This window comes from Lepidochelys kempii, chromosome 1, assembly GCF_965140265.1.
Source record: "Lepidochelys kempii isolate rLepKem1 chromosome 1, rLepKem1.hap2, whole genome shotgun sequence".
NCBI classification, from domain to species: Eukaryota; Metazoa; Chordata; order Testudines; family Cheloniidae; genus Lepidochelys; species Lepidochelys kempii.
The window spans coordinates 214247133-214308080 of record NC_133256.1 but is presented as its reverse complement, the minus strand read 5'-3'; the positions used below and the strand labels follow the sequence as shown (position 1 = coordinate 214308080).

Sequence of the window (60948 nt, the reverse complement as noted above, 5' to 3'; positions counted from 1 at the left end):
CCAAATGGAATGGTGCCAACTTTCCCTTTTGTTTTTCCTGTAATGGACTGAGTAATTGGGAAGGTGCTGTGAGGTGGATAAGGCAGAGGGATGCTCTGTCCTTTAAATGGCACAGTCCCCTTCTTACTTACCCTTCCCTTACTTACAAAAGGAGGGGTGTGTGGGGTTTTTTAATTCCACAGTGATCAGGTTATATGTAGTATGGAAATTTGTGGAAGACTTAGTGAATAGTGCTCTTAAGAGATGACTAGGACTGGACTAGCAGGGAGGCTGTAGGCAGGACTGAGGGGCACTGGCAGAGCTGTGTAGGGAGCCCAGGACTGGAATAGCAGGGGGTTGCAGGGCAGGACTGAGGGGCATTGGCAGAGCTGTGAAGCAGGTACTTTGTCTTGCCCACAATATTCCTGACGATTCATCCAAGAGTCATGCATAACTCAATTGCCCTTTTGTTACTTTCTTTTTGGGATTGCCTCTAGCTCTAATAGAAATTGCACACATCATTGCTTACATAGGCCCAGCAATCCACCTAAGGGAGAGACAGCAGCATATTAAACAGCTGCCTGTGATTTGTGTATGCAGCAGCAGGGGGCACCAGAGATTTCTCTGCCCGCAGCACCAAATGGGCATCCTGTATGCCTGACTTTAAATCACACATGTACCAGTGGAAAATCAGGCTTTTCCAGTTGTCCATGTTTCTTCAAAATCTGCAGGGTTCTGCCCACTGATGTCTAGAACATTCCCTGAAATTTTGGAATTGGTCAGCAGGGGTATTTATAAGTTATTATTGCACTACAAAAGAGAAATGCCATTGAGTTTACTAGCAAAAAAATGTTCTTCAGTTTCATGCCACTAAAGTGTGTGGCGAGAACAAGATAACCAGGACCCAGGTATGTGGAATATGAGAAGTTTATTATGGGAAATGTTACATGCTTTGACCAATTACTGTTCTCAGTCTGACCGTGGAACCAGGGTAGTGTGTGGTCTTCTAGATCTGGGGGGAGTTCATGGAGGGGACCTACACACTAGAGCTGAATCTAGCCAAGTCACCTACTGCACAGTCACAGTGTGCGGTCTGTCAGACTGTAAGTGTAACATTTACTAACAGTCTATAGTCAGAGGGAAATAAGCTGTCTGGCTTCTTTCCTCAGTTCACATTCCACGCTTGTCCTGTGAAGAAGAGAAAAAACAGAGTAAAAACCATGAGTGATTATAACAGGGTGATGCTCTGTCCATCCTCTGATGCTCCAGAAACTGCTCAGACCCACTTTCTTTTAGTGTTCAGTCTGTATTTTATTCCAAACCCTTCCACCAACACCAGTACAGAGCAACATCACAGTTTTTAATCCTACATGTTTAACTCCATCTTTACCAGGATCCTAGGAGGAAAAGAGATTTCCCTCTCTTGGGAACTTTCAGCCTGGACTCAGCTAGCCAAGTCCTCCTTCCCTTGTAGCACTTCCTTCCTGGCTTCTATCAGGTTAGCCAGCTGAGGGCTAATGTGTTCCTTGCCTCCCCTTCTGATTAGCTAATTGCCCTAGCAGCTGTCCCCAGGGGAACTAATGGAGGCTAAAGCCATGAGGGTGCTGTTCAGCCTCAGCACTCTGTCACCACAATGAAAAGGGGGAGTCTGCACCAAAAAAAAAAAAAGCCCAATTTTCTCCCCAGAAAATGATGTCATTCTGTACAGCTAAACAGGCCAGTCCTGAAAGGGGGGTTCTATTAATTACATGAAACAGTCTGTTGGGCCCATGCAGAGCAATCCTACATCCCCACCCATGTTCTCTCCTTCATTGCTGTAACTCAGTGGACTTCATGGGAGTTACTCTTGATTTATGCTGGAGCAAGAGAAATCAGAATCTGCCCCATGGGCTTTAATGGGAATTCTGGTTGTGCCAGGAGGGAAAAATCCACACTTAATCCCACTTCCTTTCATCTCCTGCTCTACAAATCACTGCAGCTGCATGAAACTGCAGCTGTAGAAGTCAGCACAGAGATTTTCACCGTGTTTGAGGCAATTTCATGCCCCACGTTTCACTTTTCCATGAAGTTCCCTGAAGTGGCTGTTACAGCATCAGCACTGTGAGACGTTTCAAATCCTGAATATGCAAGAGTTCCGATTCCAGAGTTGCTTTCAGCTGATGTGCGGGACTTTCAAAAGTGCCTCAAGAGTACATGGCCCACAGACTTTCAGTAGCACGTGTGCTCCTAAGTCATTTAGTTGCTTTTGAAAATCCCTCCTGATGGGCCCATTTTCTCCTCAGGAATAGGTTTACTTTCACTGTAAAAAGGGATTCACTTCCAAGCCCAACATCTGCAAAATCTTGTATATTTTTCCAGTGACATGGGCTCATTTTCAAATACCTCAGAGCATTCTGGATTTGGAACAACTCTTCCTTTCTTTTAATTACATCTCCGCATGCCACCCACTCTCTCCTCCCCCCACCTTCCCCTCTCCCTATTCTTATCGCTCTCTATGTAAAGTATCACTCACATGTTACTCTAATCGCTGCAGACTTGCAGCTGCTTTCCGGGTGAGATGTCTGACCACAGGCTGTGCTGCACTCAGCAAGACGTGTTTGCTTGGAAAAGAAAAAACCCAAATGTCACATTCTATCAAACCCCTGCTGTAACTGCCATATGAATGTCCCCTGCCCCCATTACAGAGTATTCCCAACTCACAAAAACCTTTGAGAAGTTGAAGCCTGTGTAATGCTTCCCAGGGGTATCCATGGATAAAAGGGACCTAGCTACCACTCACCCTGAGCATGAGGAAGCCTTGTCTGTACCTGCTGTGGGGCGGTTCTCCACCACCACCAGCCTGGGGCAAGACAAGCGCTACCTTCCAAGCCCCACTCTCTGTACTGGTTAATGATAGATACGCTCCAACCCCTGAGCCCTCCAAGCATCCACCTGCAGTGCGAAGCCCCTGATCCACTGGACACTCTCAGCTTCTCCAGATCTGCCATTCCCAAAGAGCAGTACAGCACAGCTCTGCTTTACACACAGCACTTAGATTTGTCTATAGAGAAAGTTTTTTGTTTTGTTTTTTAAACAAAGAGCAGAGAGTCAAGTGATAATAAGCAGACATTTTGGAAACAAAGTGTTACATATAAAATAAAATCGTAACATGCATTCTAGAGCCTATACTTTACTTGTCATCTCAGACAGAGCAAAAACTCACCCAAAATCCTTCCAGCGTATTACAGCCAAGCTAGGCTGTGATCTTCCATTCATAATACAAGTATGCTGACCTCTTGCCTCCTCAGTGGAAAAGTGCAGAGTTTGTTTCTGTCCCTACAGCTGTAGTAAAAAAGAAATCCATTGTCTTCACTGGAGACTTTGCAATCACTTGATTAGCATTTTGCTCAGACTGTAAATAGGTGTTCATTCTGAAGTATACAATATCCAATTGAATTGTAGACAGACCAATAGATAAACATTTTCTGGCTGAAATAAACTTGTTTATCCACTGCTGGTGGGTGCATTCAACTCACAGAACTTAAAACATAATTTTCATTATATATGCATACCTCTTTACATATTAACCATACGTATATTTTGCAATGATTATGATGGCCAGTGTGACAAGATTTCAGTAGAGACCTTGCATCAGACTCTGACAAAGTAGTATGTAAATACCAGACCCAGAGGGATCCCTGTAACATTTATGCATCCCTGTGTCTTCCACCAGTTGGCACCAAGAGTTCCCCCTGCTTCACAGCCTCCCTTGTTTCAGAATGACCTGTCTTCACAGCTGATCTATAAACTCTTGGGCAGAATCTGACATTTTCATCAAATATTTAGTGACTTTCTGAACCTCTCTTGAAATCTCCCCATTTTGGACTGATCCATTCCCAAGGCAGAGCTACAAAAACCAGGCAGTGTCTGGTGAGTTCCAATGAGTCTACTGGTCGCATCTGGGAGGGGCATGGGGCTAACATCCAACACACAGACTGGTTGTGGCCTTTTGTCAATTGTGGTAAGGTACCAGCAGGAAAGGGCAAATAAACATCACCCAGTTTAGTGGAAATAGACAAGGATCTCAGCCAGGCCTCCTACCTCTTTTATAGTAATTACATATCAGCACTGAAGCTGGTTTGATGTTTGACAAAGAAAGTTCTTGCTCAGCTGAGAAAGAGAAACTGATATTCTTTTGTGAGACCTGGGAATGGGAGGACAGAGGAGGGCATTATATGTTTTCTTTTAATATCAATTTCTCTCTACCAAAGACCTACTGAGGTGGATTCCAAATACACGGGGCTCCCACCTTGCATGGCACCATCACCCCAGAGAGTCCCTGTTCATCCAATCAGTTTCTTTACAGTTGTCTTGTTAAGATTTTTGGCCCTGAGACTAAAAATTTTCAAGAGGCATCTGTTTAAAGCTTGTAGACATATATAACACCAGGGGGAAAATCTCTCTTTGAATTTATGTTCTCCATGTAAAAGGGGACACAGTTGTTCTTGGTTTCCATCTGCATCATCACACAATCATCCTGAAGCTTTAAACAAAGAAATGGGAAAGAGGATCCATTATTAACAAGCATTAAACATAAGAGGCGTCCCAGATCCTGCAGAAATGCCCATGTGATGATATTATGACCCACCACTTCCTTAGCTACTGGGAGTAGTGGCAGTTCTATTCCTGTGAAAGAACAATGGCATCTAGTGGTCAAAATGGGAACTGCAAAATAATCACTGGGGGCAAATTTTCAAAGGTATTTAAATACCTAGATACCTGTAAAATCGGTCTCTAGGTTGTATGTGTGTGGCCTAAGCTAGTCTGCAGCAGTTTGACAGGAAATCTACACACAACTTGAGTATAATGTTTGTTTCATTAAGTGGGTTACTGGTTGTATGTAATGAAGGGGATGGTAATGTGTCCTGAGCCAAGTGGGCTCCAGTGAATGCCCACAATGCTCAGAACACTGGTTGGCTGACCCGGTCCTCTCCTTTTATCCAGCCCAGGGTATAACAGCCTGTAACCCCCTCTGCCCCTGGGGTGGTTTATTCATGTCGCTTCCATCGTTTACCTTCCGCAGGGATGATCTGAGAGAAATGAAGCCTTACAGCATCTTGCCATCAACAGTGGCCATGCTGGAGCTATTGCATATCCGGCATTACTGAAACCAGGGAGACTGGATCAGTCTACATCATGAATGAGGAGGAAACGTTCTGCTCCAGAGCACGAATAGCCTGTGAAGACCTTTCTGATTTACCTGTTGCACTGTGGCTACTTAATGACATGGAGGAGAGAGAGGGTAGCGAAGGGCCCCCTGGAAGGACCGGGCATGAGAGGAGGCCTATTAATACAGTGCCTGGTTTCTATGGTGCTGGTGCTCTATAAATACCTAGAGACAGAAACTGTGCTTTATGGAAACACCCTAAGTTCCATGCAGGGTGAGGGAACTAATGTTCTAAGTGTTTGACTAGGACCATAGTACAGGGACACGATCCAAAATTATTGGACTTTGTTATCTGGGGGCTTGTGATGGGGTGGAGTAGGCCCAAAGGCCCCGGCTGGAGGCCTCAGGGTTTGCCACACCCATCCCAGGAAAGGAGCTATAAAGAGATCCTCCAAGAGGCCTAGAGTGGTTGAGAGGAAGCAACCAATCAGAGGGGCTGCTGGAATGGCCAATCAGGGGCCAGGAGGGCCATATAAAAGGAGCTGCAGAACAGATCATCAGTTAGTTGCTGTTTGGAGCTGGAGAAGAAAGGACTGTGTGCCTGGCTGGAAAAGCGGCAGGAGCACAGGCAGCTAAGCAGGGGCAGGGACCGGGGGAGTAAGAGGCTCCTGCCTGGCTGCTAGGACTGAGCCAAAGACAATTTGCTAGCAGGGACTGGGGGAGCAATGAAGGAGCTCCCGGCTGGCTGCTGGGACTGAGAAAGGACTGAGCCCAGCTGTAGGAAGATAGTGTCTCCAGGGAGGAAGCCCTGGGGATATGGCCCCATACCAAGGCTAGGACTACTTAACGATTGAGCCCAGGGAGGAATCATCCCCATTATAAAACAGCACTAACACTGTACTCAACTATTTTGTGTATATGTGCACTCTAGGGCATTGCTGGATAGAATCAGAAATGCTTAGTTGTGTACCATAGACTCTATACTGCTAACATCTAGTGGAGAATCTCCTTTTGCTCCAGTCATTGAGGCCCAGATTTTTGGGGCAGGAGAAGCCAAGTCCTATGCACACAGACACAGTGCAGCCCTCAGGGGCCATGCAGTTCATCAGAATGACAACAGGGAAGTCCTTGGGTGCTCCAGATTTGTAACAATATTTATAATCGATAGTCCTGTTTTAAACCCTCTCCTCCCCCGTTTCCCAGTTGGCTGGTTCTTATCACCCAGGGAGCTGGGGCAATGGTGGGAAGTGACCTGGCTGAAAGGAGCAGATCAAACTGTGCTCCAAGGCTGCTGTGCAGGAAGCATTCACTGTCTGCAGAGAGAGATTGAACCCAGATATCTTTTTGGGCATGAGGATGTTGTATCTCAGGACTGTCTATAACAAAGAGAAAATAATCCTGACAATAAAACCCCAATCACTCCCATCCTGCATTTAACACGCTGGCAGTTCTCAAACACCTTTCTGACAGATCTGCCTCTATCCTCTCTATTAGCTCTTTAGAGTAGAAGTAACTGTTTTTACTAATGTAACCCTTCTGCCAGGTGAGGTTGGGTTCAATATCTAGGGATCCCTCTTAACAACAGAATACAGAACTGGCCTGAGTCCCCACCGGTAATCTGGGAAAAATTACACCGCCCTTGGGCACCTCTAAGGGTCAATACTTCCCCTCTGGCAAGTACTGAGTCTGAATGTAGAAAAGAAAACTTTCAATAAAAAGGAGAAAGGAAGCCAGCATTAATTTGGGGAACCACCACAAGCATGTGACCATGAGCAAAACCCCCACCCCACAATACACTGGGCAGTGTTCTTTGCCTCAGGTTCTCACCTTGCAGTGTGAAAGTCCGACAAAGTGTTCCATTAACATGCCACTCCCCTCTCCCTCCACCACATTGCACTCACAGTTGTTGTGCTTGGTCAGCAAAGATGAAGAATTCAGAGGTGCGTTCGGGTGAGTTCACCTCCCACCACAGTGGGTATGGGGGAGGGGCTGAACAGTGCCTCAGCGGCTTGCTCCACCCTTCACTCTGCCTTGCTGCCTGCTGCCGCCACTGCTTCATCGTTCACCCTGCCGCTGGCCACGTCGCTGCCAGTCCCTCGGCCGCTGGCCGCCTCGTTGTTCACGCCACCACTGTGCCGCTCTACTGCCACCTCTGCGATGCCTTGACGTCCCGCCCCTTAACACAGCTCTCAGTAATTTCAGCCGTTAGAAGAGCAGCCTTGCTCCTAAAGCAGACTGGTCAGTCTCTTGTACGGGAGATACTGCCCCACAGCAGGTCACACGCACCTGGGCATCAGCCACTTCAGAGCTAGTGATCTGTAACAAAACAAGAGACTCCCAAATGAGTATAATCCACTTAGTTATTAAACTGTAGAGAGCAAAAGGGTCAGAACAATGTCTGGGACTCTCTGGGCAAAGCCTATACCTATTATACCACCTCAGTCAGTCACCCCCAAATCACCTCTCCGCTAGCCTTTGGCACCCCACCCCTGCTTAGTGAGTGCAGTAAAGTTGAGGGTGACCGCGCTCAATCAGGGCAGGCCAAGCACAGTCCTGCTGCCCCCACTCATACAACGAGGACAACAACCTTTCCTCACCCCTGCACCCAACACCAAAGTAACCTGCAGTCCTACACCAGCCAAAAGTGGTCATTTGGGCAAAGCTGCTCCATCACTCACGCTGCACATCTTGGCACAATAGGCATGCCTATGCAAACAAGGCTGGTTCCTGAAGTCTTTCCCCCCAGCTAATCACTAGATGTCAGTGAAGAGCTCATTCAGACCCTGCTTAAATCAACTTCAGGAGCCACACCCTATAATTGTACTGAGCCTTTATCTGGTAACAATGAATGCCTCTTCATTTCCCCCACGCCCCCTTTTACCTCTACCAGATGTGTCACTGATCCCAATATCTGCTTTACCACACCTTCTTCCCACTTCATCCGCCCCTTGTAATTTTGTACCAATACTCTCTACCCTAGACAGAAAAACCTGGGGGAGGGGCTGTCAGGAAACCAGTATAGGCTGTAACACAATATGGACAAAAAGCTAAAATCCAGGTAAGGCTCATTCTGCTGGACCCAGGCTTCAGACATCTTTCCCTCTTCATTCCCTGCTTCTCATGAAAATGTCATTACTGCCTTACACAGGACTAGGGTTGCCAACTTTCTAATCACACAATACCAAACGTCCTTACCCCATCCCTTCTCTGAGGCCCTACCCCTGCCCCTTCTCTGCGGTCCCACCCTGCACTCCATTTCCCCCTCCTTCTGTCGCTTGCTCTCCCCCACCCTCGCTCACTCACTCATTTTTACCGTGCTAGGGTAGGGGGTTGGGGTGTGAGAGGGGGTGGGGGCTCTAGCTGGGGGTGCGGGCTCTGGGGTGGGGCTGGAGATGATGGGTTTGGGGTGCAGGAGGAGGCTCTGGGCGGGGCAGAGGGGTTTGGAGTGTGGAAGGGGGCTCCAGATTGGGGCAGGGTGTGGGAGGGGGTACAGGCTCTGGGCTGGTGGTGTGGGCTCCACAGAAATGAGAGGTTTGGGGTGCAGGACGGCGCTCCAGGCTGGGGTAGGGGTTTGGGAAGGGGAGGTTTGGGAGGGAGTTTGGGTGCAGGAGGGGGCTCAGGGATGGGGCAAGAAGTTGGGGCACGAGAGGAGGTTCGGGATGTGGACTTTGGGTGGCACTCACCTCAGGCAGCTCTCAGAAGCAGCATCTCCTCCCTCTGGCTCCTAGGTGGAGGTGCGGCAAGGCAGCTCCGCGCACTGCCCCTGCCTGCAGGCGCCATCCCCACAGCTCCCATTGGCTGGGGTTCTTGGCCAACAGGAGCTGCAGAACCGGCGCTCGGGGTGGGGGCAGCATGCAGAGCCCCTGTGGCCACCCCTATGCCTTGGAGCCAGACGGATATGCTGGCAGCTTCCCAGGAGCTGCTGTGGGTGGCCAACTGGAATTTTAAAGGCCTGGTCAGCAGTGCTGACGAGAGCCGCCAGGGTCCCTTTTCGACAGGGCATTCTGGTCAAAAACTGGACACCAGGCAACCCTAGTCCCCATAGTAAACAACCATCCTACAGGGATAACTCCAGTTCCCTGAAATAGTAAGGGCTAAGTTGTTCTTCGGTTATGTGATTTGGCCACCCTGATAGTGCATAGTGCATCACTTTAAAAGATCCCATTTTGGTTCTTATTTCCAGAGCAATATCATTAGCTGAAATAGGAAGGTCATCTAGGAAAGAGACTCGATATGCAGAGTTTTCCTCTCTGTTTCCCTGTGTAAAGGGGCAAATAGGACAGTGCTTCTGCAGTAGCATGTATTTCTGATGGTCTATAATAAATGGCATACGGGTACGCTGCTAAGATCAAATCCCATCGCTTCAGCCTTGCTGCCACTAATGGTGGAACGCCTTTGGACCCAGTATTTTTACCAGTGGATTAAACTTCCTAACACTAATAACAGTAGGACAATGGAACAGACTGCCTCGGGAGGTTGTGGAAGAGTCTTCACTGGAGGTTTTCAAAAGGAGGCTGGATAACATCGGTCTTGGATGGTTTAGACACAACAAATCCTGCATCTTAGCAGGGGGTTAGACTAGATGACCCTTGCGGTCCCTTCCAACCCTATACCTCTAAATCAGCGATTAAGGTCAATTGTTTCCTAAACAGGTATTCATGGAATTTAATAACCTCCCAAATGATGCTAAAGCTTCTTTTTTAATTTGAGAGTCTTTTCTCTCAGCCTTTGATAATGTTCTGCCAGCAAATGCTATGGATTTTTCACTCCCATCTTTACAAATGTGTGAAATGACAGGCCCAATTCCTACAGGAGAGGCATCACAGGCTAAGTTATGGGTAGGGCCCTGAGAAAATCTTGGTTTTTTTTTGTTTTTGTTTGTTTTTTAATTACAGCAGTCACAGGTAAAATAGCAAATTTCACAGGATGTACACAGAATGCCATCAGTAAAAGGTCACTGCTGCATTCCTTTGTATAAAAACAGACACTGAATCACCCCAAACTGCTGCGATTTCCCCTACAATGGAGCGACAGAAGCAGGCATCCATGGGCAGTTTTACGTTGAAGCACAAGTTCAGGTGAGGCTATAGATTTCCCCAAGCATGAGAACATACAGGTGCCCACTTTTACTTTCCTACTGTAGGAAAAATTGCAGTACTGGGCTAATTCCACAATTTCTGTGCAGTCACAATTTTCTCAGGGCCCTAATTATGGATAGCTCAGTTTTACAATCTACCAATAAACTGGAACTAGTTTCTTTTTCACTACCTTAAAAGTTTTATGTTCCTTTTCCATCCAAACCCACTTTATAGTTTCTGCAATTAATGTTGCTAAATTTGGAATGAATCTTCCATAATAATTTAACATGGTCAGAAACAATCTAAGCTCTGAGACAGCGTACAGCACTGGAGCGTTCTCAATGGATTTTGTATTCTCTTTTAATAGGTAAACCTCTTCTGCATCTACACAATGCCTCAAACAAGTAACCTGATTTTGAAAAAGAGCACACTTATCTCTGTTAACTTTACAATTTTTTTGCAATCTCTTTAAAGTCCCCTCTAGATATTTTTAATGTTCCTCTGAAGTCCTCCCAGTTATTAATAGATCTTCTAAATAACAGACACCACCATTTACCTCCTGCAGTGCCTGATCTGTTATTCATTGAAACAGAACAGGCGTGCTAGCTCCCCATAGGGTAATCTTTCATACCTAAATACCCTTGTGTGTGTTTTGTGGACAGAAATGTTTTTGCATCTGGCTACATTGCCATCTGCTGGTAAGCTTGGGGCAAGTCTAGTTTGCTCGACTTCATTCCCTCTGTCAGCTTTTGCAAATAAATCTTGTGGTTTAGGAAATAGATATTTATCCATCTCCAGCCCAGGGTTTATAGTGACTTTATAATCCCTACAAATTCTTAACACTACCATCACCTTTTGGGATACACACAATTAGTACAGTTCTTTCACTGGACTCCATAGAGAAATTATACCCTGCTTTTGCAAGTCATCCAGTTGCTTTTCCATGGGCTCTTAACGGAGCATATGGAACAGGTGTAGTCTTCAGAAATTTAGGACTGGCCTTTGCTTTGCTGGTGTATGTCTTTAACCAAACCCGTATCTGCACTAATTACACTGGTCTTTTAGTACCCCCACTCTGTCTGGCAGATGATGTACCACAATCCAATTTAATCTTGTATAGCCAGTCTCTGACTATTACTAGTAGGCCATTTCCTTCCATTACAATTAATTCTAATGGTGAACAGACACCTTTATAAGTTACAGTGACAGGGAGACACCTTAATACCCCTCTCTGCCTTTATTGCAATTCTGTAAAAGCACAATAGTTTCTTACCTCAGATAACATTTTTTTTGTAAGCGCCCTCAGAGATCATGGTCATTGCCACTCCTGTATCTCTCTCCATTGTCAATATCACATCATTAACCTTTACATTAACATAATACAGGTGATGACATCTGTTCAGTCTCCACCATATACAGTTCTGTGAAATGGTACAGCTCACATATCCTTTCATCTGGAGACAACCTGCCTCTGGACCCGACTCCTCCTAGTCACTTAACTAGTTCCGTGGCTCCTATCTGCAGTCATTGATGGCTTCTGCTCAGCGTATTCTTTGCTGTTCTGTGGGGCACTGTGGAAAGACCAGGTGACGTTTTCCCTCTTACCGCACTTCTTGCAGTGCGGAGAAATAGTGCTCCTGCTGGTGTGATATCCCTAAACCATGGCTCCCTCTGTTTTATCTGGAACCTGTGAGATGTGCTGACCCATGTTGTCATCTTCTTCCTCCCCTGCTGAGTCCCTTCTTTCCAGGCCTGGCATGATGGGGAGAGTTTATTTTCAAATTTTGGTGCATTTTTCTTTATGGATTCAAACAACAGAACAGTCTCCACAGCTCCCTCTAGTAGCAGGTGTCACAATTCAGGGCAACTGCACCTCCCCTCAGGGGTTCAGCAAGGGCAACCACTCTATGGGGTAGTAAGAATATTTCCCCTTAAAATACCAAGGAAATTAACTGCCCCAAACCTTCATTAATACAGAGTTAGGTTTACTCAGTGGGGCCTAATGCCCTTCCAGAATGTGGACAGTGGGTAACCTTAAACCTCTGAAAACAAGGAAATAAAAAGTTAAGGTACAAACCATTTGTGCAATGCAACCTTTACTCTGCCCTCTGAGTGATACTCCAACATGCCAACAACACACTGCCCTTACAGATACCACAGACATAACAGAGCACATAAGCACTGTAGGACAAAGTCTAGCATCTACTCTTTGCTAAGGCAAAACTCAAGTTTAGATCAGACATAGCCAACAGCAGCTACCTACACACAAACACTAACCATCCCAGATTTGCTAAATGTTACTACCTCTTCACCCTTGCCCTGAGGATTCCTTCTGAGACATTGCCTTCACTGACTCCTCACTAAGGACTGGAGACTAGTCATGCAGACCACCAGATGGCTGACAATCGCCATAGCAAGACACACTCCCGGCACCCCCTACTGACAAAGCCTATAAACTCAATGCTGAAATGAGGAATACTTGATCCCTCAAAGTACAGACGCAACTCTCCTCATACCACAGTGACAGAGCAGCCAATTTGCTCCAACTGCTCCACCATTCAATACAGTTACACCTAGGGCAGCTGGTGTGCATGCAGATAAACGGTGCAGCTCAAACCACTGGAACACAACAGAACACAGTGGCATGTTCTCTTAGTCATTCCTCATGTCTATTTATTATGGCATTATCTTTACTGAACCACCTTATCTCTTATTCCAAAAGGTAAAGAGAGAGAAACTTGTATCTGTCCCAGAGTGTAGTAAAAGTGCAAAGATCAAATGACTCATTATCTAATGTGACTTATCAATATCCATCTTTCTTATCTAGCATAATAAATATGCTTTTTTACCAGCTAGTCAGGACATCTGCTGGTGTGGGGATAGAATAATGCTGTATCAGTATAGTCTTAGTAAGGCATCTGGGATCCAAACAAATCCTAATCTTGCCGTATTTTGTCCCAGTTATGATTAAACTGCTAACCCATGGAGTGGGTGACTTCACTTTGGCTAGGACTCTCCTTTTCTAACTGTCTGAGTGAATTTCTGAGTCTGTCACTGCAAAAGGTGTAGTTCCGCAGCCATGCACTGTATGACAAGGGTGACTGATGGGTCTGTATATATGCGATGCTTCCCACAGAACTCTCCTCCTCCCCTGGAGAATTCCAGGTGTTGTGCAAGCAATTCTTCTTAGTGCTGTGTGCTTTTGTGTGCAGCATACTCATTCATACATACTAGGTGTACCCGTATGCAGGCTTCTCTGCCTATCAGTAGTGTTGTAAATGTCTTAGTGATTAAGTCTTCATCACTAAGGTGAAGTCTTCAATTGAAGACTGACCTTAGCTTTAACAGTTGCTGTTGTTAAAGTGACTTCCCCTTCAGAGTATATTCTGGAATCACCATATGCTATAAGCACATCATCAGACTGCTTTATCTAGATGGGACCTGCTATCTTTCTCAAACACTGAATTGGAAAACATTTAGCTTCCACCCCAATATCAAGATTAAAACTTCATAAGTACCTTCCTTACCTACAGTGTAGGATACCAAGGTTCTGTGAGTAAGCTATATGATTTCTGACAGAGCTATAGGATTTTTGTTTCTCTGTGACACTGTATACACAAAAAGAGATTGTTCACATTCTAGTTCAGTCAGAGATTTGTGGCTTTGCCTTTTGGGTAAGTGTGTTGCTCTGCAAATAGAATAGTGATTTAATTTTCCACATTTGTGGCATATTTTTCCATAGGCTAGGTGTGTTGTACCACAGTGTGTACAGAGTTTGTGTGTGAGTGGTTGGTGTGCCTGCTTTGCTCTGACTCACCAGCGGCTGGGCCCTCCCCATGAGTCTTCTTTTGTGTAACAGCCTCTACAAACTTGCCAGTATGTGGCCCAGACGGGATCTCTAGTTGTGTCTTTGCGGCTTGGGAGGCTCTGCGAATGCCTATTCCTTTCTGCAAGCCCAAATCAGGTTTCCACTTTCCTCAACAACCTTTCCTTTAGCCCTTTATCAGTGACACTAAGCACAGTACTCGCAAAAAGAAAAGGAGGACTTGTGGCACCTTAGAGACTAACCAATTTATTTGACCATAAGCTTTCCTGAGCTACAGCTCCCGATGAAGTGAGCTGCAGCTCACAAAAGCTCATGCTCAAATAAACTGGTTAGTCTCCAAGGTGCCACAAGTCCTCCTTTTCTTTTTGCGAATACAGACTAACACGGCTGCTCCTCTGAAACCTAAGCACAGCACCGTAGCTGAGAATATCCTTTTCAGTGTTTCCAAACTCAAACGCTTGCTTTTTGCCTCAGCTCTGTGACATACTTGTCTATCTGCTCTTCCCCTAAGCGTAGCTGAGGCCACTACAGAACTGGTGCCGTTCAAACACAACATTTTTCTTACGGTTACCATAGTTCCTAAGCATTGTGAAGGCCTCATCCAAAAGAGAAGCATTTTCAGCGGGCTGCTGTAAGAATGTTATAAACTTCCAGAGCTTCCGGTAAAATGGCTACTCTTATCCCCTGTTCTTTTGTATCTGCTCCCGAAGTTTTCATATAGATCCGGAAGGTTTGTTCCCATCTCCAGCAGGATTACAACAGAAAGATACAGGTGGGGTTGGCTTGCAGTCCTCCCTCTTCCGGATTTTTTTTTTTTAAATTGCCTTTTCTAGTTCAACGGCTTTAATTTGGCCCTCACTTGTGTGTACTCACTGTGTCTTTATTCTCTGCGCCTTCTGTGTGGTTTCTGCGGGTCTGTGCACGGCAGCTTCTTCTTGCCTGTGTCTGTGTGGCGCAGTCCGCACCATTTGCGGATACGCCGCGTCCTGGCAGAAGCGGCTACTTCCCGCAGCCCGAGGCCCCCGGCCGGCAGCGCCGCGGCCCTGGGGTGCGGCCAGCGGGGGACCGAGGCGCGCCCGCCGCAGCGCTTCGACCCCGGGCACGGCAAGGGGGCGCCCGCAGGCGGAGCGGGGCAGCCGCCGGGTGTCTCTGCCCCGCGGGAGGGCGCCCGGGGGCCGGCCGCGGGGCCCGTTGTCAAGGGACAGCGGCGCCGCCCGCCCCCGCCCCGGGCCTCGCTCACACACAGCTGTGGGCACAGGCTACAGCGCAGCCGCCCTGCGGCACGGAGGGAAAGAGGCTGAACGCGCCCGGGAGAGGAAGGATTTCACCGCGGACACTGCACCCCCCTGCCCCGGCCAAGGGAGATCGCGCCGAGCCCCGGGGCCTGGATGCGGGGACGTGGCAGGGTCTCCTCCCAGCCGGGAGGTGGGGGCGAGGAGCTCTGATGTTTCTGCTTCAGAGACGCCAGAGATAAGGGTCTGGTGGGACCCAAGGAGGTGGCTGGGGTGTCTTTTCCAGGTGGTTTCCGATGGTAGCCGTGCTAGTGAGGAAGTGGGGGCTAGCCCGCGGAAGCTTCTGCCCAAATGAATGTGTTAGTCTCTAAGGGGCCACAAGGCCGCCTCCTTGTTTTTCCAGCTGGCTGGAATGACAGCTCCACTCACGACAGAGGAGAAATAACAGTGTACGTTTTCTGAGCTCCGTTCTGTCTTTCCTGGTACTTGAGGGCAGTGTGTCGGGCCAGGGAGACCAGGGTAGGTTGCAGAAGTGAGGGCAATGTGGAGAGACTTGGAGCAGGGCTGGGGGTTGGGTTCAGGAAGGAAGGAACGCATTGCACCTGGGTGGGAGGAGGGACAGAGCATGCAGAAGCTGTGTGTTAAAGGACACCTGACATCATTTTGGGAGGAGGCATGGAGGTGCAGCAGATTCTGGGACACAAGGTATAGTTTCAGCATGACTCCCAGTGCTTTTGGAGAGAAAACGGGTTCACAGTAAGGTGGGAGGCTTAATTCTGAGGCTTTTTCTAGCAATCCAGAGTTACACTAAGGAACAAAGGCTCTGCACCATTTTGCTTCTCTGACAAAGCCTGGTGGATTTCACATGCTAACCTCTCTCTTTCAACTCAGCTTGCTACAGAAGACTGTAACATCTACCAATCTGCCTCTGAAGCCATGTGTCATGACTAATGATGGTGTGTAAGGGTCTGCTTAGGGTGGGGAATGGATGTAGGGAGGTACTGCTTGTGGAGACGAGTTAGAGAGAAGGAAACATGGCAGATTCAGAAAAAGATGCAGGAACCTTGGGATACAAAGGGTTCATTCGAACACTCCCAAGGTGTGGGTGGGTTTGCGGTAATGTTGGGATGGAAGGCCATTCCACTGGATAGTTTTCTGGGGAAAAGGGAACACTGTAAAACCTTAAACCCATTCCGATCCTCATGAGAGTCACAGCTCCAGCATGAAGGGGGCCATGATTGAGGGGCTACCTGTGGAGCAGCTTACTGTATACAGGAAGCCCTCCTACAGATGCACCTCAATCACACCCCCTTAACTACCCCCAGTTCTTCCCAAAACAAGTGAAATTCACATGCAAAATTCTTTACAGCCTCAAAAGAAGAAAAGAAAAACAAAAACTAACTAACCAAACAAACAAAAACCCTCAAACTCAAACAAACAACAAACATAAAGCAAGGAAAAGCAAAGTTAAAGTGACACTTCCAACACAAAAAGAAAAGGAGTACTTGTGGCACCTTAGAGACTAACCAATTTATTTGAGCATAAGTGTTCGTGAGCTACAGCTCACTTCATCGGATGCATACTGTGGAAAGTATAGAAGATCTTTTTTTCACAGCATAGCTCTACAACTGTAAATCTGTGGGAAGATAACAGTATGCTCCTCCCTAATTTTGTTTTTTTAAAAAGCCATTTTCTGGCAGTATATGTGAGAGACACAGAGAAACTTAGTCAATCTTTGGTATATCAGAAATGCTCAGCCTCTTGCTCACTCATCTCTGTTGAGTTGCTGGATTTTTCCTTCACTTTCTAAATCTAGATATTTTTTTTTTCCCCATTCTGAGAACAAACTCTCCTTATTTCTGGAATTCATGTCACACGCACTGAACTCAGATAGTTTGTCATACATAACTCATAGAGAAGACAACTTTCAAACACTTCTATTCGGCTGAAGAATGATCAGCAAAAACTTTTTTCAGAGTAACAGCCGTGTTAGTCTGTATTCGCAAAAAGAAAAGGAGGACTTGTGGCTTAGTCTCTAAGGTGCCACAAGTCCTCCTTTTCTTTTTGCAAAAACTTTTTTGTGAGCACAAATCTTTTAAAAATGCATTTGAACCCAGATTCAAAAGGCTTCACAGAAGCTTGGGGTTCTCAAAAAAAGGAAACGTGGCACAAAATGGGTTTTGGAAGAGACTGACACAGCAGAGTTTTATCTAAAAAAAACAATTCAGAGAGTAAAACAGCCTCCCACACCCAGCTTTGCTGATGCCCCTCAATCCTAACCTGCGGTCTCCCATTATCTAGTTCTCAAGTGTTTCAGGCTATCCGGCTCCTCTCTTAGGTAAGGAAGGAGTTAATATTCTCCAGTCTGTTTTTGGTTGTCAGAGTGAAAGTGAAAGGAAAGGCTCTGGCAGTCTGAAGACTCATTCAGAGTTTGATTCTAGCACAGACGCCTGATGTTTTAGGGTGTCTGGAACCCCTTGTTTGGGGCACAGAATGAATCTAGGGCTCATCCTCATCTGTGGAGTGCTGGCTCTGAAGGCTGGTGAGTTTAGGAGGTGTCAGGGATTCTGGCTGGTCTACAGGGATGCCTCTTCAGAAGGCCCATTATAGCAGGGGTGGCCAAACCCTCCCAGCCGCATAGCACAATCTTCAGAAGTTCCAGAGCCAGGGCGCACCTGCCAGGGCTCCCCTTGGTCCTTCAGCCCTGCTTCCGCTGAAGCCTTGAGACCCGCCTCCCCTCTGGGCAGAAGCCCCTACCTCACCACCCTGCTGCAAGGCAGAGGGCCTGAGCTCCTCCCCACCCCCCAGTCTGTTAAGTGGAGAATGGGGGGAAGGGAAGGGGGCTCTGTGAGCTGCACTTTACGGTAAAAGGGCCACATGTGGCTCATGAGCCACAGTTTGGCCACCCCTGCATTATAGGCTCAGGGAGCAAGAGGGGGAACAGTTTGATTAGCAGCTTGTGTCCCAGAAGGGATTAGACAAGTGAGCCCCCGTACCCCCCCCCCAAGGGTGGATGGACCAGAGGGAGGTGTGATAGTATAAGCTGATAATCTTGGGGGGGGGTGCTTGGGGTCTTCCAAAAGGATGATAGCAGTGGGGAACAGGGAAGTAATACCAAACTGGGAAGAGGTACTTCAGGGGAGGTGTTTCAGGGAAGGAGGGGAATTGTATGGTGGTAGCGTGCCCCAGGGCTCACCTGGATCATCCCTGTTTCTATAGGGCTGCCCCAGCAAAGGGCAAGATGTCAGTGCCAAATGTCTTGTCCCGATGGGGCAGCAGGTATGTGTATGTATGTGTGTGCACCCCACCTCTCAGCTGGTTCTTCTCCTTCTCAGCAGAGCTGCCAGTGGAGCTGGCCCCGGGGTCCCAATTACGCTCTGTGGATGTGGTCTTGGACTGTCATTATATAGAGGAAGCTGTGGGTGGATTTCCGGGTGCCTTTGCCGGATCATTCTCCTCAGACCCTGCCACCCTAGTGCTGAGAGGTGTCAGCGTTGCCGATGATGGAAGCTTGGACAGTGTCACCAATTATGAGGCGCCAGGCACAGATACTGACTCCGCTTCTCCCATCATCTTTGAAGTCTCAGGTGAGTGAGGAGCTGGGGAATTGCCATGCCAGCCACAGTAAGCCATGAGTGAACTGAAATCTGCACAGACTCAAAACACAGAGCCCTGCCCCAGGGGCTCACAGGACATGTGATGGACAAAGGGATAGCAGGATGAAGGGCACTGTGTAAATAGAGACAGAGTCACTATCTATCAACTTACATTAGAGGGACAAGGTGAGTGAGGTAAAATCTGTTATTGGAGCAACTTCTGTTGGTGAGCGAGACAAGCTTTTGACCTACACAGAGCTCTTCTTCAGCCCTCCTTGAGATCCGAAGAAGAGCTCTGTGTAGCTTGAAAGCTTGTCTCTTTCACTAACAGAAGTTGCTACAATAAAAGATATTACTTCAGCCACTTTGTCTCTCTAAAATCCTGGGACCAGCATGGCTACAAGAACACTACTTACCCACATGACCCCACCACCACAATATCTGAGCACCGCATACTTATTAATGAATTACCATCACAATGCCCTTCTGAGATAATTGCATTGGTACTCCTAGTGAAAAAAGGGAAAGCCATTATTTTCACTGATGGAGATTGAAACCCGAATAAACTGCCCTGGTGATAATCAGGCTTCACCTGTATAAATTGTATCATACAGAAGGCAGTTTGCACTCTGGCTAAAATCCCAATTATATCAGTAGCTAAAGTCTCAAGATATACAAGGCCGTAGACCAGAATATTCATAGATTTTAATTAATATATTCATCTATTTAAGGCGAGAAGGGACCATTAGATAATCTAGTTCAGGGGTTCTCAAACTTCAATGCACCGCAACCCCTTTCTGACAACAAAAATTACTACATGACCCCAGGAGGGGGGACCGAAGCCTGAGTCTGTATGATTCCCACTGTCCCAAGTGGGGAGCCAAAGCCTGAGCCACAATTCCCTGCAAAGGGTAGGGGTCAAAGCCTAAGCCCAAGTGTTACACGAATAAAAATGATACCAACAGGATCTTGTAAGAGGGACAAGGCAAATTGCCATGTTTATTGTAAATACAACAAAATATTCCTATATGCAATTTCTATATTGATCCATTCACACAAACAGACATTCACACACAGGTTCTACATAAAGGTTGTTATAGTTCCCAGCCTAGATGTTGCTCGTGCCAAGTCACTGGCCAGGTGGCCTGGACACGAGAGTGGAACCGAGTCGTTGTCAGATGCGCATCCGATGCTCCTGGAGGGTGGTCGTAGAACCAGACTCAAAGAACACAGTCCCTGGACCCAATTTTTATAGGTCTCTGATTCAGTACAAGTCTATGGAAGTTGCTTCATCATGCTGAATTTACAATTGAGATGACCATCAATCAGCTCAATCAGCAGGTGGTACATCCATGATGGCGAGGTGTTATCTTCTTGTTCTTCCTTGATGCGTTTTGGGTGGATTCCGGTTTGCCCTCCGGGGGTCATCCAGTTATCTCCACTTTGCATATTCTTCGGCCCATCGATATCAAGGTTGAAATTCTTAGGATTAGGCTGGCACCATTTACTAACCAATTATTTCCCTGCTTCAGGCTCTCAATTCCATGCACTCATCATTCATTCTTTTACTTAACAACACAATCTATGACTCTTGATTCATTTAACAAGTTTTATCCCACTATCTATTTTTCCCTCTTTGGATACCAAGATTTACATAGGCATGACAAGGGGCCCCCGCGGGGGAAGAGCATCAGGGTGTTGTTTTAAAGAACAGCATTGTTTCCTCAAAGTTCTTGTCACTTTCCAGCACAGACTCTTTTTCCTGTACCGGCCTGAAATAATTAGACTTTGGCCTTGCATTTGTTACAGCGTGAAATTCAACAGCATGGAACTGATGTTCATACCTTTTTACAATACCTATATACTCTTTTGTCTATCTTTATTTCTACTACTACATAATTATAATTCTATCATACTTATATAACTTTGAGGGCAACCCAACACAAGGGCTTCAGTCCCAGCCAGAGGATCTGTAACCTGAGCCCTGCCGCCCAGGGCTGAATCCCTCGGGCTTCAGCTTCGGCCCCGGGCAGTGGGGCTCAGGTTTCAGCCCCAAGCCCCAGCAAGTCGAAGCCAGCTCTGGCGACCCCATTAAAATGGGGTTGTGACCCACTCTGGGGTCCTGGTCCACAGTTTGAGAACAGCTGATCTAGTTTAACATCCTATATAGTGCAGGCCATAAAATTTCTCCCCTTTATCCCTGTATTGAGCCCAGTCATTGGTGTTTGTCCAGAAAGGCATCCAATCTTGATCTGAAGACTTAAAGAGATGGCGATTGTTCCAAGAGTTAATTACCCTCTCTGTTAGAAAATCTGTCTTATTTTTCATTTGAATTTGGTTGGCTTCAACTTCCAGCCATTAGTTCTTTGTTAGGCCTTTCTCACTAGATTAAAGAGCTCTTTCACACCTGATATTTTCTCCCCGTGGAGGCCCTTATACACAGGAATCAAGTAACCTCTCAGTCTTTTTGATAAACTAAGCAAGTGGAGCTCTTTAAGCCTCTCATTGTAAACATTTTTTCCAGCCCTCAAATAATTTTTGTGGCTCGTCTCTGAACCCTCTGTAAAATTTTCAACGTTTTGTTTAAAATGTGGACATCACGTTTGTACAAGTATTCCATTATCAGTTTCACCAGGGGCATACACACTACACTCCTGTTTATATGTTCAAGGATCACATTAACCCTTTTTGCCACAGCATCACACTGGGAACTCATATTGAATGTTTGTCAACTATAGCCCCTAAATCTGTTGGATGGTCACTAGTTTCAGGATACAGCCTCAATTTTATAACGAGGGCCTGCATCTCCTGTTCCTAGATGTACAGTTTTGCATTTGGCTGTATTCAAATGCAAATTGTTTGCATGCACCCAGGTGTAACAGTGCCTTTGTGGGTCACGACTGAGAATACCAAATTCAGGACAAACTGCTGAGAAATAGGGCGGACATACCCCAGACTAGTGGTTATTCTCCCATGAGATATACCAAACCAGCAACAAAAGTAAACTTCTGTTTCACCACACTGGGTAACAAGAAGTCATAAAAGCAGTTTCCTTAGGCATTCCAGTCCTTGTATCACCACTGTAAACACTAGACTTAGAGATGAGTGGTTCTTTAAAACCAATTTAATCAAACAAAAGCTTCTTCTGATCCCAAAGGACCAGCTACATACCCAGGTCAATAATATATTACTCAGATCTTACCCAAAAATCACGCTGTTGCCAATCCTTTAGTATGCACAATATAAAGGTTTATTTATAAATGAAAAGAAAGAAAGGTGAAAGTTAAAATTGGTTAAAGGAATCAAGTACATAAAATAATTGCAGAGTTCTTCCTTCAGGCTTGTAGCGGTGATGGAATAAACTGCTGGCTTAAGTCAAGTCTCTGGTTGCTTCCAAATCAATGGAAGGTCCTCGATCCCTTGGTTAGAATGCTCCCATTAGTATAAGTCCATACATAGTCCAGAGGTTTGAGCAGGAAAGAGGCAACATGGAGGTGTTTGCAGGGCCTTTTATAGCTTCTGCCATGTGGAGGGAAACCCATTGTTTCAAACAAAGAACTCAGCACAGCTAGTGGAAAATCACAGGTGACAAGATAATGTTTGGAGTCACATGGGCAAGTCACATGTCCATGCATGAATAGACACAGTAGAAGCCATTACCTATACTTCAAACAGCATGTTCACAGGAAAGTCCATTCAGGGTAGGTGGGCGTCTTCCATTGTAAGTTAAATGTTCTTTTGATGGGCCACTCAATTTCAATAGTTCCTCCAAGATGTGCTGGCTAACTACCTTGTGGGCACTACCCCAGGCACAAACATTTGAAATCCAGGTATAGAACCAATGCTCATAACTTCAAATACAAAGTGTTACATGCATACAAATAGCATAATCATATTCAGCAAATCATAGCCTTTCTAGAGACACCTTAATTGACAACCTTCGTACAGTATTTGTTGCAGTTATATAACAGTGATAGCAACAATGATCTATATCAGAGGTGGACAAACTTTTTGGCCCAAGAGCCGCATCTGGGTGGGAAAATTGCATGCAGGGCCATGAATGTAGGGCTGGGGCAGGGGGTTAGGGTGCGGGAGGGAGTGCGGAGTGTGGGAGCGGGTGCGGTGTGTAGGAAGCAGCTCAGGGCAGGGGATTGGGGCAGAGGAGGGGTGCGGAGTGTATGAGGGGGCTCAGGGAAGGGGGTTGGGGTGTAGGAGGGGGTGCGGAGTGCGGGAGGGAGCTCGGGGCAGGGGTGCAGGGAGGAGTGCGGCAGGGGGCTCGCGGCAGGGGGCTCAGGGCAGGGGGTTGGGGTGCAGGCGGGGTGTGGTGGGGTGCAGGTAGGGTCCAGCAGATGGCTCAGGGCAGGGAGTTGGGGTGTGGGGTGCAGGAGGGTTTTAGGGTGCAGGCTCTGGCCTGGCGCTGTTTACCTGGAGCGGCTTCGGGGTGGCAGCAGCATACAGTGGGGCCAGGGCAGGCTCCCTGCCTGCCTGCCCTGTCACCGCGCTGCTCCCAGAAGCAGTGCGGGGCCCACGGGGGTGGCAATCCCAAGGGCCGAATCCGGCCCACGGGCCGTAGTTTGCCCACCCCTAATCTACCTGGTCATATTTTAATCAGATAATGTCACATCAGGTTACCAACTGGTCCAGTTCCTTCTGTATGATTGCCCTATCCTCATTGCTATTTAGCACTCTGCCAGTCTTTGTGTCATCTGAAAATTTTATCAGCAGTGATTTTGTATTTAATTCCATATCATCGACAAAAACGTTCTTAATTCATGTAACATGTGCTGTATTGGTATTGTATTCATGCTAATTTTTAGAATCACATTGGCATGCAGTACTGAGCCAAACACCTTACAAAAGTCTAAATGTCTTACGTCTGCTTTTGTCAACCAAACTTGCAATCACATCAAAGAATGAATTCAGGTTTGTTTGACAAAATCTATTTAAAATAAAAGCCTCTGGAAAGGCATTAATTATATTTCTGTCCTTTAATTCTTTTATTAATTGAATTAATTGTATCAGAGATTCTGTTATTTTGCCGGGGACTAATATCAAGCTAACTGCCCTATAGCTGCCTGTGTCATCCTGCTTGCTGTTTTGGAAACGTGGCACAACATTAGCACTCTTCCAGTCTTCTGGAATTTCCCATGTGACAGGATGTACCTGGCCCTTCGAGGCCCCTTGCTGGAGGCCTTGTGGTCCTACTGCACCCTGCCCCAGGAAAGGAGCAGTGAAGGTGGGTCCTACAGGCCTGCTTCGAGGGGTTGCATAGAAGCAGCCAATCAGAGCCCCGCAGGATCAAATAAAAGCTGCTGCTGGGCCTGAGCAGGTCAGTTCCTAGCTGGGCCCAGAGGAGCAAGGCAGGGTGCGCCTTGCTGGTCACAGGAGCTTGAGGGAGAACTAGAGGGAGGGTTCTGGTGCTACTTGTGTTCTGTGAGAAGGAAGAAGATCTGAGAACTTCAGCCCTAAGGGAAGGGTGAAGAGAAGGGGGCTATGTGGGAAAAGGCCCAGGGAACAGCAGGAGCACACCAGAGGCAGCAGTATGTGGCTGCGGTTTATAGGATTCCTGGGTTGGGACCTGGAGTAGTGCATGGGCCTGTGTTCCCCCACTGGCCACTAGCAAAGTGGCCTAAGCCCCAATAAGGGGACAAGCTTCCTTTAGAAGCCTGAGCGAAGGGACTGGATTTAAAGGTCCCAGAGGTGGGTCTGAAGACCCTCATGTGGGCAGATAGTTTGTTGGACATTTGCTACCCCGGAAGGGGTTCATCTGTTGAGGACAGTGAGTTGGCCAGAGGGCTGAGCCACTGAAGACCTGCCTAGTGTGGCTGACAACCTATAGAGGGTACCACGAGTGGGGAAAAGAGGATTGCAGTACCACACCCAGCCAATAGGAGGCATTCAGGAGATGAGTACCCCATCGCACCCCAATATTCCAAGCTTTATTAAAAATGAACATCAGTGGGCCAGAGATATCCTCAGCCAACACTTTTTTATGACTCTTGGGTGCTGGGGACCTGGTGATTTAAATTATTTTGTGCTTTATAGATATTGGTTAACATACTTCCTAGTTACTAAGTTCTTGAAAATACTTCATCATCCTCATGTGATATGAGTATGTCATCCTGCTTCTTTTAAAATACAGAACAGAAATATTTATTGAACACTTCTGCCTTTTCAGCATCATTATTAACAATGTTACCATCTCCATCTAGTAATGGGCCTATACCATTGCTAGGATTTCTTTTGTTCTTCATATACTTACAAAACTCCTTATTGTCCTTGCCCCTGCCAGCCATGCATTTTTTCTTGATGTCTGTAACTTTCTTTATCAATTTTCTACACTTCATAACTTCAAAACTGGAGCCCCTCTGAGTTTCAAAATATGCCCTTGACTGGCACCAGACCCAATGCTCGTAGAGGCATCAACATTGATGTTGGCACCATCGGCCCTAGCATTGGAGCCATTGTCACAACTATCAGCATTGCCATTTCCTGAGAGCTACTTTTCATCCCTGTCACCAATATACTCCTTCTCTACCACACTGAGCAGGGACCCTCACCTGAGGAGTGAGGTCGATTCCGCCAAGGGTACTCTGAAGCATGCAGTACTGAGTCCTGGTGCAGAACTAGCATTGGATGGGGCATACCCAGTTATGCCAGTATCAGTACAACCTGCCACCATGGCCTCATTGGCCTGCCCTCCCATAGATCTTGGAGCAGGGTCCCCTCCCGTGTCTCAGCAAAGAGGAGAAGATTTCAGTTGCCTCTGGTGTTGCTGGCCAGAGCACCCCCATCAGAACTGGAGGGAGTCTCTGAAGATGTGATAGAAGCAGTGAGGGAAATGCTCCAGCTGCCTTCACCACCAGAAGAATCTTCTTTGTCCCTGGACAAGACAGTTATAGTGGCTCTGATACCAGCTGTTGATGACTTCAGCTGGGCATCCCAGGAGATACTCTCGAGGACAGTGGATACAGGACACTGTGGTCCAGGAAAACGCACGCAAGGTATTCAGCAGCCTCAGCACCTGCAAGAATTGCCCTCCTGATCAGTGAGGACATCCTAGATCCAGCCAAGATCTGCTGAATACTCCTAGCCTCACCCCCTCTCATTGCAGTGGGGGAGCTGTCTTCACCCAAATTCCATTACTTAGGCAAGGACAGCAAACCAGCAGCCTGCAGCACTGGCTTCCTCAAGGGGTTAATATTGGTCTGTCAATCACCTTGCTTCCTTTCCTGATTGGCTAAATCTGTCCTGATGTTACCGCCTTAGGCCCTTTGTGAGACATTGCTAGGCAGGATAGCAGTGAGGGCTGGCTCTGCCCACCTGATATTTCCATTGGTGTGGTTTTGTGATTGCCACATGTTCCATGTTGCTGGGTAGAAAAAAAACACTCTTTCTCTGGCACTGTAATTGGCAGAGGAGGCTGAGCTTGGAGCCTAATGATTGGCCAGGGCAAAATCATATTTCGATTGGCTGCTGCCCTCCCCGCCTGAATTTTTTATTGGTGGGTGAGACCTGTTGCTAGGCGGAGTAGCCGGCACTGGGACTTTGCAAGGGTAATACAGGATCGCGGGAGAACTTAAAAAATGGGGGCCAGGTGTGGGGTATCTTGGGATGGATGTTTTTGCACACTCTGCCCCAGGTGGTCCTGCCCATGCAAGTCAGTGCATATCCAGGCGTGATTTCTGTAGGTGTACTTACACTCCTGGACCCCAGGAGCTGCTACTGCGTGGCAATTTTGCAGTGTGCAACCCTGGGCTCCTGAACTCTAGTCCACCACTGCCATAATCACATAACCACATAAATAAAGACAGAGGCACACTCAGCGAGAGAGAGAGAGTGCAAAGTTGCATGGTGGAGTTGATGGTAGAGAGGTAGAGAGCAGGGATAAGTAAGAGCAAGAGGGAAGGTGTGGGATGAAGATAAGGAAGAAGGTGGGAATGAGGGAGGATAGGAAGGGGGAGAGTGGGGCAAAGGAGAACATTGTTGCCGGCACCCAGTGCCGAGAGGCTAAACAACAGCTCGGGTTGGTTCGCCACCCGGTGTGCTACACCCAATAATCACAACGAGGTGGAGAAGCAGAAAAGTTTATTTGCAGCTGCAAAAAGGTACAGGGAAAATAGAATCTCAAATCCTGTATACAGAGCAGGAAGTTAAACAGGCTTTTATACATCCTTTTTCCCAGCATATTTATCCAATAGCAAGCTGTCCTAAGTATTCATATAGCCAGCCAATCCAGTTCCCAGCTAGTTCCCTGGTTCTCTGTATCATTTGTTAAACTATACATTAAGCTGCTTTATTCAGCATTTTTCTTCCATATCTGTCCTGTTTGGCCTTGTTTAGTTTCAGGCATTCTGACTCTGCAACATATTGTTGCAGATCCTCAGCATAACTGCTGCGAGTGCCTCCAGGCGGGAGGGCCAAGGACACTTGGGCCTAGTACGCAGAGCTGCTGTGAGTGCCTCCAGGCGGGAGGGGGGGGGGCAAGGACACTTGGGCCTAGTGTGAGGGGGCTTCATCGACACTCGTGGTCTTCCATCCCCTCGAGTTACCTAGTGGCCATGCCCCAGTGTCCCCAACAACATGATGAAGGGGGACACATAACTTATGAGGAGAGGCTCAGGGAACTGGGGTTATTTAGTCTGCAGAAGAGAAGAGTGAGGGGAGATTTGATAGCAGCCTTCAAATACCTGAAGGAGGGTTCCAAAAAGGATGGAGCTAGGTTGTTCTCAGTGGTGGCAGATGACAGAACAAGAAGCAATGGTCTCAAGTTGCAGTGGGGGAGGTTTAGGTTGGATATCAGGAAACACTATTTCACTAGGAGAGTGGTGAAGCACTGGAATGGGTTACCTAGGAAGGTGGTGGAATCTCCATCCTTAGAGGTTTTTAACGCCCAGCTTGGCTGAGATGATTTAGTGGGGGTTGGTCCTGCTTTGAGCAGGAGGTTGGACTAGATGACCTCCAGAGGTCTCTTCCAACCCTAATCTTCCATGATTCTATGACACACTTGGATGGGATATGGGGCTGCTGAAATGGTTAGTGGAGGAAAGCTACAGGTGAGAGATCCCGGCTTCATTGATAGTGAAGAAGGAGGAGAAGATAGCAAAAGGAAAGGAAAGGGTGGCCTTTTCTAATCTTGCCGAAAAAATCAGCAAGATTTTGAATGGAAAAGTGGAAATGGCAGGAGAGGGAAGAGTTTAAGGATGGACATGAGAGTGGCAAAGAAGTGGTGGGGATTTGAGGATGGTCTGCAATGAGAGTGCAGAAGTGCTGTTTGGCTAGAGAGAATGTAGGAGGAGAGAGCCTGAGAATCCTGATACCCACAGTTCTGTGCTGTCAAGCAAGCAGCTATGTAACCTGCTAGCAAAGTATGTCACGCTACCCTCTTGTGCCTGGTCCGTAGGCTCGACTGGATACTTCTCCTTCCACTTACTGCTTCCTTGGGTTTGTCTACACTGCAATTAAAAACCCATGGCTGGCCCGTGCCAGCTGACTGGGCCTCAGGGACTCAAGCAGCAGGGCTGTTTAATTGCTGAGTAGGCTTCTGGGCTTGGGCTGGAGCCCAGACTCTGTGACCCTCCCACCTTGCAGGGTCCTGGAGCCAGGGCTCCAGCCCAAGCACGGACGACTACACTGCAGTTAAATAGCCCTGCAGCCTGATCCCCATGAGCCTGAGTCAGCTGGCACAGGCCAGCTGGGGGTGTCTACTTGCAGCATAGACATACCCAGTGAGATCAAGTGGTAGAAGTCTGTGTTGTTGATCTGAAAGTCCTGAGTTCAAACCAGTTGATGATACATGCAGAGAAAAATCATGGGTAATGATGTAATTTAAAAATGTAATCATATCATCGTAATGAATATGCATCAAACCCAGCAGCAAAATTACAGGTACTCTGTTCCCCGGACTCTGCAAGCACCTTCCTCACTGTGCACCTTTCAAACTGGCTGCATGTTATACATTTGGACTATCTGTGAAACATCTCAGTATGCTCATGCTCTGTACTATACATTTCCTTGCCCTCATGTCCCACCTAGACACCAAGCAGCAGAACCTGCTGCCTTCAACTGAGGACAGAGTTCCTTCGTGGAAGAATGTACACTTCACCCTGGATCTGCAACTTGCCAGGGATATAAGGGAGGGATACAAGGAGAGGAGAGGGTGCAAGAAAGGGAGTATCACAGCTACAGGACTAGCTGCACTTCAGTCCTCTTTCTAGTCTCTCTCAGAGAACCTAAATCAGGTCTTGGGCCTCTTGCCCTTGTCTGTTTTGGGATGGAATCTTGTGACTCTTCCATACTTGGATCAGGTCTGGGACCACTGCCCCATGTATGACAACTGCTTATCACCGTGCAGGTCCAGCTAGGTTTGGGGCACCTGTGTTTCCTTCCCATGGGAACCTGTGACCAGTGATAATGACCAACAAAATAATCAAATATTTTAAAACAAAATCATAGAATCATAGAATATAAGGGTTGGAAGGGACCTCAGGAGGTCATCTAGTCCAACCCCCTGCTCAAAGAATATTTACTTAGCAGTTGAAACAAAGTTTTTCTCCTCAATCATAACAGTTAGAAACTTACCTTTTTAATCGAAGCTGAAATTCTCATGCAATTGTTTGATTTCAGCGGGGGCTATAAGAAAAAGTTGGCAAAGCTGTTACAGGATCATCTTGAGCCATCTTCTCCTTTCTGCCTGGACCATCCCAGATGGTTACCTGTTGGGAAGCCCTTAATCGAAGACATTCTCACAAAAACCACCTCACCAGAGTGTTAGCCGACGGCCAAGGATGTTTGGTGAGGTGCCAGCTATGCCCGTTTATACCATCCGTGACTTTAACCGCTAGGACGCACTGTCCCTTCGCGGCGGGCAGCCCGGGCTAGGCTGACGGATGCCCCAAGGTCCTAACCACCCGTGACTTTAACTGCTAGAGCTCAGAGCTCCTTCGCAGCGGGCAGTCAATACTGACTGACAGGTGCCCCAATGGCAGCACTAAGAGCCTCTCCACACCCGTGACTTTAACTGCTAGAGCTCAGAGCTCCTTCGCAGCGGGCAGCCAGGATTGACTGACAGGTGCCCCAAGAGTTTGCCCCGTGGAGGCGGCACAACTCAACGCTAGGCTCTTAGTACTCTCACCTAATGGCCAGGCTTTAGAGCCAAAACGGCTGAGGTTCTTTAATTGTGTTGGCTGCTTTACAGTAAACCAGAGAAAACAAGTCAGGCTTATGCATAAATGGTTACCAAAAATTTATTAAGCTAGATTCTAATCATGTGGTTACAAAATTGCTAGTGCCTACTTATTTAAATGTAGAGATGTTACACACACAAACAAGTTACAAAACTGAAGCCACAATTCCAAAGAAAGAAAACAAAGTATAGAGCTCTATTTCAAAATATGTGTACACTAAAGATAGGAGATCAGGTGTGGGTGCTTCTTACCCTCCTTGCATCTCTCGATTCCAGCGGTGCCAAGCCAGGATCGGTCACTCAATTCCGCGGAAAGACGAATAAGGGACAAGGCGTAGGGACCCTCTTAGCTGCAGAAGCCTTGGGAGGCTGTCACTTATCTGACCAGCAGATAGATAGTGAAAGCACTCAAAAATCATGGTGCTGTAGGTCCCCTACTTATACCTCTGTACTCCTTTATTCTCTTTCTCCTTTCTTATGCCAAATTGAGGCTGGTCTGTCGGGGTGACGCCAGCTTTCGCAAGAGTAGTTTACACTTGCAAAGGAGAGAAACAATAAGTGTCGACGACTGGACATTTCTTTTATCAGGGTAAATATTTTCCCAACTAGGATGTTGGTGTGTGTGCATCACGCTATTTAGTAGGGGCTAACAGCCATGTCTGTCACAGGGCCTCTGCCTGCTGTGAGCTTAATCGTTGTATCTGTTCCCAGAGGCACATTGTAGCAGCACACCTGTGCTTTCACAGCTTCAAAGGCTGTGCTGGAATATATGTTAAGTGCCCTGTTCCTGCTTCCTCCTGTGTTTCCAGCAATGCTGGTCTGAGAGGGGGGGGCTGGCTGTCTGGCTACATTCCACCCCCTGATGCACCACACTACATCCCAGATTGCAAGGTGGCGGTGATGCCAGCACCTCTTGCCCTCCTTGGGGAAATCTAGAAATACCCAACAACCAAATTAGAGGATGAGGGTTCGCGGAATTGAGTAGGATCCCTTTTTAGCTCTAGGTATCTGATTTGTGTGGAGGACAGAGCAGTTTGAATCAAACGCTTCATAATACATAAAGTTACACAAAAAACAATTACAATAATTAAAATGGTTAAAACAGTATTCACAACCGAATGTAAAAACGGGGAGAGGGAGAATCCCAAGTGTTGAGCTAACCATCGCATCCATGAGGTTTGTCCATTCTCAGCCACTGCATGTAGTGGTACCAATTGAAGTCCCAGTCCATTGGTTGAATCTAGCAAGGTGCACATCCAGCAATTTGTAGCACCAGCAGCTGAGGCGATGGTTTGGATTGCTCCCCGAAGAGGATGTTCTGGTATTGCCAAGGTGACTGGAGCCAACAGAAGGATCATGAGGGCTTGCAGGAACATATCTCTGGTGGGTCGTGTTCTAGCTAAAAAAACTTATTTTAAAACCAAAAGCAAAAATTACACCTGCTATTATAAGTAATGGCAAATATATCAACAGTCCATAGTAGTCTCTAGTGATCAAACAGGTCTGCTGCATGGTCCATTTTGCTGACAGGTTAGCTGGCAGGTTGCTCGGAACGATGGGACCATTCCTGCAATAAATCACATGGTCAGCCGGTCTTGGATGCGATCCAAGCCTCTGTAATGGTTATTAGCCTTTTATCAGCATTTAAGGCACTCCATACACCTTTCTCTTTATAGGCATGCAAAACGCAGGTAAAGGTTCCCAGGGCTGGGTGTTTAATCACAACAGTATCTCCGGGAGCATACTTGGAACTGTGCAGTGGTGTTCTGGCAGGGGAGATAGCTTTCCCTGTAGGGAAGAATCCCCTGCTGATTGGACTTCCTGTAGGAGTCTGTCTGTTGTTTAATCTCTGCACCACTTCGTCCAGTCTGTCTCCCCATGTGCCATCAGTAGGCTTCAAGTGATTCTTTAGCAACCCATTCCATCGCTCGACCATGCCATTAGATTGAGGTCGATATGGAAGGTGGAAGGTCCATTGGACTCCATGGTTAAGGGTCCATTCCCTTACAAGTTTATTCTTAAAATGCGAACCATTATCTGATTGGATTTCTTGAGGCATTGGGACAATTGCTGTTAAGCGGTTTAGTCCCATAACTGTGGACAACCCTGTTGCCAATCGGGTTGGATATGCAAAACCAATCCCTGAAACAATTTCTACTCCAGTCAAGATGTATTTCCACCTCTGCCTTGTAGTGGGCAGTGGTCCGACATAGTCAACCTGCCAGGTTGCCCATAGTGTTTTTCCATCTCTTAGCCTGGCAAACCTTTGTCCTTCTACTATATGTTTTCTAGTCTCAGCACAAATAGTGCAGGCTTGTACCAGGTCTCTAGCCTGTCTGTGGGTGATAGGCCACCCCCTGATATGTGCTTGCCGCACTAACTCATCACTTCCTGTGTGTCCTAAATTATCATGTAACCATGAATATAAGCGTTCCCATTCTACTTGTGTGGTAAAGAGCTGGGCAGCTGCATCAGCTAAATTGTTTAACTGTGCAGCTGGGGTATTATTCCTCTGATGAGCTGAGACATGTCCTATAGACAGGGGTTGTTGCAGGGCATGCTGATATAACCACTTCCAGTATTCCAGTCCCCAGACTGGTTTACCTCCTATTTCCCAGTGGTTATTTTTCCAGTTAGTGATCCACTGAGTGGCACCTGCCCATACTGCATAGGAGTCCGTATATACTGTGGTGGCTCCTGCTTCACAGGCCAGTTTAATTGCAGCCAATTCTGCAAGTTGTGCTGACCCATCAATTTCAGCAGTTAGGGGTGATGCAGAGGTGTCTGCAGGCACTGCTGCAGCTTTTCCCTTCCATTTTCCTTTTACCAGCCTGGCACTGCCATCAGTGAACCATACTCCCTCAGGCTTAGAAGGATCAAATGGGGCAGCATCCTTAATGGGAGACTGCTGTGGAGGCAGGCGGTATTCATCAGGCATTCCTACTTTCCATAGGGATTCCTGAATCATAGTGGGGTTTTGTGCAGTGTCTGCACTCCCTACCCTGTGGTGTATGTAAAGTGCCCATCTTTGGATAGTCATCTTTTGTGCTACACCAGGTGGTAACTCTTTCCCTTCCAATATAGGTTTAATGATTGGAAGAGGAGTGTGAATTGTGATGTCCTTATCCTGAGTTAATTCCTCAGTTTCTCTCAAGGCTGTGTAAGCTGCCAGAAGCACCTTCTCATAAGGCGTGTAGTTAGCCTGTGACCCTTGCCATGACTTGGAACCAAACTGAATTGGTCGTCTGGGAGCAGTGTCACTTTCTTGCCAGAGAGCATAAGACATTCCAGTGGCTCCCACAGTTAGGTACAAATGGAATGGGGCTTCAGGATGTATGGGACCCAGAGCCTGATAGGTGTGTATCTCCCCTATCAGTTGCCTGAGGGCTTCCTCATGGGCAGGAGCCCATTCCCAGGCAGCACTTTTCTTTAACAAATTGTACAATGGTCTGGCTATAATGGCAAAGCCAGGTACATGTTTTCTCCAAAACCCCAGGGTTCCCAAAATATGTCTCAATTGATCTTTACTTTCAGGGGAGGGTGCCTGATTTAGCTCTTGCACAGGGTCATTAGGCACAGACCTCCTACCTCCCATCCATACAGTACCTAAGAATTTTATCTCTTGGGAGGGACCTTGGCATTTCTCAGCTGGTAACTCTAAATTAAGGGCTTCTAGTGCTCCTTTGATTTGATTCATAGCCTCCTGTACCTCTTCTGGGGTTTTCCCACCTATTAAGATGTTATCAATGTATTGCACAGTTTGTACATTGTGTGGCAGTATAAGGTCATCTAGGACCTTTGCCAGTGCCCCATGGCAAATAGTGGGTGAGTGTTTAAACCCTTGTGGCATTCGGGTAAAAGTGTATTGTACACCTTTCCAAGTAAAAGCAAATCTTTCCTGGTCAGCTGGTTGCAAAGGGACCATGAAGAACATGTCCTTTACATCTAATACTGCTAGCCAGGGTTTATCCCAGGTTTGTATGGTGTTTACAATATCTGTTATGCTAGGGACTGCTGCAGTTAATGGTCCAGTGTTACTGTTTAGCTTCCTATAGTCTATAGTGAGTCTCCATTTGCCATTTGGTTTCTTGATGGGCCACACAGGAGAATTAAAGCGAGAGTGGGTACGAATTAAAATTCCTCGCTGTTCCAAATCTTTGATCAGGTCAGTAACAGGGCTTATGGCCTCAGCTGGGACATTATACTGCTTTGTGTTTGTTACTGTTGAGGGCGGGAGAGCAGGCGCGCTGCTAAGTAAGTTTACAGAATAGTGGGGAGGGCTTTCCTCTTCCAGGTGGGTGGCATGAGGAACAGAACTGACTCCAAAAGCCCATCTTTCCCCATTAATCCTTCCCTTCTTTCCTCTTAAAACGTCCATGCCCAGTATGTTGGCATTGCCCAAAATCACCTCATATTTTCGGGGCTGATGGTGGGGTTGCAAGGGGATATCCAGTTTTATCTTAACTAATGGGTAAGTTATGGTACTGCCATTTACCCCTGTAACAAGTACCTGTTTTCCGCCAGTAGGTGGCAAGCCCTGAAAACTTTCTCGCTTAATCATGGACCTTTGAGCCCCTGTGTCCATTAAGAAAGGAATAATGTGTTTGTCATTTACAGTTACATGTATCCGGGGGTCTTTTGCTGTTGTTTTCTCCTCTTTGGATTTAAGCTGGTTTATTAGGAGAGGAGATTGACCCCCGCAAGTTAGTTTCCCTGCTCTGGTAACTCTTGTAGTTGCTGCAGCAATGGAGTATACCGGGTGTCTGCAGGTGGGGAAAGAGGAGAGAGCTGCAGAGATGCACTGGGAGTAGCATTAGTTGTCTCCCAGTCAGCTCTTTTAAAGGTGGTGAATAATTTTAGCCGCTCTGTGGGCAGTCCATTTATCACATCTCTGGGATAACCTAAAGCCAGACATTGTCTCCACAACTTGGCTCTAAGCTCCTTTTCCTCCTGGGTTGGCTCTCGCTTGTTTTTATGTCCTTTAGATGGTGCCCCCTTGTTTCCCTGAAGGGAACGCATCTTAGCTTTGCCTGTCAGTGCTCTGATGTCTCCGAATTCTCTAAAGTATGACACCAGAAGGTTTAGCAGTGCCCGAAAGGTACTGTTATGTGCTGCAGCTTCTGATCTAAGGGACAGTGCCATAGCCCTGTGGTTACTCGGAACTCCCTTAAGCAGGGGTCTGAGATCATCTACATCTACCTGACCCTCCCATGGGCTTTCATAGGCTAACTCTTGAGGGTTTTGGCCAAGCATGCTAATGACAGCCACAGTTAATAGAGCTGTTTTTACCTCATCTATGTTGGTCCAGTGCATTACTGTGGGTTCATCTCGGTCTGCTGGGTAAATTCCTCTTGCCCATCGACAAGCCAGAGACCAAAGTGTTTTAGGGGTGTTCCCCTCTGAGTGTTCCAGGAATATCCCTGCACCTAAGTTAAGGCGCTCAGTTTCTTGGGCTGTCAGGCGTATATATCCACCCCCAGTGTCCCAGAGGCGGACCAGCCACTCTATTATACCTTCCTCAGGCTTTTTAGCAAAATCTCCCTGGATTGTTTTTAACTCCATGGGAGTATATTGGCGGGTGGTAATTTTGGTAAAGTGTGTTGGAGCTTTACTCCCTTTTCCCTTTTTACCTCCCTTCTTTGTTTTTGAAGAGGTGGATGGATAATTGTCATCCCCTTCTTCATCTAGCTCTGCCCCACTCAAATTTTCCTCATGTTCTTCTGATTTGTGATGTGTGATAGCTGGTCTTAATTTTACAGAGGGACCTTCCTCCTCAGAGGAGGGGGACTCATTTGCTGAATCCCAAATGTCTCCATCCCATTCCTCAGGGTCTAGCCAGAGAGCAGTCTCAACTTTAGCCCGGTTGATACTGCGTGTTTTAGTCTCCAGTTTTTCCCTTCGTTCTATCCCTTCTTTCTCAATTAAGGGAAGTAATCTTTTCTGAAGATGTTCCATATCCCTATTCAGTGTTCTTACTCTGGTATCTAAATTCTGGCATTCCTTGCGCAGTGTGTCCCTTTCCTGTTGCAGCCTATTAAATTCTATTGCCAGACCATGATAATCCTTACAGGCAGCTTGCCAAACGTTAGTAAGCAGCCATATACAAGCACCTTTTCCTTTCCCTTTCTTCATCTTGCAGGCAGTTCTCCAGTTACAGAAATGCTGCCAGATCTCTGCTGGTTTTCCCCAATATTTCTCCAGCAGTTCTTTGCTCCACAGAGGGTTTCCCCATCCCTCTTGGGTCAAACTTTTCTCTAGCTCAGGGAATTCTGTGGTGTTTATCATGACTGGTTTCATTGTGTTACTGTAGTGCAGCCTATATCACAATCCTGTTCGTGACGCCAATTTCTGTTAGCCGACGGCCAAGGATGTTTGGTGAGGTGCCAGCTATGCCCGTTTATACCATCCGTGACTTTAACCGCTAGGACGCACTGTCCCTTCGCGGCGGGCAGCCCGGGCTAGGCTGACGGATGCCCCAAGGTCCTAACCACCCGTGACTTTAACTGCTAGAGCTCAGAGCTCCTTCGCAGCGGGCAGTCAATACTGACTGACAGGTGCCCCAATGGCAGCACTAAGAGCCTCTCCACACCCGTGACTTTAACTGCTAGAGCTCAGAGCTCCTTCGCAGCGGGCAGCCAGGATTGACTGACAGGTGCCCCAAGAGTTTGCCCCGTGGAGGCGGCACAACTCAACGCTAGGCTCTTAGTACTCTCACCTAATGGCCAGGCTTTAGAGCCAAAACGGCTGAGGTTCTTTAATTGTGTTGGCTGCTTTACAGTAAACCAGAGAAAACAAGTCAGGCTTATGCATAAATGGTTACCAAAAATTTATTAAGCTAGATTCTAATCATGTGGTTACAAAATTGCTAGTGCCTACTTATTTAAATGTAGAGATGTTACACACACAAACAAGTTACAAAACTGAAGCCACAATTCCAAAGAAAGAAAACAAAGTATAGAGCTCTATTTCAAAATATGTGTACACTAAAGATAGGAGATCAGGTGTGGGTGCTTCTTACCCTCCTTGCATCTCTCGATTCCAGCGGTGCCAAGCCAGGATCGGTCACTCAATTCCGCGGAAAGACGAATAAGGGACAAGGCGTAGGGACCCTCTTAGCTGCAGAAGCCTTGGGAGGCTGTCACTTATCTGACCAGCAGATAGATAGTGAAAGCACTCAAAAATCATGGTGCTGTAGGTCCCCTACTTATACCTCTGTACTCCTTTATTCTCTTTCTCCTTTCTTATGCCAAATTGAGGCTGGTCTGTCGGGGTGACGCCAGCTTTCGCAAGAGTAGTTTACACTTGCAAAGGAGAGAAACAATAAGTGTCGACGACTGGACATTTCTTTTATCAGGGTAAATATTTTCCCAACTAGGATGTTGGTGTGTGTGCATCACGCTATTTAGTAGGGGCTAACAGCCATGTCTGTCACAGGGCCTCTGCCTGCTGTGAGCTTAATCGTTGTATCTGTTCCCAGAGGCACATTGTAGCAGCACACCTGTGCTTTCACAGCTTCAAAGGCTGTGCTGGAATATATGTTAAGTGCCCTGTTCCTGCTTCCTCCTGTGTTTCCAGCAATGCTGGTCTGAGAGGGGGGGGCTGGCTGTCTGGCTACATTCCACCCCCTGATGCACCACACTACATCCCAGATTGCAAGGTGGCGGTGATGCCAGCACCTCTTGCCCTCCTTGGGGAAATCTAGAAATACCCAACAACCAAATTAGAGGATGAGGGTTCGCGGAATTGAGTAGGATCCCTTTTTAGCTCTAGGTATCTGATTTGTGTGGAGGACAGAGCAGTTTGAATCAAACGCTTCATAATACATAAAGTTACACAAAAAACAATTACAATAATTAAAATGGTTAAAACAGTATTCACAACCGAATGTAAAAACGGGGAGAGGGAGAATCCCAAGTGTTGAGCTAACCATCGCATCCATGAGGTTTGTCCATTCTCAGCCACTGCATGTAGTGGTACCAATTGAAGTCCCAGTCCATTGGTTGAATCTAGCAAGGTGCACATCCAGCAATTTGTAGCACCAGCAGCTGAGGCGATGGTTTGGATTGCTCCCCGAAGAGGATGTTCTGGTATTGCCAAGGTGACTGGAGCCAACAGAAGGATCATGAGGGCTTGCAGGAACATATCTCTGGTGGGTCGTGTTCTAGCTAAAAAAACTTATTTTAAAACCAAAAGCAAAAATTACACCTGCTATTATAAGTAATGGCAAATATATCAACAGTCCATAGTAGTCTCTAGTGATCAAACAGGTCTGCTGCATGGTCCATTTTGCTGACAGGTTAGCTGGCAGGTTGCTCGGAACGATGGGACCATTCCTGCAATAAATCACATGGTCAGCCGGTCTTGGATGCGATCCAAGCCTCTGTAATGGTTATTAGCCTTTTATCAGCATTTAAGGCACTCCATACACCTTTCTCTTTATAGGCATGCAAAACGCAGGTAAAGGTTCCCAGGGCTGGGTGTTTAATCACAACAGTATCTCCGGGAGCATACTTGGAACTGTGCAGTGGTGTTCTGGCAGGGGAGATAGCTTTCCCTGTAGGGAAGAATCCCCTGCTGATTGGACTTCCTGTAGGAGTCTGTCTGTTGTTTAATCTCTGCACCACTTCGTCCAGTCTGTCTCCCCATGTGCCATCAGTAGGCTTCAAGTGATTCTTTAGCAACCCATTCCATCGCTCGACCATGCCATTAGATTGAGGTCGATATGGAAGGTGGAAGGTCCATTGGACTCCATGGTTAAGGGTCCATTCCCTTACAAGTTTATTCTTAAAATGCGAACCATTATCTGATTGGATTTCTTGAGGCATTGGGACAATTGCTGTTAAGCGGTTTAGTCCCATAACTGTGGACAACCCTGTTGCCAATCGGGTTGGATATGCAAAACCAATCCCTGAAACAATTTCTACTCCAGTCAAGATGTATTTCCACCTCTGCCTTGTAGTGGGCAGTGGTCCGACATAGTCAACCTGCCAGGTTGCCCATAGTGTTTTTCCATCTCTTAGCCTGGCAAACCTTTGTCCTTCTACTATATGTTTTCTAGTCTCAGCACAAATAGTGCAGGCTTGTACCAGGTCTCTAGCCTGTCTGTGGGTGATAGGCCACCCCCTGATATGTGCTTGCCGCACTAACTCATCACTTCCTGTGTGTCCTAAATTATCATGTAACCATGAATATAAGCGTTCCCATTCTACTTGTGTGGTAAAGAGCTGGGCAGCTGCATCAGCTAAATTGTTTAACTGTGCAGCTGGGGTATTATTCCTCTGATGAGCTGAGACATGTCCTATAGACAGGGGTTGTTGCAGGGCATGCTGATATAACCACTTCCAGTATTCCAGTCCCCAGACTGGTTTACCTCCTATTTCCCAGTGGTTATTTTTCCAGTTAGTGATCCACTGAGTGGCACCTGCCCATACTGCATAGGAGTCCGTATATACTGTGGTGGCTCCTGCTTCACAGGCCAGTTTAATTGCAGCCAATTCTGCAAGTTGTGCTGACCCATCAATTTCAGCAGTTAGGGGTGATGCAGAGGTGTCTGCAGGCACTGCTGCAGCTTTTCCCTTCCATTTTCCTTTTACCAGCCTGGCACTGCCATCAGTGAACCATACTCCCTCAGGCTTAGAAGGATCAAATGGGGCAGCATCCTTAATGGGAGACTGCTGTGGAGGCAGGCGGTATTCATCAGGCATTCCTACTTTCCATAGGGATTCCTGAATCATAGTGGGGTTTTGTGCAGTGTCTGCACTCCCTACCCTGTGGTGTATGTAAAGTGCCCATCTTTGGATAGTCATCTTTTGTGCTACACCAGGTGGTAACTCTTTCCCTTCCAATATAGGTTTAATGATTGGAAGAGGAGTGTGAATTGTGATGTCCTTATCCTGAGTTAATTCCTCAGTTTCTCTCAAGGCTGTGTAAGCTGCCAGAAGCACCTTCTCATAAGGCGTGTAGTTAGCCTGTGACCCTTGCCATGACTTGGAACCAAACTGAATTGGTCGTCTGGGAGCAGTGTCACTTTCTTGCCAGAGAGCATAAGACATTCCAGTGGCTCCCACAGTTAGGTACAAATGGAATGGGGCTTCAGGATGTATGGGACCCAGAGCCTGATAGGTGTGTATCTCCCCTATCAGTTGCCTGAGGGCTTCCTCATGGGCAGGAGCCCATTCCCAGGCAGCACTTTTCTTTAACAAATTGTACAATGGTCTGGCTATAATGGCAAAGCCAGGTACATGTTTTCTCCAAAACCCCAGGGTTCCCAAAATATGTCTCAATTGATCTTTACTTTCAGGGGAGGGTGCCTGATTTAGCTCTTGCACAGGGTCATTAGGCACAGACCTCCTACCTCCCATCCATACAGTACCTAAGAATTTTATCTCTTGGGAGGGACCTTGGCATTTCTCAGCTGGTAACTCTAAATTAAGGGCTTCTAGTGCTCCTTTGATTTGATTCATAGCCTCCTGTACCTCTTCTGGGGTTTTCCCACCTATTAAGATGTTATCAATGTATTGCACAGTTTGTACATTGTGTGGCAGTATAAGGTCATCTAGGACCTTTGCCAGTGCCCCATGGCAAATAGTGGGTGAGTGTTTAAACCCTTGTGGCATTCGGGTAAAAGTGTATTGTACACCTTTCCAAGTAAAAGCAAATCTTTCCTGGTCAGCTGGTTGCAAAGGGACCATGAAGAACATGTCCTTTACATCTAATACTGCTAGCCAGGGTTTATCCCAGGTTTGTATGGTGTTTACAATATCTGTTATGCTAGGGACTGCTGCAGTTAATGGTCCAGTGTTACTGTTTAGCTTCCTATAGTCTATAGTGAGTCTCCATTTGCCATTTGGTTTCTTGATGGGCCACACAGGAGAATTAAAGCGAGAGTGGGTACGAATTAAAATTCCTCGCTGTTCCAAATCTTTGATCAGGTCAGTAACAGGGCTTATGGCCTCAGCTGGGACATTATACTGCTTTGTGTTTGTTACTGTTGAGGGCGGGAGAGCAGGCGCGCTGCTAAGTAAGTTTACAGAATAGTGGGGAGGGCTTTCCTCTTCCAGGTGGGTGGCATGAGGAACAGAACTGACTCCAAAAGCCCATCTTTCCCCATTAATCCTTCCCTTCTTTCCTCTTAAAACGTCCATGCCCAGTATGTTGGCATTGCCCAAAATCACCTCATATTTTCGGGGCTGATGGTGGGGTTGCAAGGGGATATCCAGTTTTATCTTAACTAATGGGTAAGTTATGGTACTGCCATTTACCCCTGTAACAAGTACCTGTTTTCCGCCAGTAGGTGGCAAGCCCTGAAAACTTTCTCGCTTAATCATGGACCTTTGAGCCCCTGTGTCCATTAAGAAAGGAATAATGTGTTTGTCATTTACAGTTACATGTATCCGGGGGTCTTTTGCTGTTGTTTTCTCCTCTTTGGATTTAAGCTGGTTTATTAGGAGAGGAGATTGACCCCCGCAAGTTAGTTTCCCTGCTCTGGTAACTCTTGTAGTTGCTGCAGCAATGGAGTATACCGGGTGTCTGCAGGTGGGGAAAGAGGAGAGAGCTGCAGAGATGCACTGGGAGTAGCATTAGTTGTCTCCCAGTCAGCTCTTTTAAAGGTGGTGAATAATTTTAGCCGCTCTGTGGGCAGTCCATTTATCACATCTCTGGGATAACCTAAAGCCAGACATTGTCTCCACAACTTGGCTCTAAGCTCCTTTTCCTCCTGGGTTGGCTCTCGCTTGTTTTTATGTCCTTTAGATGGTGCCCCCTTGTTTCCCTGAAGGGAACGCATCTTAGCTTTGCCTGTCAGTGCTCTGATGTCTCCGAATTCTCTAAAGTATGACACCAGAAGGTTTAGCAGTGCCCGAAAGGTACTGTTATGTGCTGCAGCTTCTGATCTAAGGGACAGTGCCATAGCCCTGTGGTTACTCGGAACTCCCTTAAGCAGGGGTCTGAGATCATCTACATCTACCTGACCCTCCCATGGGCTTTCATAGGCTAACTCTTGAGGGTTTTGGCCAAGCATGCTAATGACAGCCACAGTTAATAGAGCTGTTTTTACCTCATCTATGTTGGTCCAGTGCATTACTGTGGGTTCATCTCGGTCTGCTGGGTAAATTCCTCTTGCCCATCGACAAGCCAGAGACCAAAGTGTTTTAGGGGTGTTCCCCTCTGAGTGTTCCAGGAATATCCCTGCACCTAAGTTAAGGCGCTCAGTTTCTTGGGCTGTCAGGCGTATATATCCACCCCCAGTGTCCCAGAGGCGGACCAGCCACTCTATTATACCTTCCTCAGGCTTTTTAGCAAAATCTCCCTGGATTGTTTTTAACTCCATGGGAGTATATTGGCGGGTGGTAATTTTGGTAAAGTGTGTTGGAGCTTTACTCCCTTTTCCCTTTTTACCTCCCTTCTTTGTTTTTGAAGAGGTGGATGGATAATTGTCATCCCCTTCTTCATCTAGCTCTGCCCCACTCAAATTTTCCTCATGTTCTTCTGATTTGTGATGTGTGATAGCTGGTCTTAATTTTACAGAGGGACCTTCCTCCTCAGAGGAGGGGGACTCATTTGCTGAATCCCAAATGTCTCCATCCCATTCCTCAGGGTCTAGCCAGAGAGCAGTCTCAACTTTAGCCCGGTTGATACTGCGTGTTTTAGTCTCCAGTTTTTCCCTTCGTTCTATCCCTTCTTTCTCAATTAAGGGAAGTAATCTTTTCTGAAGATGTTCCATATCCCTATTCAGTGTTCTTACTCTGGTATCTAAATTCTGGCATTCCTTGCGCAGTGTGTCCCTTTCCTGTTGCAGCCTATTAAATTCTATTGCCAGACCATGATAATCCTTACAGGCAGCTTGCCAAACGTTAGTAAGCAGCCATATACAAGCACCTTTTCCTTTCCCTTTCTTCATCTTGCAGGCAGTTCTCCAGTTACAGAAATGCTGCCAGATCTCTGCTGGTTTTCCCCAATATTTCTCCAGCAGTTCTTTGCTCCACAGAGGGTTTCCCCATCCCTCTTGGGTCAAACTTTTCTCTAGCTCAGGGAATTCTGTGGTGTTTATCATGACTGGTTTCATTGTGTTACTGTAGTGCAGCCTATATCACAATCCTGTTCGTGACGCCAATTTCTGTTAGCCGACGGCCAAGGATGTTTGGTGAGGTGCCAGCTATGCCCGTTTATACCATCCGTGACTTTAACCGCTAGGACGCACTGTCCCTTCGCGGCGGGCAGCCCGGGCTAGGCTGACGGATGCCCCAAGGTCCTAACCACCCGTGACTTTAACTGCTAGAGCTCAGAGCTCCTTCGCAGCGGGCAGTCAATACTGACTGACAGGTGCCCCAATGGCAGCACTAAGAGCCTCTCCACACCCGTGACTTTAACTGCTAGAGCTCAGAGCTCCTTCGCAGCGGGCAGCCAGGATTGACTGACAGGTGCCCCAAGAGTTTGCCCCGTGGAGGCGGCACAACTCAACGCTAGGCTCTTAGTACTCTCACCTAATGGCCAGGCTTTAGAGCCAAAACGGCTGAGGTTCTTTAATTGTGTTGGCTGCTTTACAGTAAACCAGAGAAAACAAGTCAGGCTTATGCATAAATGGTTACCAAAAATTTATTAAGCTAGATTCTAATCATGTGGTTACAAAATTGCTAGTGCCTACTTATTTAAATGTAGAGATGTTACACACACAAACAAGTTACAAAACTGAAGCCACAATTCCAAAGAAAGAAAACAAAGTATAGAGCTCTATTTCAAAATATGTGTACACTAAAGATAGGAGATCAGGTGTGGGTGCTTCTTACCCTCCTTGCATCTCTCGATTCCAGCGGTGCCAAGCCAGGATCGGTCACTCAATTCCGCGGAAAGACGAATAAGGGACAAGGCGTAGGGACCCTCTTAGCTGCAGAAGCCTTGGGAGGCTGTCACTTATCTGACCAGCAGATAGATAGTGAAAGCACTCAAAAATCATGGTGCTGTAGGTCCCCTACTTATACCTCTGTACTCCTTTATTCTCTTTCTCCTTTCTTATGCCAAATTGAGGCTGGTCTGTCGGGGTGACGCCAGCTTTCGCAAGAGTAGTTTACACTTGCAAAGGAGAGAAACAATAAGTGTCGACGACTGGACATTTCTTTTATCAGGGTAAATATTTTCCCAACTAGGATGTTGGTGTGTGTGCATCACGCTATTTAGTAGGGGCTAACAGCCATGTCTGTCACAGGGCCTCTGCCTGCTGTGAGCTTAATCGTTGTATCTGTTCCCAGAGGCACATTGTAGCAGCACACCTGTGCTTTCACAGCTTCAAAGGCTGTGCTGGAATATATGTTAAGTGCCCTGTTCCTGCTTCCTCCTGTGTTTCCAGCAATGCTGGTCTGAGGGGGGGGGGGCTGGCTGTCTGGCTACATACCTGTTGGGAAGCCCTTAATCGAAGACATTCTCACAAAAACCACCTCACCAGAGCCAGGCCAATATACAGTATTAACAAATTATTTAAAGTGCTCCCATATTTTGTCATGGGGAGTATAGCTGAAGAGAGTGCAGGGCAACAAGAAAGATTGGCATGTGCTTCAGTAACAATAATGGATTTGGCAGGTAGATTTTCTCTTTGACAAACACTCATCTCTAGCTGTTGCTGCACCCTCAATACCTCTTCCTTTTTTAGGCTGGAACCTTTAAGGTTTCAGCATCCCCTTTGCTCCTAGGTTTAGGCTTGGGAAGAATAAACCTTGCTAGCATGGTTGGTATGTAGGCAGGTAGGTATTTCCCAATTTATAGCTCTCCCTATTGTTCCCTTAAGGTATCGTCTGTCTGTTATTGTTTTGTTCCCTGTTGTTTTTCCCCAACAGCCTTTGAGCTTATCCAGTCTGGCTGCAAAGTTAAAGCAAACAGGTAAACTGAGGAATATATGAAACAAGCTGGGAGACCAATGTTACATGCTAAGGCTCTTGTGTTTGCATAGCAGAAGCCTGACCCCATTTTACACTAGGTGTAGACACAGCCCTTGGTGTCTCACCAGATTAGGTCCCTACTGAAACTTGATCCTGTTTTTCCTGTTCCATTCATCAAACTACATGTCTTCTCTTTCTCATTACAGAAACTTTGGTACCCATCCCATATGCGGAATCCCTGCTGCATGCAGACTGTGCTGGGGAGAAAGTGACCTGTGAGATCTCTCCATACAGCTTACACCTGGCAGATGAGGGGCCCAGCCAGGCCTCCTGGTTCATGGGGACCCTGAAGTTATCCAGTGGGATCAGCATAGCCCTGGTGCTGAAGGTCAGCAATGTCAGGGAAGAAGATGAGAGAATGGCTGTACTGCACCCAAGGCTGAAGGTTCCTATAAGCAAGGAGGGCACAGTGCTGACCACAGGTAAAGAAAGTGGCGAATGAGGGGAAAAGACTTTAGGGTTGATGAGAGAATTCACCTACTGCACCAGGGAGCACTAGGGGAGCCAGACACTCCAGGGCTGAAGCCTCCACATTAAGGAGTGCTAGGGGAACTAGAGACCCCAGGAATAGCACCCCACTCTGTAGTCTGGGACTTAAGGGAACTAGAGAAAAGGACTGCACGTGCTGTGAGTCAGCAGGATAGATATCCTTCCCTTCTTGAGGGAAGCTCAAATGTACGGGGCCCTCCTGCTATCTGCTGGATGTAACCGCTGGGCCACCAGTGTGATCCCTTGATCACTCTGCCCTTGCACTTCTGTGCCCCTTGACTCCCCAGTTCTGGCCCCGCTGTTCTCCCCACCACTGTCACTATAAGACTATAACAGGGTTTGAAAAAGGGCTAGATAAGTTCATGGAGGATAGGTTCATCAATGGCTATTAGCCAGGATGGGCAGGGATGGTGTCTCTAGCCTCTGTTTGCCAGAAGCTGGGAATGTGCGACAGGGGATGGATCACTTGATGATTACCTGTTCTGTTCATTGCCTCTGGGGCACCTGGCATTGGCCACTGTCAGAAGACAGGATACTGGGTTAGATGGACCTTTGGTCTGACCCAGTATGGCCGTTCTTATGTTCATTATTTGCCACACCACTGTGACCCTTGGCAAGTGCTGTGTCTGCTCTCCAAGAGTTCGGTGTAGCAAGGAGAGCAATATACACTTACTCCCCGTATCCTGCTAATAGCTCTGCAGCCTGCAGGATGGGATCTTCTTGTGGGGAGACACATGTCCAACCCTTCAACCCAGCATGGCCAGTCAGTCCACAGCATGCTTTCTCCAGGTGGGTGGAGCTGTGACCCAGTCCCTGGTGTCCTGCCAGGGGGAGTCTTCCATAACCACATATATTTAACACTCTCTCAGTCTATTTGTCTTTCTCCTTCTCTTTGTTCCTAGTTGAATTCCAGTTGTCATCTCGCACCCCTACTTTGCGTACCCGACTTGGCACCTCCGTCACCCTGGACTGCAGCTTTGCCTTGGCTTCCAGCTCTCCGCTGGCCTCGCTGGAGTGGAGGCTGCAGTACCGAGGCAGCGGGCGTAGAGTTTTCCACTACCAGGCGGGGGACGTGGCACAAGCAGAACAGTCAACGGCCCACGTGGATGTGGTGCAGCTGCTGGAGACTGGAGATGCATCGCTTAGCCTGCAAGGAGTGGGTGTGGGGGATGAAGGGACATACATCTGTTTAGTGTCCACCCCCCAGCACCAGGCCCAGAACATCATCCAGCTGCAGTTGGTCGGTGAGGCAATGATGCTTTAAGAATACCTAGTCAGGGGGCAATAGGGGAGACAGGCCCCATTCACTGGAACCTGACCATTCCCCGTATCTCTCTGCTCCCCTCCTTGCTTCCCCAGCCCCACCCAGTGGGGATGAGGGACTCCTCTGTACTACTCCATTCCCTCAAACACAGTTTATCACCAGCTGGATTTAATTTCCTGTTTGCCCCCCTCCAGAGCCCCCGAGAGTCCGTTTGTTCCCAGAGTTGGTGTCACGTGAGGGGGATGGAGCCACTACCCTGACCTGTGAGATCTCTGGCTATTACCCCCTGGATGTGTCAGTGAAGTGGACACGGGAGGCCCCTGACGACAAGGACAAGATCCCTATCTCAGGCTCAAGCACATACTTCTCCAGCCATAGGCAAGCCCAGGATGGCACCTATGGCATCAATTCATACCTGAGTATCAACACAGCCATAGAGCTGGGACCTGTCACCTACAGCTGCCATGTCTCACATCTGGCCCTTGAAGAGCCAATTACAGCTAGTGCCCAGCTCAGGACACCAGGTAAACAGGGGGAAAGTAGGGCGAGTTCTCCTTATTGCCCCTGCCTCTCAGCTTTTGCTTCAACCCTCTGATCTCCTAGCTCCAGCTTTTCCCTCACCTCTCAATTCTGGGGTACTGAAGCCCCATCCCATTTGGAGCACCCTCCCATTTCCCCTGCCTGCCCTCATTCCCCATCCGTTCTTTCCTCTCCTGGCTTCTCCTGGCAGTCGCACTTCCTCAGCTCTCATTGCACCCTCTACAGCTCTTTGTAAAGCATGTTCTCTGCATCATGCAGCACCTTACACTGTTAAGGGGGCAGTGATTTCAAGGGAGCAAAAAGGCAGCACACGGACTCCTTATTGGGAACCTAGACAAATTGGAGGATTGGGCCAAAAGAAATCTGGTGAGATTCAATAAGGATAAGTGCAGGGTCCTGCACTTAGGACGGAAGAACCCAATGCACAGCTACAGACTAGGGACCAAATGGCTAGGCAGCAGTTCTGCAGAAAAGGACCTAGGGGTGACAGTGGACGAGAAGCTGGATATGAGTCAGCAGTGTGCCCTTGTTGCCAAGAAGGCCAATGGCATTTTGGGATGTATAAGTAGGGGCATAGCGAGCAGATCGAGGGACGTGATCGTCCCCCTCTATTCGACATTGGTGAGGCCTCATCTGGAGTACTGTGTCCAGTTTTGGGCCCCACACTACAAGAAGGATGTGGATAAATTGGAGAGAGTTCAGCGAAGGGCAACAAAAATGATTAGGGGTCTGGAACACATGACTTATGAGGAGAGGCTGAGGGAACTGGGATTGTTTAGTCTGCGGAAGAGAAGAATGAGGGGGGATTTGATAGCTGCTTTCAACTATCTGAGAGGTGGTTCCAGAGAAGATGGTTCTAGACTATTCTCAGTGGTAGAAGAGGACAAGACAAGGAGTAATGGTCTCAAGTTGCAGTGGGGGAAATTTAGGTTGGATATTAGGAAAAACTTTTTCACTAGGAGGGTGGTGAAACACTAGAATGCGTTACCTAGGGAGGTGGTAGAATCTCCTTCCTTAGAAGTTTTTAAGGTCAAGCTTGACAAAGCCCTGGCTGGGATGATTTAACTGGGAATTGGTCCTGCTTCGAGCAGGGGGTTGGACTAGATGACCTTCTGGGGTCCCTTCCAACCCTGATATTCTATGGTTCTAACCCAACCATGCCCCAAGGACCCCTATACACTGTTGTCTCCAAGGGAACCAGGACCTTCTTTGCCCCCACCCCCTTCCTTCCCCAATAGGAACTCAGCTTAGTCCCTGCTCCCTGTAGCACTGTTCTAATGAGATCCTAATCTTTCCCCAGAAACCTTGCACATCTCTCCTCCAACAGGATCCCAGCTCTGCCCTGTGTGTGATCTGTGTGAAGAATTTTAGCTCTCTCAAACAGACTCAGATGAGCTTCACATCACTGACTCCCCCTCTTTCTCCAACAGAGCAAAAAACATCTAATGGGCTTGTGGGAACCTTCATTGCTACTTTCATCTTCCTTGCTGCTCTCGTTGGCCTCATGCTCAGGAGAAGAAAAACAGGTAAGAGTGTAAAGCACTTCAGCCCTCTCCCTAGACTGAGGTTCCACAGTCAGAGCTCATCTCCTGCTCCCTATGGTGCCGCTGGCTGTGAGACGCAGAGACTGGAGTAGCCTGGAGCACCTGCTACAGCCAGCACTCCTGCCACTCTAATTACAGTGCTTCCTGTAGGGAGTCGCATAGCTGGAAGCTCCGTCACAACCAGCTGTCCTGCCTCCTTCCCTACAGCAGCCTTGCTGGGAGAAGCCTGGACCGGAGTATTTGGGAGCTCCCCTCGTACTTCGTGCGCCTACTTCCTTTCCATTTTGCCTCCTTGAGGGAGAAGCTGGAAATGGAGTAACTGGGAGACGATTCCATAGCTAGTTCTCCAGCTTCTCTTCTTACAGTGTCTCTTGCTGGGTAGGAGAGGGGGTAGCTCTTAGGAGTGTTAGTGATGATAATGTAGTACTCAGACCTGTATATTTGCCTGAGATAGAATTTTGGGTCTTGTTTGCTCATTTGACTTTTGATATTTTTATATTCTTACTAATATGTATGAACAAAGAACAAAGATACTGGGTGTTACATCTGCCCACAAGCAGATCAGGTGAAAAGAGATAAGAGATAGTGCTAAAGTGTTGTTGGGCAGAATGGGTGTGTAATATAAAAGCAGTCACTTGAAGGACAGTCCTGCCTCAACTCCTCTCCCGAGATAAGGTCAAGCAACCAGTCGGGAGGGCAAGGGGGATGGGAGGGGAAGGTATAAGAAACACTAAAAGCCAAAGAAATCCCTGTCCCTGACTGGAGCACAACCTCACTCCTTACTCCTCCCATGGGATATGAAAGAAGTGGTACTGAAGCCCCCAGACCCAGAACCCTCCAAAATGACCATACATTATAAGGGGTAGGATCAGAGGTGCACTACTTCTGCTCTTCTACTTTCTGTCTGCATGACAAGAACCAGGGCAGGGTGAAGGGAAAGCTCTTAATAGTAGTACCATCGCCCTGGTAGCTGCAGATCATGGAAGAGAATGACATTTTACTGATTGTTTTTGTCTTCCTGAATCAATTATTTTTCTTTCTTTTCAGTTGATCCAAAATCTGAGGAATCTCTGGAGACTTCAGGGTAAAAGGGACAGTTAACTCAGTTACCCTTATTCCTGCGCCCCCTCTGACAGACCCCGTACCAGATGAAGACCCAGCCACTCAGAAATTAACCTCCCATTTTACATTAATGGAGCTATCACCATTTCTAGGGACCCTCTTTGTTAGCCGACGGCCAAGGATGTTTGGTGAGGTGCCAGCTATGCCCGTTTATACCATCCGTGACTTTAACCGCTAGGACGCACTGTCCCTTCGCGGCGGGCAGCCCGGGCTAGGCTGACGGATGCCCCAAGGTCCTAACCACCCGTGACTTTAACTGCTAGAGCTCAGAGCTCCTTCGTAGCGGGCAGTCAATACTGACTGACAGGTGCCCCAATGGCAGCACTGAGAGCCTCTCCACACCCGTGACTTTAACTGCTAGAGCTCAGAGCTCCTTCGCAGCGGGCAGCCAGGATTGACTGACAGGTGCCCCAAGAGTTTGCCCCGTGGAGGCAGCACAACTCAACGCTAGGCTCTTAGTACTCTCACCTAATGGCCAGGCTTTAGAGCCAAAATGGCTGAGGTTCTTTAATTGTGTTGGCTGCTTTACAGTAAACCAGAGAAAACAAGTCAGGCTTATGCATAAATGGTTACCAAAATTTATTAAGCTAGATTCTAATCATGCGGTTACAAAATTGCTAGTGCCTACTTATTTAAATGTAGAGATGTTACACACACAAACAAGTTACAAAACTGAAGCCACAATCCCAAAGAAAGAAAAGAAAGTATAGAGCTCTATTTCAAAATATGTGTACACTAAAGATAGGAGATCAGGTGTGGGTGCTTCTTACCCTCCTTGCATCTCTCGATTCCAGCGGTGCCAAGCCAGGATCGGTCACTCAATTCCGCGGAAAGACGAATAAGGGACAAGGCGTAGGGACCCTCTTAGCTGCAGAAGCCTTGGGAGGCTGTCACTTATCTGACCAGCAGATAGATAGTGAAAAGCACTCAAAAATCATGGTGCTGTAGGTCCCCTACTTATACCTCTGTACTCCTTTATTCTCTTTCTCCTTTCTTATGCCAAATTGAGGCTGGTCTGTCGGGGTGACGCCAGCTTTCGCAAGAGTAGTTTACACTTGCAAAGGAGAGAAACAATAAGTTTCGACTACTGGACATTTCTTTTATCAGGGTAAATATTTTCCCACCTAGGATGTTGGTGTGTGTGCATCACGCTATTTAGTAGGGGCTAAGAGCCATGTCTGTCACAGGGCCTCTGCCTGCTGTGAGCTTAATCCTTGTATCTGCTCCCAGAGGCACATTGTAGCAGCACACCTATGCTTTCACAGCTTCAAAGGCTGTGCTGGAATATATGTTAAGTGCCCTGTTCCTGCTTCCTCCTGTGTTTCCAGCAATGCTGGTCTGGGGGGTGGGTGGCTGTCTGGCTACACTCTTGCAGCTCTATAGGAAGGGATTGGAGGACCCTTGTGACCCTGGAAAGGTGGAGTCAGAGAAAGGGGGTGTCTCCATCATGTGAGTGGGGGTAATACCATTAACCTCACTGGAACACTGTTCTTCTCACACTTTCAGGTACACAGAGCTAGATACACAAAGGGATGTAGACATTTTAGGTGCCTAAGACCAACATTTAGGCACCACTGAGATCCTCAAACCTCTGCTCAGCTGGTGCCTAATCCTTTAGCTACCTAAATTCCTTAAGTACCTAAATTTCTGCCTGTGGACATACTCAAAATCACCTAATTCCTGATGCCATTGAGCTGCTTGGTTCCCTAGCTCATGCATAACCCCTGGTAGGATTGTCAACCTAGGCAATACCCTGCCTTTGTCGCCTGCAGGGCCTGATCCCAGAGGCATGCTCAGAGCATACCTATCAGAGCAGGCCTTGAACAGAGACAGCTAGGAACAAGCAGGTCAGAAATTTGGTGGGTGTGTGTATGCACATATGTGTGTACTGTCATTTTGCCCATGTCATCCCTAGCTTTTAATCCCTCCACTGGCTCTCCCTTCTCTATCACATCAAATATAAACTGCTTATATTCACCTTCTAGTCCTTTCTTGGCCATTTCCCACCCTACCTATCATCTCTCATTTGCTATTGAACTGTTGATGCTCATCTCTGATGGGCCCATCATGCCAGCCTCCATTGGCCACAGGTTACATTTTCAGACAAGCATCTTTCTACTTTCTCCCATGCTGTTCAGCACAGTTGGGAGGGGCTCCCTGAAAACATCCATAAAGCATCCACCGTCAAATACATCCACAAAACTCTCCTTTGCCGCGATGCCTGTAATATATTGACAATGGTTAGAATGCCAATCGTCCTGACCATTATTGTCTCATTGCTTCCTTTTATTCCCCTACAAGTCTCTTGCTTTACGCTCAAGATTGTAAGCTCTTTGGGGCAGGAATTGTCTTTTTGTTCTGTTTGTACAGTGCCTAGCACAATGGGGTCCTGGTCCACAACTAGGGATCCTATGTGCTACAGTAATGCAACTAATAACCTTATTAGCTTAGTGGACAGAGCACTCCCCTATAATGTGAGAGACCCAGTCTATATCCCTGTTCTGCCTGAGTTGGAGCAGGGACTTGAAGTCAGTTCTCCCACATCCCAGGTGAGTGCTCTAACCACTGAGTCGTTGAATATTCTGGGGTGGTTATGTCTCAGTCTCCCCTGCTGCAGCTGTTCCACTTGATATAAATGAAATATTTTTGGAGCCGGGCCTCTCCCACATCTCAGGGGATTGCCTTGACCACTGAGCTACAGAGTCAAACTCCTGCTTTGACTCCTCTTTCTTAAATAATTATTTAATTATTTATAATGAAGAGGTTCTTCAGCAGGAGAGATTGAGAGCCAGTTACATCCCTTGTTAGTATCTTGATGAAGAGCTGTGTTGGGAAGCTCAGGGTGGAGAGGGAGTGGGCGAGAATTGGGGCTCACTCTGTAACTGGCTCAAACAAGATACGGTATTCACTGCACTTTGTGCTAGTTTTAATTTGACCTCTGAATAAAACCGTGTTGTTATTTTTCTAACACATTTCCACTTTAACTCCAAACTCATCTGAATTGGAAAGTCTGGGGAGGGAGAAGCATCATGCCACCACTTCTCAGGAGGGGTGGAAGGGTGAAATTGCAGTGACAGATCACAGTAAAGGTTTACTGGTTATTATACAATTCTCTTCTTTGTCCTTTTCTTCAGAAGTAATAAGGTAAAAAGAAGTATTTAATTCCCAGCCTCATTCTGTAAAGGGCAATATGAAGTGTAACTGATAGGAAACAAACTGGGGTAAAGGCTGTCTCAGTAATGATCCCCATCCCCATGCAGGAGTTTCAACCACGACAGCAGAAAGAAAACTCAGCAAAAAGAAATGGGGGGAGGGGAGGAAGACTTCAGGACCGGACTATATTTGCATACACACACCTAGGTGTTCAGCAGACAGAGCTGCATTGCCAAAATGATGAATTTTGGCTGGTTTTGGGATACAAAACACTTTGAATGCAGGGATAATGAAATGTTGTTATCCTTACTGTATGAATAAAGGGCAGCAGAACTGTGCTTAGCATGCCCTGATTGAAGGGGTCACCCTAACCTCAAACCCACTTGCTAAGCAGGGGGTAGGGATGTCACATCCCAGTGAAAGTTAGAGGGGTTAGGGATAGATGTTTTTATCTAGTGGGGGGGCTCTGCTTTAAAGGGTTCTAGATACTATTTGATTCTCTTCTCTTTAGTGTTCAAAGGGAGAGTTGAATAAACTCAATTAAAAGTTCTTGTTTCTGTTGGGTGGTTACTAGAGCTGAAATCACTGATGAGCAGCTCTAAGCCTTCAACCTGGTGTGAGGACAGTGTTGTAATGAAAGACAAGAAGCAACAGTAGAGAGGTTTCTCGCTGTCCAGGGAAATCACTAAGGGTATGTCTACACTATTCACCGGATGGCGATTGATCCAGCGGGGATCGATTTATCGCGTCTAGTCTAGACGCGATAAATCGACCCCCCAAGCGCTCTCCCGTTGACTCCTGTACTCCACCGCCATGAGAGGCGCAGGCGGAGTCGGCGGGGGAGCGGCAGCAGTCGACTCACGGCGGTGAAGACACCACAGTAAGTCGATCTAAGTACGTCGACTTCAGCTACGTTATTCACACAGCTGAAGTTGCGTAACTTAGATCGATCCCACCCCAAGTGTAGACCAGGGCTAAGAGCTGGGCTAAGTGGTGGAACCTCAAAATGGGGCATTGCAGAAGTGGTAGTGAGTGGCAAGCAGCACTGATGACAGCAGCATTGCTGAACAGCGGCAGAGGTAACAGCAACAGAGGTAGTAGCACATAGCTAATGGCGGCAGAGTACAGTGGAAGCAGCAGCAGAGACACTGCTCGACAACTCCCCCTCCCTTTTCAGGGGTGGGAGGTGAATCCAGGTGAGTGCACCTCTGAACTAAGGGTCTTCACTGACTAAGAACAGCCAACTGTGAGTAGGGTGCAGTGCAGGGAGAGGGGAGTGGTATGTTAAAGGGACATTTATTTGTCAGACTTCCATGCTGCAAGATGGGAAATTGAAACAAAGGACACTGCCCGAAGGGACTGTGAGGTGCGTGTTGCTTATGGTTACGTGCTTTTGAATCATGGTTGTGGTGTTTTCCCAAAGTAATGCTGGGTTCTATTTCCCTTTTAACAAAAGTTTTCTTGTGTTATACACAGACTCAATGCTTCTGAGTGGGTAAGTATTGACTCTTAGAGGTGCCCAAGGGTGCTAATTAGTTTTATCAGATTACTGGGTAGAGGCTTGAAATGGTTCTGTTTTGTACTGGTAAGAGGAATCCCTAAACATTGAACCCCAGCCCTTGTTGCTGCCAATTCCATCTGGCAGATATATCTATGGAAAAAAGTGAGGCGGATGGCAAACAATATACATTAGAAGTTATGAAGTGTAGAAAATTGATAAGGAAAGCTAAAGCCATCCGGAAAAAATCCATGGCTGGCAGAACTAAGGACAATAAGGAGTGGTTTTAAAGTATACCAGGAACAAAAGAAATCCCAATAATGGGACAAGCCCATTACTAGGTGAAAATGGTAAAATTGTTAATAAAATGATACAGAAAAGGCAGAAGTGTTTAATAAATATTTCTGTTCTATATTTGGAAAGAAGCCAACTGATGTATTCGGATTATAGGAGGATGATGAACTGCTTCCCCGCCTTTTAGTAACTAAGGGGGATGTTAAAACAGCATCTACTAGGGATAAGTGTTCTAAAAGCATCAGGACCAGATAACAAGAGCTCTGAAAGAGCTGGCTGGTGAAATGTAGACAATATCAATAAAACTCATGCTACATGGACAGACATAACTGACAGATTTCAAAAAGGAATAATCAGTGGGAATAATCTTTGAATGGAGGTGTTTCTAGTGGGGTTCTACAAAGCTGATGATATTTAATATTTTTACCAATGATCTGGAAGTAAATATGAAATCACTGCTGATGAAATTGGCAGATGACCCAGAGATTAGCAGAGTGGTAAATGAGGACAAGGCAGTCATCCAGATGGTCTGGATTTCTCAGAAAATAGAGCTCATTCAAACCAAATGCATTTTAATACAGCAAAAGTTTAGGTCCTATATCTAAGAAGAAAGAATGCAACCAAATGAGATCTCCTGGAAAAAGGATATAGGGATCATGAGATCCCAAAGCAATGTTGTGGCAAAAAGTTCCTTGGAGGGGAGTAATGAGTAGTACTAGGGAAGTATATACTGGTAGACTTCATTGGTAAAACCGCTACTAAAATACTGCTATGAAGAAACTGGGAGATATCTGTATTAATTTTATGAAAGTTATCTCCCTGGGTTTGGTGGTTGGTGTACTGCAGGCTAAAAAGTAACTGTGAGGGCATGTCTACACTACAAAGTTAAGTCAACTTAAGGTAAGTTGACATCCGGCCGCTGCAGTAATTAAGTTGATTGTGCCAGTCCATGCCATGCTCATTGTGTTGGTGGAGTGCGTCCTCACTAGCAGCGCTTGCATCAGTGCACAGAGCAGTGCACTGTGGGTAGCTATCCCACAGTGCAACTAGCCACAGGGGGTTTGGGGAAGAGCTTACAACACCTCATGGGACCAAAACATCGATGCAGGGGGGAATGGGAACATGGCTTTGGCTTCCCGTGATGCAGTTTCCTCCCTCCCTCCTTACCTTGATATCAATGGCAAACAACCCATACTTTCTCATGCCTTTTTTCGAAAACCTGGCTTAGCCGTGTGTCTGCCGTAGCCCAAGAAGCATGGACCCCACTCAGCTGTGCACTCCTGCTGTGAGCATTACAAACACCTTGCACCTTATCCTGCAGTATTTCCAGAGCTGAGAAAGGCACCGCCGTGTGGAACATTGCAATGTCATGCAAGCAGCCCTGCCGCAAGCCATAGGATGAAAAAATTCCTGGTTGCTGCTGGCAGTCGTGCAGCAGCTGAACAGGCTGGAGCGCCATTTCTGGTCCGGGAAAACAAGCACTGAGTGATGGGATTGCACTGTTAGGCAGCTATGGGATGACGAGCAGTGGCTACAGAACTTTTGAATGCATAAGTCCACTTTCCAGGAACTTTGTGCAGAGCTTTCCCCAGCCCTGAAGCACAGCAACACTAACATGAGACCTGCTCTGACTATGGGGAAGCAAGTGGTGATTGCTCTGTGGAAGCTTGCAATGCCAGACTGCTACCAGTCAGTGGGGAATCAATTCAGAGTTGGTAAATCCACCATGGGATCCATTGTGATCCAAGCATGCAGGGCGTTAATCGACTTCTGCTAAGAAGGATAGTGACTCTGGGCAACGTGCAGGACATAGTGGATGGTTTTGCCACGATGGGGTTCCCTAACGGCGGTGGGGTGATAGATGGCACGCATATGCCTATCTTGGCAGCAGACCACCTTGCCAAAGAGTACGTAAACTGTAAGGCATAATTTTCAATGATGTTACAAGCACGGGTGGATCATAGGGGGAGTTTCATCGACATCAATGTGGGAGGATCAGGAAAGGTGCATGATGCGCGCATCTTTAGGAACACAGGTCTGTTCAGAAAGCTGCAATCAGGGACTTTTTTCCAGATCGCAAAATAAGCACTGACAATGTTGACATGCCAATTGTGATCCTGGGAGACCCAGCCTACCCCTTGCTCCTATGGCACACGAAGCCGAACATCGGCCACCTGGACAGCAGTAAGGAGCATTTCAACAAAAGGTTGAGCAAGTGCAGAATGGTGGTGGAATGTGCCTTTGGATGTTTAAAGGGTTGCTGGCACAATTTGCTTACTAGGTTGGATTTCAGTGAAAGCAATATCCCCATTGTTATCACTGTCTGCCGTGTGCTCCATAATATCTGTTAGGCAAAGGGAGAGACGTTTCAGCAGAGGTGGGGTATGGAGGCAGATAGATTGGCAGCTAATTTTGAGCAGCCAGATACCAGGGCAATAAGAAGAGCTCACCAAGGAGCTCTGCATCTCCTAGATGCTTTGAAAACTTGTTTCAGTAATGTGCACCGCTTATCTGTGTTGTGCCTTCCCCTACCATCCCCTCCATTGCATCAATTTCTCTGTACCCTCCCCCCCACCCCAATGATTGGAATAAATAAAGAGCATTTAATTCTCAAAACAATTACCTTTATTGCACACACATACATTATTTTCCTGTTCTTTCTATTTCTTTAACCTTGGGCAAATGGTGGGATAATATTGGGAGGGGAGAAACCAAATCAGTTTGTCTGTGAAAGCACAGAAGTCTTGCCCATCAAAGATCTTTGAATGGTTGCCTTTTGTTCTTAGTACCCTCCCCAGTGTTGAGTGGAAGGGATACTGCACATCCCACTCCCAGCTCCTGGAACGTTTGTGGGAGAGGGATTGGGAACAGGGCAATGCTTGCAGGCAGTTCTGCATGGGCTGCAGAAAGAGTTTAGCCTCAAGCTGCTTTTCCTGAAGCTCAACCAGATGCCTCAACATGTCTAATTGGTCCTTCATAATCCACAGCATCTCATCCTGCATGGGATGTTCTCCTGCTCTCCATGTCCATGTCCAGTTTTTCAGACAATGAAATCCTCCAGGCTCTTAGCCCTGTCTCAGCTGTCTCAGAGGCCTTATTGTCTTTCTAAACATGTCATCATGCTGTGATGGGATCCCTGGCGTGCAGCCTGGGACTGTGGGACCGCTGTGCCCCCTGAATTCTCCATACTGGGCTATCTCTTACAATGCTTTGCTAGTGACAAGCAGCAAACCCCTCCAGGTGCTGTTATCACTCAGCACAACAGCATGTGGAGCCCCACACCCAGGTAGATTGCATGAATGCTCCCAGACCCGCTCATGAATCACACAGAGAAAGGCACCAGACAAATCCTCCCAGCCTTGTACCTCAGGAATATACTGTCTGATGAGCAGTGCAAGTTTATTAATTGGTTCACCGCTTCATCAATGGAAAGTGGATATACACCAGCCTCTGTAAACCTGTGCAGATTTACCAAACACTTCAGGCAAACTCACTGGTAAAGATAAACAGTAAAACAAGTTTATTGACTACAAAAGATAGATTTTAAGTGATTATAAGTGGTAGGCAAAACATCAGAGTGGTTACCAAAATAAAATAAAATATAAGTATGCAGTCTAAACTCTCAACCCAATTAGACTGGGCAACATCTAGATTAAGCAGTTTTTCTCACCCCACTAGATATTGCAGTTCATGGTACACAGGTTTCACCCGTGAAACTTGGGCCAGTCTCCTCTGTTGGAGTCTTCAGTCTTCTCAATGTCCTTGTTGCTTGTAGCATTTGTGGGGGGAAGAGAAAAGGCAAAGTATAGGGTCACTGTGTTCTGTTTTATATCCTTAGTCCCACCATGTGGTTGGAGAACACAAGTCCAGGCATGTCAGGGTACATTGCTGAGTCACCAGGCAAGGTTGAGCAATTCCCCTAGTGTGGTCTTGCGCGGCTGAGTCATTGCATTGTAGCTCTTTCGCTGGACAATGGCTTTTGATGGTTGTTCGACACCCACATGGGTGTTGGTTATCCCCTGGTTATTGTCTTTGAGGAGCTAGTATCCTGATACTTCCCAAACCCACACCAGATATTTGTGACAATCATACAACACAATTCTCATAACTTCAAATGTATTAATGATATGCATATTTAGATGGAACAGTGGCTTTGAGCAGATCATAATCTTTCCCACGATACCTCATATGGCATGCTCTGCATAAAATATCACAATTTGTATACAAATGATGAATATGGGGGTTACAGGGCATTTCCCTGGGGTGTAGAGTGTCACACACACATCCTCTTTCACTCCCTTCTAATTACAGCCCTGTGCAGATACAAATTTATACCTGCAGATGCAGATATACACAGATATACATCGGTATCCACAGAACCCGCAGGGCTCTCCTGGGAACTGCAGTGGCAAAAGGAGCAAAACATGGAACTGCCACTCTCAGGAGCCAGCGCCCCACACTGGCAACTCCTCCGGTGCCACTGTACTGCCCCCAGGCCTGTCCTCTGGTGGGGCTGTACAGACCCCAGACAGGAGATGCAGTCATGCAGACAGCTGCATGGAAGGGACAGGGGTGGGGCTGGGGGCAGTACAGCCACGCCGGAGGTAGTAGTTGCCTTAGACGTGCAGAATCTGAGGTCAATGCCAATCCCTGCCAACCAAACCACCCACATGTTAGGGAAAACATGGTTGAGGGACCCTGAAATCACTATGGGTGGTGGATCACATGCTCTATTGTTTGCAGTACGAGCACTTGTAATGAAAACTTCCCCCGTTTCCCCTAGGTGACCCTATGTGATATCAGTCTCCTGAGGGTTACAGGGGTGGCAAGGGAGTGGATGCTGCAAGCGTCTGGGTACAGACCTGGTCCTTATGCTGCTATGCTGTGTACCACAATGATACCAGGAGAGTTAATACTGGAGTGGCGCGGGAAAGTGTCCTACCGTGGTGGAAGAAATAAGGCAGCCCTCCTCAGAAACCTTCTGTAAAGGATTGCAGAGTGCCTCCATGAAAGTTTCCTAGAAGTCTCCATGGAGGATTCCTGGGCATCCCTGTGCACATAAACGGTCTTTTCCAGGGGGCCACCCTCTGCGTAGCTGGAGCAGCCATTGGAAAGCAGATACTCACTACACTTCACTTTTTCTTTACATTAAACATAAAATATAAGAGCATGTAACCCCTACAGTTTGATTGGAATTGCATACTTATCAGAGGTGCCTTCCCCAGCATCATGCTCAGCCACCATGCTGTCCTGCAAACAGCTGGACTCTGGGGTTAAAAATAGCTCCTGGCTGTTGGGGAGAATGGACCCACAGCTCGCTTGTCTCCCATTCTCCTCCTCTTCCTCGTCTAGAATGTTCTCCTCATTGTTGCCTGAGGTAGCCCGAGGCTCAGACTCCTGGGGTGTATCCATGCTGTGTTTGGGGGTAGTGGTGGGGTCGCCGCCAAGAATCACATGCAGCTCATTGTAGAGCAGCATGTTTGTGATGCAGAACCAGAATGACTGTTTGCCTTCCTTGTCTTCTAGTATGCCTGCCAAAGTTCCTTGATTTTCACGTGGCACTGCTGCGTATCCCTGCTGTAGCCCTTCTCTCCCATGCCCCATGTGATCTTTTCATAAATGTCTAGTTTATTGTGCCGCATTGGTGCTGTGCCTGCACAGACTCTTCTCCTCACAGACCAATAAGTCCCACCATCTCCTGTGTACTACAGACTGGAGCACATTTGAGGCGTTGAGTCACCATGATCACCTGGGCTGCCGAGCTCTCCATGCTGATCAAATAGGAAATGGGAATTCAAAGTTTCTGGGGCTTTAACGGGGAGGGGCTGTTTCCTGGGTATCTGGATTCTGTGCAGTGGAGTTGATAATGATGTCCAGAGAAGTCACAGTGGAGCATTGTGGGACACCTCCTGGAGGCCAATTCAGTCAACTTACATAAGACTGCGTCTTCACTGCCTCTCTGTCAACTCATCAACACTGAATTAAGTCTCTCGCAGGGGCAGAGTAATTAAGTCAACATTACAGGTGAGTTAGGTCAGTGGAAGGGACCTGGTAGTATAGACACATACATTATTA

General features: G+C 47.2%; 1 protein-coding gene and 1 long non-coding RNA gene across 7 annotated transcripts; one reads left to right on the top strand and one right to left on the bottom strand.

Moving 5' to 3' along the window:
* Positions 1–890: 890 nt before the first annotated feature.
* Positions 891–15313, bottom strand: LOC140898957 (uncharacterized). Of its 2 annotated transcripts, none has more exons than XR_012155156.1 (5): positions 14903–15313; positions 7027–7441; positions 3182–3300; positions 2492–2579; positions 891–1167 (listed from the first exon to the last, which is right to left on the bottom strand). It is a non-coding gene; the product is annotated as an uncharacterized lncRNA (long non-coding RNA). The 2 variants fall into 2 exon arrangements; XR_012155158.1 differs by lacking the exon at positions 14903–15313 and adding an exon at positions 11477–11495.
* On the top strand, positions 14878–55708 carry LOC140898889 (tapasin-related protein-like). Of its 5 annotated transcripts, XM_073313426.1 has the most exons (8): positions 14879–15710; positions 16153–16217; positions 18600–18848; positions 45116–45391; positions 46361–46702; positions 46917–47246; positions 48693–48788; positions 49854–55708. In XM_073313426.1, the coding sequence occupies exons 1-8, from the start codon at positions 15613–15615 to the stop codon at positions 49892–49894; spliced, it is 1497 nt and encodes a 498-aa protein (XP_073169527.1). In that variant the 5' UTR covers positions 14879–15612; the 3' UTR covers positions 49895–55708. The 5 variants fall into 5 exon arrangements, with proteins under 5 accessions (XP_073169518.1, XP_073169527.1, XP_073169541.1 ...); XM_073313417.1 differs by lacking the exon at positions 49854–55708 and having other exon boundaries at positions 14878–15710; positions 48693–48898; XM_073313450.1 differs by lacking the exons at positions 14879–15710; positions 16153–16217 and adding an exon at positions 17615–17803 and having other exon boundaries at positions 18597–18848.
* The last annotated feature ends 5240 nt before the right edge of the window (positions 55709–60948 follow it).

What these genes read in the sequence shown, in the direction of transcription:
- LOC140898889 (XM_073313417.1), top strand. Translation starts at nt 15,613, where the DNA reads ATGAATGTGTTAGTCTCTAAGGGGCCACAAGGCCGCCTCCTTGTTTTT. An exon ending in CATCATCTTTGAAGTCTCAG is followed by an intron (nt 18,849 to 45,115) that starts GTGAGTGAGGAG and finishes TTCTCATTACAG; the next exon opens with AAACTTTGGTACCCATCCCA. An exon ending in GGGCACAGTGCTGACCACAG is followed by an intron (nt 45,392 to 46,360) that starts GTAAAGAAAGTG and finishes CTTTGTTCCTAG; the next exon opens with TTGAATTCCAGTTGTCATCT.